Source organism: Athene cunicularia, assembly GCF_003259725.1.
Source record: "Athene cunicularia isolate RWA chromosome 3 unlocalized genomic scaffold, athCun1 chr3_part1, whole genome shotgun sequence".
NCBI lineage: Eukaryota > Metazoa > Chordata > Aves > Strigiformes > Strigidae > Athene > Athene cunicularia.
The window spans coordinates 36,211,184-36,268,225 of record NW_020799097.1 but is presented as its reverse complement, the minus strand read 5'-3'; the positions used below and the strand labels follow the sequence as shown (position 1 = coordinate 36,268,225).

Below are 57,042 nucleotides of genomic sequence, written 5' to 3'. Positions count from 1 at the left end.
GGCCTTTGAAATACAAACAGTTGTGCCCCCACTTCTGGGGCACAACTCCAAGGCCTGCAGCACTTGCCAGAGAATCACACACATCCTTCTTTTTATTCCTCTGAGATAATAAGCTTGAATTCAAAGTATCCCTTGGGAAGTTTTCCTGGGCAGCTCTCTGTAGTGCTTTGAAGCACTCCTGTGTGCTTAGCAGTTGTTCCTAGAAGGAGCAGAACACCCTTTTGTCCCTTCCAGTTTAGTCAGACCCTCAGTCAACTCTCTCCGTCGAAATTCAGAACCCCCCTAAAACCAGCAAGTGACCATCCATCAGCCACCATCAGTATCGCCCTTCTTCCAAGGACAAAGCCATGACACCGCATCTTTGAGCCGATCCAGGGCAATTCAAGGCCACTTGGATCTGGGGCTTGGTCAGCCTCTGCTGCTCTTGGGAGCTGTGTGATACTGGGCAGACCTGCTCAGCCACATGAAGGTGACCACCTTGTTGAAGGGACTCTCTTTGCTGAGCAAATCCAGTTGCACTCAAATCTGGACTTGCCCAACCTGCAAGGGATGTTGCAGATGGTTATAAAAAACATAACTGCATTACCCTGGTTGCAGCTGGAAACATCGGGGGCTGAGATTAGAGCCGTGCGTGAAGGGAGAGTAAGGATGGGAAGTGGGCACGGGAGGTAGAAGGGAAGAAACAGCAGCATCTCAGTGGAGGAGGCTTTGCCTGCTGGAGCGATGGTGCAGGGTGCCACGATGCTGGGCACAGCAGCTGCCTTCAGCTTACAGGCTTTTCTCAAATGAGTTGTCACCGCCCTGGCTCTCCAAGCAAAGGTCATATCTCACAAGAGCTCAGAGATAAATTACTCTTTATTTTCTCTCTGTTTGAGTCTGTTCACCCACAAAGCTCATCTCCCTGGTTGAAGTTACTGAAAGGATTGGTATAACCCCTGTGTGCTAGGGCAAGGTGCCCATAATCCAGGAGAAGAGAAAACAGATCAGAAATAGGCATTCTTACAAGATGGTGGTGGTTTTAAATAAATTAAGCAATTGCTTTTTCCTAAAAGATTCCTTCAAAGTGCAGGGAACAGTCCACCATGCAGTTAGCAAAAATTCTGCTATCAGCAGCAATGCTCTGGTGCCCTCAAGTGGATGCAAAACTGAGAAACGTGCTGCAGCCCACGTCCTCCTCAGGAGTGTTGTCTGTGCTCCCCGGTTTGCAACGCGACTGCAAACACAGCGTGTGCCCACCCTGAGAGCTCTTTGCAATGCCAGAGGAATAAATGCCCTTCAGCGTTAAGAGAGTGCCAGACCAAAAGTTCTCAGTTAAGAGACATTTCTTTTTCAAGAAATTACTTGATTTGAGGAGGGGAGGGGAAGCCTTGGTTGCAGCATTGCCCTCCTGATATTGCCAAGAGGTAAACAGAAAATCAAGGGGCTTTTGGACCCAACCACAGACCAAATGTCATTGACCTTCATTCCCTTCCTAGATGCAGTATTGTTTGCCTTCCTCTGGAAATCAGCAGTTGATGCCAAATTGCCTGACACCAGCCCTTGCTGATGTGCCGTCCCGTCACCTCCCTGTGCCAGCAGGTGTGAAACGCTCTCGTTTTGTCCCACACTGCTGCACTTGTGGCAAAATACTCACCAGAAGTTTTGCCTGAGCCAACTACTCCCTTCCCAGAAAATTCAAGGGACAGTGCAAGCTCTGGAGAGACAGTTTGGGTGAGAACACTCATCTGGGACAGAAGCAAGTTCAGGTGTATGGGTGTGAGCCACGCAGTGACCCGGCCCTCAAGAACGGGGAAAGGGCCTGGGTCTGCTCTGCCTGCTAGAGCATACGCAGCCACTGAGGCAAAGATGCTCCTCTGGGGTCTCTGTGTCTTATAATAAATGTGAAGGTGCAATCTGGGCACTGCACAAAGCAGATCTGTGAAACCAGCACGAGCCCCGAGTCAGACGTGCTGCTAGTCATCAAGAGACACTGCAACATTTAACTGGAAACAGATGCCAGATTCACCACTCTTCACAGTAATCCATTGCCACAGCGGAAGATGGACAGAAAGCAGCAGTAAAGATACCACCATAATCAGCAGTGAACTGGACATACAGGCTAATAGCAGGTATTAGAAAACACACAGGCCCCATTTATGGCTTCCTCCTTCCCATGTTTACGTTACAAATGCATGCTCTTTTTCATAACAGAAAGATACAGGGGCAGCATGGACTCCAACACACACCCTCAAAGACGACATAGAAGGTCTTGAGAGGCTGGAGTGGAAAAAGAACCCTGACACCCAGTTCACATAAGCTTACTGCTCAGAGGTCACAGGGCAAGTCACGCTACTACTAGAGAGGACTTGAATCATGGTGGGTGATTTAAAACTTATTTTAACAGATGTGCTTATCTAATTTACCTCAGCTAAACGCTCCATGGTCTGTTAGAAGGAAGAGCAGTGCAGGTGCTGATGCACACTCACACATGTGCTCAGCTCGCTACCTATCATGGCCTTTTCTGCAGAGCTGCTCCCCAGCCAGGCAGTGCCAGCCTGTCCTGGTGCCCAGAGCGCTTCATCCCCAGAGCAGAGCTTGGCCTTTATCCTTGCTGAATTTTATGGAGTTCCAGTCGATGCATTCTTCCAGCCTGCCCAGGAAAAGCAGCCCTGCCCTAAAGCATTTATCATCTGCAAATCTGATGCGGGTGCATTGCATCGGCTCCTCCAGGCCATTGATGAAGATGCAGTGAACTGCAGGGGTCTGTAAAGTACAACCCATTAGCCACTGTCCTCTGAGTCCAGTTATCCAACCAGTGTTTCATCCATCTTCTAGCTGTCCATCCTTCCACACAATCCCCAATATCCTGCCTTAGATACAAGAGTATTGAGGTAGGCAGTGTCAAAAGCCTTGCTAAAGTCCAGGTAAACCTCATCCCTTGCTCTTCCCTCATCCCCAGATCCAGTCATTTCATCATAGAAAGCAATCAGGTTGGTCAAGCATGGCTTAATCTTCTGAGCAGCTGTAGAGAGAATTGAAAATATAAAACTAGTGTTAAAGCAAACTGTATTTATTAGAAAGAGCATTCCGAGGTATATAGAGAAATCATGACCCATAGGAGTCAATCAGAAACAGCTGTCTAGCAGAGCAGGAAGGAATACAAACTTCCTTAAAACCGTAAACTAAGTTTAGAAACCGGTACCTAGTTTAGCTGCTTTAGGATGTAGACCAGGCACCAACAGACACCAGTAACCAGCGTGTTTGAGCAGAAACAGCAAGTTTGGTCACAGTGTGTAGCCATAACAAATTTTAGACCTGTTTGTTGGCAGACAAGTGTTGTCCCATTCTGGACAAAATGCCATTTTTGATCAATGGCCTCAAGAAAGAGTCTTTCAAACATGCCAAAAGACTCCGTGTGTTTGAAGTCAACGCGTGTAATTCACAAATCAAATGCCAACCTGGGAGAGATTTGGTTTAACAACAGCCAGCAACTAAGCACCATACAGCTGCTCACTCACTCTCCCCGCCCCCCTCCCAGTGGGATGGGGAGGAGAATTGGAAAAATAAGTAAAATGAGTGGGTTGAGATAAGAACAGTGTAATAACTAAAATATAATACAACAATAACAGTAATGAAAAGGAAGATAACAAAAAGAGAAATAAAACCCAAGAAAAGACAAGTGATGCACAACGCAATTGCTTACCACCTGCTGACAGATGCCCAAACAGTGATCCATCCCTCCCAGACCCCCCCCAGTTTATATACTGAGCGTGACATCCTAAGGTATGGAATATCCCTTTGGCTAGATCAGGTCAGCTGTCCCAGCCATGCTCCCTCCCTAACTTATCCTAAGTGCTACTTAGGAACAACTAAAACATCAGTGTGTTATCAACATTATCCTCACACTGAATCCAAAACACAGCACTGTACCAGCTACCAGGAAGAAAATTAACTCTATTCCAGATGAAACCAGAACATTTGGTGAGTGCAGAAATTTTTCCCTGAAGATCCATCAGAATTGAGTTAAAATACAGTCCAGAGCCAGTGGTGTGTCAGTATTGTACAGGTCAGACAACAATTACACAAGCTGTAACTCAAAACAAAACCATACCAAAAAAAAAGTAGAGCTATGAATACAAAAGATTATGAACCTATTACTAGCATATGAGGAAACTGTCAGTGCAGGCAGGTAGAAACCTGTTTAAGTGCACCTAGACTCTGACTAATAAAATTATTTTACAGATACAGAGATCTAAGAAGGCTAAAAGACATTTTGTATTAGCTTGAAATGAATAGGTGGATCGAAGACATTGTCAAGACCTGGCAGTTTTATGCCAAAAATACAGGCCCACACAAAGAGATACTGGTGACACTGGCATACCAGCTCTTATACCAGCGCTGGTATCAATTTGGCATTGACTGGACAATGACATATTGCTCTAGAACATCATCACTGATGCTAACATACCTCAGGACAGTACCTGACAACAGTATGAAAAGAAAGCCACCCCACACACCAGCACTTCTTTGTTCTGATGGTAACACTTTGGGACACTTAAATAACCACAAAGGAAACAAACCTGCATTCTGGCTGCTGCTGGTACAGGTCTGATTTTAATACAGTCAAAATGCACATTAAAAGCTGGCAGTCAGTAATGCAAGGACATCCAGGAAGCAGCAGTTACAGCAGAAATGCAACATTAAGCAATTAAAAGGTGATGTTATGATCAGGGCAAGTAGTTGAGCTGGGGGTGTAGAAGATGCAGCAGAACATCCTTCTGCTGAGGAAGTCTTTTCTAGTCAGTTCCTCAGCACTCACCAAGCACCAGTCCTGGCCCCTGCTGAAATGATCTTCCCAGGGCAGATCCATGACCACACCATTCCAGCAGTGTGAGTAAGGCACTGATTTATGGTCTAGCCATAGGAGCTTGGTCTGAGGCTTCGGATTCCTTCCTGACCATTCTGACCAGCAGGTGACATCTGCATCTGCCACTCTGGGCAGCAGCACTGCCTACAGGAAAGGACTGCTGTCCAGACCCTACAGGGGCTAAACCTGAGACTAAATATCACTATATGCTATCCCATTATGGGAGGTTGGCACCCTCAAAAAAGGGGAAGAAAAAAAATGTTTGAGACACAGCCTGGAGAAAGACATTTCTCTTTTCTAAATGGCCCCTAAATCTGTGAAAGCAAAAGCCAGACAGTTTCGTTAAGCAAGAAGAGTTGCAAGATTTTCTTTCAGAAATAACAAGTTATCACACATTAAAATAAAGTGGCAGGACAAACAGAAGTAATCTAAGAATGTGGCTTTTGACTTTTAAAATCTAAAAGAGCATGAATTCCAGACATAAAAATTTTGAGAGCCTTCAAAAAAAAAAAAGGAAAAAAATTCTCAAAAAAATATTTGTCTAAAAGGTAAGCTAAGATTGACCTTGCAAAGAATACTAAAACAATAGGATGTTCTTTCATACATAAAAGGCAACAGGGAAAAATGAGGACAATAGGCAGATAAATAAATTTACATATAACCCCAAAAGAAACCAATCCTCTTCTTCGGTTTTCAGTGAGGACCATAAGGTCTGCATGGAGCAAAGGTAGGACAGTCACTGAAACTGAGCACGGTGTTGCACAACCCCATTTTGGAATTGGAAGGGCAACTTCATTTGCACTGAAGGGAAGGTGCTGATCACCATCTCAGAAGCATCAATGCACACTTGCCCCAGGCCGTTCTTTCCTTAGCATCCAGTATTGGTCAGAGATAAGTTATTATGCTACATGGAACTTAATTCTGAGCCTAATAAGCTATTCTTTGGTAATTCTAGAAGAATCGGCATATGAAATTTCTGGTGAGGTAGGCTCATTTTAAAGTGAATGTAATGTGTCTGAAGATCACCAAGATTAAAAAAAGGCAAAAAGTGCTGATCTACGCAAGACTAATTAGCTTGATATCAAAAGTATGTCTAGATTTAAGAAGAAAAATGTGTATTGATAATAACGTGGAAAGTGACAGAAAATACAGCTTGGGTTTATTAATGATAAATCAGACCCTACTAAATAATTTCTTCCTGTCAGTCAGGAGATCAGGATGTATTGCATATATCTTCGCATACAGTTTTTGGCACAACAGCTTCTTATTGGTTGAAATGGTGAAAAAATGAACCATTAAGACAGAGGACAACATAGAGTACTAACACTGGTCTTGCTTGTCATGTAAATTTGAATGCCATCCTGCTGGTCAGAAAGAAATCAGAAGCCTGAGGAGTTTGGTGCAAAGCAAGATCACTTTCAGTAGGCTGAAAAGAGGCTTAGAGCGCCTTCAAAGTTTAAGGATCACAGCTACTATTTTCATTAATGAGAAAAACAGTATTCTAATAAAATTTATTGTTACCTCTGCCTTTATCATCCTCAGTTCAGGATCAGTAATTCAGGTCTAGGTGTTTACCTTCATGGGTAGGGATAAAAATAAGTTGCAATACACTCAACCTTGAAAAGAGCAGGTCAAGCTCCAAAGCCAAAGCATTTCACCTGCATGCTGTGAGCTTCACAGTCAGAGATGAAAGAGTGGGGGGAAAAGAAAAAAAGCCAACCTAAAAACTGAGTTCTGCATTAGTCATTTTTTGTTAGCTATCAATCACAATTGCTTAAACCAACAGAAAGGATGCAGCCTAGGGATTGCACTGAGAAAAGTATCCCCTGAAGAGACAAAGTAGCCTTAGTATTTGCCTCTAAAAGGCACTTGGTGAGACTTCTAAAATAGTTTCATTTTCAATTCATCTTCTCTGAATGTGGCCAAGCAGTATGTGCAGAAGGGCAAGACAGGTTACCGGGTGGGTCAGGAAAACACTCCACAGAAAAGCCTTACTCACTTGGCCAAGCAGAAGGAAGGCTGGGAAAAAGCAGGAGGGCCCCAGACAGTTTCTCACCCTCCCAGAGAGGCTTTGACAGCCCACAAGGCAGAACAGCAGAGACTTAGCACGTCCCTGTTTCTAGCTGGGCTTTTTTGTTTGTTTTGTTGATTGGGGTTTTTTGTTTGGGTTTTTTGTTTGTTTGTTTTTTTTTTAAATTGGATCCATTCATACCAGGAACTACAGTGTGGTTTTGATGCAGAGGGAAGTGGAAACTTCAAGTTAGTCCTGCATTAGTATCTTCATCTTTCCTTTATTCTTGGACTGGTTTAGGGGAAGGAAATTATTATTAAGCTATGATGTTCTAAGAGATGTTTAAGATGAAAATCAATTCACTTCTGTGATACCTTATCTCAACATAGACTTCAAGTTATTATTATAATTACAAAATTAAGAAAGATATGATATTTTGGTTAATAAGAATCAGCAAGTCTCCACCTGTAATGACTCCTGTTTACTGTAACCAGGTAAGATGAATGAGATGTTATGGAAAATGTGCTTGGATGCACAACTCGTGCGTTAGCAATGTTTATGGATTAACTCATTACACAACCAATCTTTATCCACATCCTTTCTGGGAACATATTAGGTTTCCAGACATAGTCAAAGGCATGATGTCCAATATCCAGGAAAGTTTATTTTTCACTAGTCTTCCATGAACCAGAACCTTCCTGAACTCAAAACCATCCCTGACAAGTGACTGAAGGGTCAAGATTTAAAGCTCTGATACAATGACAGACCACGAAGTGAACACCAAATGCTGTGGGGCTCCTTGTTTTCCAGAAGGTTTACTCCAGATCCTGAAAGGACCTAAACTCCAGGACAAGGAGGACTTATGCTAGGAACTGTGGCAGAAGTCTACCCGAATGATACTGAGCACCTGTCAAAAGTGAAACCCAGAAAAATTATAAAAAAAACCAAAAAAACAAAAAACAAAAAACACTGTGAACGCCTTGAACTGACATTTCCCCATGGAACTGCCACTGGAAAGCTTCCACCTATTACCCTAAAATAGGGAATAAGGACACGCATATAGCAAAGTGTGAGGCAAGGTGCTGTGGGAAGGCTGAGCACACGGGGAACTGTACAAAGGAAGGACTAGTTAAACAAGTTTTGCAGGACTGGTTATAGACCTTCCCATGTAGAAAAAAAACCTACCAGTGTGCCAAAGTGGTTACTGGAACATCGCCACCTGCACTGACCTAAGCTGCTGGCAGGAATTGCTGCGGGCATTATCAGCAGGCTATGTGCAAAATGTGACCTAGTGCCAACTATGTCAGTATGTGGTTACAAGTCAAGAAGGTTATAACGCATATGAAGGACCTGAAGGTGAACCTGTAGGACCAAGCCTGAAGACAAAACCTCTAACGAGCAAATCTGAACCCTGCTCCTACCACAAAGTTCTGTAGTTGACTAGTCTGCTGCTTGCTTTCCTGCAGTCTTGCTCCCAGTTTGCATCCAGGCAAGTCTTTGCCATGATCCTAGTTTCCAGGTGCCCTTCTGAGGTACACCATAGGATTTCAGCAGGGAAGTTACAGCAGAGTTACAAAACCTGCATGACTACTTGAGGCAGTGGCTCCAGTAGAAGGCGAAGGTGGGATGCCAGATAACATTGTACAGATATGGTCAAGCCATTGCCAGTACATGAAATGCCTGCTGAAACATGATTGCTTTTCAGTTGACAGCAATGTACCTAATCAAATACATTTGAATGTTGCTTGCAAAAATTGTCATGTTGACAGGCATGGAGATTGAAATCAAGTATCTAGTACTGAAAGAAAACCAACCAAAGGGCTCTAATTAAGGAAACTAACTGTTGCCACAGCAGGTCAGAGCAAGAGGCAATGTGGTCTGATATCCTTTTCCAACATAAACCCTTTAGGAAGGTAAACGATTCCATCTCTGGCAAAACATCCCAGGAACTTGGGATCAGAGGTTTAAAGGGAATTCCCAAACCAGAGATTACATCCACACCACTTACATTCAGTGCCAAGGATCATCCTAACCTCCTTGAATGTATCTAATCACTGTGAACACCCTTATACCTTTGGCTTCCACAATATCCCCCACTAACCTAATTTCAAACATAATTACATCTTGCACACTAAACCCAGTATCTTCCTTTCATCTGTTGAAAAAATTCTGACTGATCATTTCATCAGCTCCTAGTCCTATGCAATGCTGATTTCTTTCTTCCCTCCAACACCCTGCCAGAGTGATAGGTTCCTGAGTCACACAGCTTGCAGTCTTGTATGGAAGTTGTTCCACATCTTTGGACACCTTCACTGGCTCTCTCCATATTCTCTAGTTTTACTAGACCCTTTTCAAGGACTGCAGACAGCATTCAAACCAAACACATTTATATGGCAGCACATCACTATTTTGGTTTGTTCTCTTCCTTTCCCAATAATTAATATTCTAATTGGCTCCTTCAGTACAAGGGTTGAGCAGGTATTTTCAGAGAACTATGCATAATGTAGAACCACCTGCCCCAAATACCACTCCAAAGCCCCTTGTGTTATATGCATATTAGGATACTTTCCTCCCATGTGAATTCCTTTGTGTTCTGTCGTCAGTGTAGGCTTTCCTCTGCCATTTCATCAATAATATGAGATTCTTCTACTTGTTTTCCCACAGGAAGCTCCAAGTTTTATTTTTCTGAAACCTGCTATTTAACCCTAAGATCACTTGGGAATGGGCATTACCACAGTTCTTTGACCTACTTTACTGATAATCTTCCTTAGGTGGGAATGACTAACTACTTATCCCATAGCTTTCCCCCACCCGTTTACCCTTGAGAATTTTCTCCTTTCTCTTGGCATATTAGCTTAAGAGCTGCTGAAAGAGCTTGCATTAGTAGCTTTTGGAAAATCCAAATATGCCATGTATGAGTATCATGCTCATGGACTCACTGGAAAGAACCAAGTAGATTTGTAAGCATTATTTCTCTGCAGAAGATTCTCTCTCAAGGTTATATCCATTCGTGTATCGCCTTCATTCTGCTCTTTAATATATTTTGTCCATTCAATTTATTTATTATGAAGTCATATTTGGCATTCTAATTTATAAGTGACAACACTCTTGAACACCAGTATAACGTTTACTGCCTTCCAATTTTGTGTTCCTAAGGCTAATTTGAAAAAAATCACATAGTACAATGCCTAGCACAGCTATTGCAGACGCCTTCAGCCTTTCTGCTTGGGCCTGGAGAATGCTTAGTGCTCATTTTATCAACTGCCCTAAAAAGCTGTTACTGGCACATCAGTGTGAAATAGTTCCTTGGACTAATCTCTTACAAAGTAAGGCTCTGACATGAAAACTTTGAGTTCTGCTCTGAACACTGATGCAGGAAACCTACCTTGCTTTTCTGTCAGTCTTCTCTTCCCAGAGAAGATGAGAAGCAAGAGCAGCAACAGGAGCATTCTCTAACAAGAGAAACAAGGTGCTGAAGGCCAGGATTTCTTTGAATCATCATCTGCTCTCCCTAAAACTAGTTTTGTTCATATTTGCATTACCCAGCGTGCATCACTGCAGTTCGGAAATGTCTTTACCTATGCAGTGTGGACCTCTGCTAAGTCCCAAGATCTGACTGAAAGAGACTTACACAGACACTCACATTTGAGTCAGGTACCCAAGTCCTGCTCAAGACCCAAAACTCCTGCTTATCTTATTGCTGAGGTACCTTGTCTGTGGGTACTTTCACCGGTAAAACTCACTGAAGCATTATGCTGCAACCACTGCCCCTGCCAACAGGCATCACAGGCTTGTCAAAAAGGAGATCTGGCTGTATTTTACCCAGACTATCATGAATTTGAGAACCCTATCTCAGCAGCTAAGTGCCTTGAAGGCCCCAGGCTGTTAGATATGCCGCAGACCGTCCTCAGTCTATAAGGGACAGATTTTGGTCAATGCTTCCTGGCAGATGCCTCTCGAGTCCCTCCACTGCACAGCAGCTGCCACCAGTGCCCAGAACTCCTCAGCCACCATGAAGGGGACATCACTGCCTTCTACTGCACAGAACTGTGCATCCACAGAACCCCATTCTATGAACATCCAAACACCGTGTGGATGACAGATTTTACCCCTGTTAAGAATATTTCAAGGCATGACGCCCCTCAACAATAGCAGCATCAAGAGCTCTATTCCCCTACAGTCATCAAATGCAACAAGCACTGTGCACTCATGGTACAAAACAGCTTGCCACCAAACTGTAAGCAAACAAGACAAGGAATGTAAAGAGCAAAAACTCACAGAAATATTTTATCCTTAACTTGGTAGCGTTAGGCAAATGGTTCGACTCAATCTAAAGGTCCTTTCCAACCTAAATTATTCTATGATTTTATTCAAGGCCACAGGAAGGCCAAGAAACTAATTCATATTTCCTTAAATATAGTGACTTAATTGTATTTTTAATTGATTTTCAACAGCTATGTAAAACAGGGAAAAAAAAACTCGAGACAGATAGACAAAACACATAACAAGCAGGTATTCAATGTTTACTTGCACTTACCACATAACATGCACATTAAGCGGGTACAAAGACAAGCCTGAAATCTTTACAATACTGTAAGAGTCAAGAGCAATGGGCTAAATCTGTTTAATCACTGACCTTTTCCTTATATTTATTAAGGGTTTAAAACAGTGGCACCACTATTCTTTATTAAATTAGTCATATCTCATTGCAAAAGCTGCCTGGATTTTAGCAATTCATCTGATTAGAGCTAGCATCTCGGAATTGCATCACTGTTTAGCTCTGGATGTTCCACCTGTCAAGGGGAGGAATTGAGGTGAGGAGTCAGATTTTTATCTCGGGTTTCATTTCAGCAACTCCCATGAAAGCGTAAGGGCAGTTTGTATAAAGACTCCTTCTGTTTCCATACAGGCATACACTTCTATACCCTACAAGTAATTACGCTACATTGCCTGCTCCATTCGTTATAGCCTTTATCTTGCAAGATTTCTCAATTACTTTATGTGGGGCAGTGAACAAACGGGCATACTCTGCAAGCTCACTGACAGACAGGCTTTGTGCTCTCGGCAGGTGCCCACAGATAACCAAGCTGGGAGACGATATATGCATTGAGCAGGAAGGGAACAGTAGTTTATACTTAGCTGAAACAGATTGTGTCTTAGCCATGAGAGTGTCCAAGATACAAATATGACAAAAAGCAGTATTTGTTTTATCCTTGCTGCTGAGAACTCATGTAAACTGAGCGAGCAGCAAAGCAATATGAGAATGTAAACAACAGGAAGGAAGCAGCAAATAGTTTTCTACTCTTACTTGCCATAACTGGCACCTGCAAGGATTAGCCTGTGATGCTTGCTGAGGAGCTCATGAGTAAGCTATGCTTCAGAGGTGGACTAGAAGTCAAGTTTACTTCAACTGCTTTATTTTTGATACTTGCCACCACTCCCAGAATTAGTGGTTTCATGCTAAACAGATAGCTATCAGGTGCTTAAAGAAAGAACAGAAACCCTTAGGAGGGACCAAAAAAGAGTGACAATTTGACCACTTATCTTCAGACTTAATTCACAAATGCTGCTCTGCACTCTCTACTGTTAAGGATTAACCATTCCTTTCCCTCCCAGCTACACATTTAGCAGCAGGAGCTTAGAGTGCCTTCAACAAAACCAGATGAGAAGCAAGAGTCTGACTCCTCCAGGGCCATGGGGATAGACTTGTCCTGCTCCTTGGACAACTGTCCTGAGAGCAGGGAGTCATGCTAGAGAACAGCTTCCTTTTCTTACATTTGTCAAGGAGTCAATTCTGGGTGTTGATACACCAAGACAAACTGTAAGAGCAGAACCTTCAAAACTTTAACTCTATTTAGTTTTTGAATTTCAAGTATACATACAGGTGTTCAGGCTGAGTAATGCTATACCCATCCATAAATAAAAAAGGAAGTCACCCTTCTGCAGTTAGGCTTTTCTTAGTGTTAGCTGTTGAGTGAAGGTTCTTAGGAACACATGTATTAGATTTAAAAGTTTCCAAATCCATTTTTCAAATAAGAATTACTAAAGGGAACTTACTGAAGTGTTCTCATTTACCTTTCCACTTTTTATGTAGTTGTATTTCAATATCAGATGATATTGCCCAACATTTAAGACTAGTATTTTCTGTCCTATTATAGCATAGTATTCTGTACTTCATACACACTTCTAAGATCCCAGCAGAATCTGAAAAGGGACGGTTGTCTGTAAAGCAAAAAATCCAATAGGAATAGTCTGAGGGCCAGTAAGTGGCATCTGCAAAGGCAGGCAGACATCTTGTGTCATTGAGGTAGGGAAGGAGTATAAATCAATTACTCATTTGCAATGGAAAATTTTTATTTCAAAGGGATGACTGATAACAACCCACTGCCTCTCATCAACAGTCCTCTTTCATAAGCTCCCTGTCAGTTCTTTAGCAGTCACGAAATAAGAGAAAGGATTGATAAACCATAGACTACAACAGAAAAAATAAGGCACATAGAACTGCTTCTCTGCATATTCCACACTAACAAAAGAAGCAAAACAGTGAAAGTTAACAATTATAACATTACAGTAATTATGCAGAAAGATTTCAAGATCTCTAAACTAGACAAGTATCTGGGAGATATTTCAATAACAACTCTTTGTGAAAAGGTGTTTCTGCAGAGTAAAGATTTTCTTCACAAGTTTTCCTCTGAAGAGGCTGATACTTCTTTTCCCCCTCTCCAGTTTCCCCGTCTTTCAGTTCCCATGAGATATGCAGTCTCCCAAACTGTCTAGAATATGAAAGGTGCAGAACATTAACATTTTTTTCTTCAGTAGCTTCAGGCTTTATAACCTTAATGTTTATTTAACAGACAAGTGAAGTACAGTTAGCATATGTACTCATTATTCTTGAAATACAACTTCTTCAGGAGTACTAAAGTCTGGGATTAAAAAATTTAAAAAAAAAACAAAAAAAACCCCAGGACCATTACAGGGAACAAGTCTAACTTTGTCCCTAGAAATACGGGATAGCTGCCCCCCGTCCCCACAAATGACTAATTGAGACTCCATAATCTGTTTCATACAATAACAACTAGATCAACAACAAAGTTATCATTCCAAGTTTGCCCATACAAGGGAGATGTGCTGTTCCTGCATGTGCCCCATCACTGCAGTGAGCACATGTTCTCTGCCCCCTGATTCAGTCCTCCTCCCAGAACAGGCTGAGGGGAGAAGGGCTGGTATTGGGAGTAGTTCCCACTCCTAATCACTCTCTCTGTGTAATCCAGAGAATCACAGCTAATCTGAAACAAAGGAGGGCAGGTGTTGAACAGACACAGGAACACCACACCCCAGAATAATTAATGCTTTTTTACAAGCACTGGCTTTGTCACAGCAAGATAGTCCTAACTGGCATATGAAGGCAGTGAGGATTTAGTGTTTTGAAACACAGACATTAAGCAGAAGCCTGATAAAATTACAGAAATACTATTCTTCATTAAATAACTTTTAAAATTAATTATTTGAAGAAAATTGTTTTGCTGCTTTGAATATGAGAGAATTAAGAGCAAAGTTCAGAAGAACAAGCCACCTATCAAGGGGTGCTTTTATTATATTACCAAACTCTGAAAACCTCATTTAAAAATCAAAGCTAATAAAGTTTGGGAAAAAAAAACTCCAATACTTCTGATTTTCATGTATCATTTGAGATCCAAGTGTGTGCTATTCTCTCTAGTTGTTCAGTTTTCGTAAGGCTATAAAGTCATCAAAAAAATGATAAATCAATGGCTGGAAACATAGCAAGAACACATTGAAATAAAGTCCTCCAATATTGCTGTTGCAATAGGTATTTACAACTATCTCTTCTCTTTGCTATTAACTTCAGATCAAGACATTATGATAGTGCTATGAGTGACACCAATTAAGTGTGCAAAGCATGGAAAAAGGTTATGTTGTGAGCTGAAGAATCATGCAAAGTACAGCTGCCATTCTGCATCTGGATCACTGCAGAAATAGCTGCATCTTCCAGGGATAGAAGATAAGAACGAGGATAAAAGTTGTCAGCAAAGAGTAATCCCCTGTAAACACTAAGGGACAGTAGAATAGAGCATACAGTACAATATGTCTATTTCTATAAGATAAGCTTACCTAGACAAAGGGAAGATAAAGGTATCTCAGCCCTGCTAATACAGATGGTAAAGGCAGTAGGAATTCCCCTTTTATAGAGTCAAACTGAAAATTCTCAAGAACAATATCCTCATCCTCAGAACAAATATGACTACCCAGTACTTCATGATCCTCAAAATAATTTGTAAGAATTTTGTAGACTCCAGCTGCATCTTCAAGGCAGCAAGTAAGTCTCCAGCAGCAAGAATGACCAGTTTTTTTATCCCCCATGACAGCTGACCCAATCGACCTGCCAGATGGCATACAGACAAATATACTAAGAACATTCACCTCCATCAGAGGCAGAAAGAAAAGAACTTTACTTGATTTGCGCTGCAGTGCTTGGATGCATAATCATACTTCCATCAGGTAGTAAAACCTGGCAGCCTAAAATAGGCTATCTCCCTTTGTCAGAGGCTTGATGGAGATCTCGCAGTACTGACACAGTTCAAGTTAACAGGTAACCAGTAGCACTGTACCACTCAGATATTTGATCCTCTAAACCTTTTACCAGTTATGGAAATAAAAGCTACAGATATCAACTGGTAGCAAGACGTCAGTGAAACTTAATGTTCCAAAATCAAGAAGTAAAAACCTAAATCCTGTGAATCCAGGCACTATGAAGAAAAAAAAAATACTCAGGAGGGAAAAAAATATTTAAATATATGCTTACAATGAAATACAAACCTCTCTCAACTTGGGCCTTTGTAAAGCATTATGATATTTTTTCCCAACAGGAGTTACACAAACAACACAAAGTTTATCACAGAGACTTTAAAATGTTTCTATGCACTTCTGAAGGGAAGAAAACATGAAGTCAGTAATCTAACATGCAGAAATTGTCAAGGAAAGCTTCCCTTCCTGCTGACCTTCAACTTTTTCCATCACTGATCAAGCAATATGTCATACTTTTAATTCATGCAGATAAACAAGCAAAGAGTCACTTCAATAATGAAGTTGGGCTATTTGTACACAGGGCTGTTATGAAGGAAAGGGAAACAGTCTAATTCAAAATGCTTGATCAAGATAGAGAGCTGACAAGCTCCATGTTTTAGAAAGTATCCAAGGACAGCATGGCAGCTGTCATGAAACTGCAGGGAAGATTTTTGTTTGAAAATTTAAAATGATTAGATATTAATTTTAACATCTTTCAATTAAGTTTAAAATTTGTACACTTGCACCAAAAATGTAACCCAGTGAAAACAAAACCTGATCCACTAACAATCATGTAGAAAAAAAGTCCTGCTACATCCAATACATTTTAAAGAGGGCCAAGTATTAATGTTTTTAAAAATCCAAATTAGCAATTTCTGACCATCGTGAATCTTGATAAGTTTTCTATTATTTTGGAATTTGAAGAGCATATTGGATTTATAGTAGCATTTCTTCTATAACAGGGTTACAACATTGGTGGATAAGTTAAGAATAACTGACATCATCTACCTGGACTTGTGCAAAGCATCTGATACTGTCTCACATGACACTCTTGTCTCTAAATTGGGAAGACATGGATCTGATGGATGGACCACTCAGTGGGTAAGGAATTGGCTGGATGGTTGCACTTAGAGTTGTAGCTAATGGCTCAATGTTCAAGTAGAGAACAGTGACAAGTGCTGTTCCTCAGGGGTCAGTATTGTGACTGGTGCTGTTTACCATCTTTGCCGGAGACACAGACAGCGGGATTGAGTGCACCCTCAGCAAGTTTGCTGACAACACCAAGCTCTGTGGTGCAGTTGACACGCTGGAGGGAAGGTGGAGGGAAGGGATGTCATCCAGAGGGACCTGGACAGGCTGGAGAGGTGGGTCTGTGCAAACCTCAAGTTCAACAAGGCCAAGTGCAAGGTCCTGCACGTCAGTCAGGGCAACCCCAAGCACAAATACATGCTGGGGGATGAGTGCATTGAGAGCAGCTCTGTGAAGACTTGGGGGTATTACTGGATGGAAAACTGACTATGAGCCATCAGTGTGTGCTCGCAGCTCACAAAGCCAGTGTCCTGGGCTAGATGAAGAGAAGTGTGGCCAGCAAGTTGAAGGAGGTGATTCAGCCCCCCTGCTCTCACAAGACCCCACCTGCAACACTGTGTTCAACTCTGGGGCCCCCAATGTAAGAAGGACATGGACCTACTCAAGCAGGTCCAGGAGGAAGCCACAAAGATGATCAGGGGGCTGGAGCACATCCCCTATGAGGACAGGCTGAGAGAGTTTGGGTTGTTCAGCCTGGAGAAGAGTAGGCTCCAGTGAGACCTTCTAGCAGCCTTCCAGTAAAGGGGGCTACAGGATAGATGCAGAGGAACTCTTATCAGAGTCTAGCAATAGGATGGGGAGGTAGAGGGTGGGGGTGTGATGGTTTTAAATTAAAAGAGGGTAGATTTAGATTAGATATAAAGGGGAAATTCTTTACTGTGAGGGTGGTGAGACCCTGGAACTTATTGCCCAGAGCACTGGTGGCTACCCCCTCCCTGGCAGTGTTCAAGGCCAGGCTGGACGGGGCTTTGAGCAACCTGGTCTAGTGGAAGGTGTCCCTGCCCATGGCAGGGGGGTTGGAACTACATGATCCTTAAGGTCCCTTCCAACCCAAACCATTACTCTATGATTTTTAACAGAACAAAAGCATTTTATTCATATAACGTCAGAACAGTCCTGATGTTTCCACTTAACCACAGCAACAGCTCAAAAACTGGGTGACATTTAGAGGTATCTACTGGTAACATAAGCCCTCTGTTTATGTGATCAGTTATTTCCTTAGTTATGATCAAAACTGGATACAAGAGGTATTTGTTGAAAAGGACTGAAGAGCACAATATGTCATAGGAGATATTTCGAGAGATATTTGCATGCTTTTCATGTACACCAATTAGCATTTTAAGAATTTTGCTTTAGCTTCAGGTGGATAGAAGAACTTGAAGATTCTCATGAAAGATTTTGTACTCCAGACACTATGGTTTTTGTTACTTAGGCAGCACTACGATCACCAAATAGCAATTTTCATTGTTCAATCCAAGTGGCATGCAGAGTAAAACAGCCCACCATGAAAAGCATTCAATGAAATTCTTTTTAATGATCTGCAAAGCATTATCAGAAGACACAAAGAACATTTAGAAATGTGAACTTTATGCTGAATGTCCTTTTAAAAGCTAGCAGCACAAAATATTGTGAACAGACCAGACATCTGATGCATCCTGAACAGTAGCACATCATTTTGTTGTCCATGATTTTTGGCTCCCAACTTTTGAAAATGCTGATACATCAAGACTTTTACCACTGTTGCACTGTTCATATAAAGTCTGAAAGTTAATAAAAACACAAGTATTCAGGTGAACACAGTTGTAGCACACATGGATTCAAACTATATTTTTATAACAAACATCACCACGTGAAAGTAGTCATGACATACTGAAATATTCCAAACTCCATACTAAAATTTCTGTTTCAAATAAAAAAATAAAGATACACTTAAGACAGCTTAGTTGTACCAGGAAAGAAAAGGCTAAAAATCAAGATTACTATAATCCTTTCAACCCTTCTCATTCAGGATGTGGAGAGATTCTGCATGCTTGCAAACAAAAGCACTACAATGTATAACGTTTTTTCACCTGTGGTTAAAGCTTTGATGTATTTAACTTCAGCTTTCACTACCAAACATTCTAACCTTTGTTTGCATGAACAGGCACTACCGTACAAAATAGAAAGTTTACTCACCCTAGCAGCTCTAGAAATAGAGTTGGGAGAATTCAAGCCAACCAGCTGGCCAAGGATACGTTTCATTTCCTCTGTTGTTCCTTTTGCATGTGGAACACCTGCATAATTTGTAATTAAGCATAATTTAGCATAATTTAAGCATAATTATTTTAGCAAAAGCATTATTTAGCATAATTTTAAATTATGCTAAAGTTATAGACAACTACATATAAATTACCAGAGGAGTTTGGAAGAGGTTTAAATAAAATACCCAAGTCTTTTCTGAAACATAGGCACCAAACAGAACAGATTGTTACACTAGCAAATAGGATGTACATATAAAAATCTTCTGCTTTAATGGAATTATAAATATTAAATAAAAGCATTTTTTAAAATAAACCTACCTGTTTGACAATGACTTTGAATTTGAACATAGGGATGTACCAGCAACTCCGAAACAGATATTCTTTGTTTAGGATTTCTTATTAAACAATGCTGCAAATGAAAAAAGAAGAATGCTTTGCCTATAAATTAAGAATTTTTCTAAGAATTAATAGCGAGGATCACTATAAGACCCTGTAGATGCATGTCAGAACTTCTTACTGCCAAACTACATATTCAGAAAGATTCAACTCAATACAGTAACGGATTAACCTAACTGCCTTCATTAGCAATTATCTTAAGAGTAAAGTTTGGTAACCTGTTTTACTTAAGCAGCAATGTTGGAGGAGATGAAGAACAGAACCTACAATATCCTTTTATACCAAACGACATAAAATGAGACCGAGATTTGAAAGTTAGGGGGATAAGCGTTTCTGGGTTTCAGTTTGTTACCTGCTGAGCAACACCAGCTAGGGCTTGAGTAAAAGCACAAGCCAAGTTTCAGAAAATTGCAAATATGTACAGTGAGGGAAATGGATGGCAAGTACAAAAGCTACTGTATTTACTTGGGGTTGTTCAGGCAAAGGAGTTAAGCCAGACTGCTTTAAGTATTTATTTGCTACTGAGCTGAAAGTAGACTTTTATTATGGAAACTATATGAAGCAGCTCTAGCTTAAGTATTCTTTTGGAAGAAAGCCTGTACAAGTAGCAGTAAGCATCTATTTGTGAAACAAGTTTCTCAGGCACAACTCATTCAGTTTAAGAAAATATGCTTCAAATAAAGAATTTATCATTATTTGACTAAAAATGAATCTTAAGGAGTAGTTACCTTTAGCACATCTTGAAGATCCTTCTCAGCAATATCTGGAAATTCTATTTCATAACTAGGATCAACAATAGCATGCAGTTTATTAATTGGATTTGTTATATGTTGAAATGGAGTCCTTCCATATGTCATGCAGTACAAAATGCATCCCAATGACCACACATCACTTTTGGGACTTATCTAAATAAAAATACAAAAAAACATTACTCCTCACTTAAGGAACTGTCCCTTCAGTCGGTTTATCATATGATTGTACAGTCATTTAAACTTAACAGTGTATCTATTTTACACCAGGTAACAGACCTTAATAACTAATCACACAAAATCACCTGGACAGCATGCCATTATCTGCTAAGACAGTAACGTGGCTTCATTCACTAGTATTTCGTAAGAAAGCTATTTTTATTAATAATCTTTGAAAATCAACTTATTTTAACAATTAAAGATAGTCCTTAACAAGTTGAACAGCAGGATTCTAATTTTGGATTTATGAGTAAATACAACTGAAAACATACTAAATTAATTCAATCCAGAAACCAGTCAAACATTACAGCTAATGTCCCCAAAGCGGGAAGCCATAGTTCAGTTCCTCTGCGTTTAAAGGATTCAGATCCAGACTTCAAACACCACACCTGGGCTGTTCCTTACAGGAAGGCTTTCCACTTCTCCTGTTAAAGCTGAAGCACTTTAAAAAAAAGCACATAAGGTTGGGGGAGTAGGGGAAGAGGAGGAGGGTGAGGGAAGAGGCACATAGAAAGCCCATCTCCCAGCAGCAGTGGTTAGAGTTTTGCTTAAATGAGCAGAGCTCCAGAACAAGTCTGCACTTTGTATGTAATTTTTAAAAACATAAAAAAAGGTTAAAAGTATCATCCTTAAAAGAAATCTAAAAAACATTCTATTTGGTGTTTAGAAAGACCAGATTGTGTTTCACTTAATAGTAATACTTCAATTAAACTGTTAAAAAGTCACAGTCTTTGAGTATGTATATGCACGTACATATGAATATGGATTTTTTAATTTTTTTTTTAATACCCTTCCATAAAACTATGTACTCCTTAACTGAAGTTTGACTGCCAATGTGAAATTCCTTCACATTGGCTTCCCTTCAGTACCTTCTTCACCATTCACATTCCATTGCCCTGGTGAAGTTATAAGAAGTTCAACACACAGTACCCTGTAGCATAGAGAAATGAATAGGATACACAGAACTCATACATGTGTCCTCTAAAATACTACAACATATCAAATTATAAAAGACCTTATTAGGTATCACTCCTTTCTTGCAAAACCTGCCCCTCACTTAAAATTCAAAAATGACAATGACACAAGCATTATCATACCTTGTTTTTTAAGCAAACATACTATCAATGGTTTACATCAGAAAGCAGATTTTCTTGCTTTCAGAAAAGGATTTCTAAGCCAGGGTTATTTATGCAGAATGCTAATATGTAGCTGCGTAGCAGCTAGCAGTACCATAAGAGCTCCACCAATTTTTGGCAGGACAAAAAGGGCATAAGCAGCACAACAGACAACCAAGAAGGGACTGAGGAATGATTCTCTCTCGACTCCATGGAATATCCTCTCAGAAACACCCCCTAAAAGCTCTAGCCTGAAGTGATTTTAGTGCAAAAGACGACTTGTCAGGGATGCAGAGCATGGTGGACCCTTAAGATGCTCAAAAGACTTTTGTAACTAGTTATTAATACAGTCTCTGATATGTCTGTGAAAAGGGAGCCGGACTCAATAACCCTTATGGGTCCCTTCCATCTTGACATAGTCTGTGATTCTACGTGAAAGGTTGTACGCATTTCACTGTACTCTATACTGCTGTTCGATACCATTCACACTGATAACATAGAAGACTGGATTATACTGCTCCATAAAATGGATTTTTAAAAATATTTTTGCATTTATTATCAGTTTAGCTTTCATCACTATATTATCAGTTTCTCCAACACCCAAACCTGTGCATCTGTTTTGGCTTCAATTTTATTCATTAATTCGGCACTAATATTTTTCTAAATACCATCTGCAAAATGCTTTTAGGTAGTTGAAAAGAATAAACTCTGAAAGGAATAAATCTCTGCCCACTGTCATCATGGCACAATGGATTTCTTTATGTTCTAGTTTCAGCGGAAAGTTTTGAGAAAACTAAAATCTTAAAATATATGCCTGAATTACTTTCTTCTTAACATGAAGGGAACAGAAAAAAAAGGATATGTTACCTTAGATCGAGAATTCCCATTTTCTCCATAGGAAGACATATCTTTTATCGCTTCGGGTGGCATATAATTAATTGTGCCAACCTAGCCATAAAAATATAAAAATATTTCTTTAGTGAAGTGATAAAATGATTGTCTCAAAACACTAAAAAGCATCTTGAAAATTTGTTTCTATGAAGGCTGAAGGCCACTGTTATTCCATTCAGTAAAAACATGTAAAAATTTGTTTCTATGGATACTTTTATGTATATAAAACCTTTCAACATAAAATTTCAGTATTCCTTTAACTTACGCTAATCAACATAACCAGCAAGTACTATAGCACTTCAAAGAAAAGGGTACATAGATTTTCCCAAAGTATTTCACCTGAGAATCTTTAATGATGCTGGTCACATCTGGCTGCATTTGGTTTGCAATGCCGAAGTCAATTAGTTTTAACATTCCATCAACTATCAGAAAGTTTGCTGGTTTCAGATCACTGTGAATAATGCCTGCAAAATAGATTCAATCCAGGTTTAGTCCATCTAAGTTACTACTATGGCTTTTTTTATTGCTCAACACCCAGTAATCCTTGCAGAAAGAAGATGCAGATCAGATTGACCTGGCCCAAAACAAACATTCTTTGCTAACTTCATAAAAGTGTTTCCGTTTCTTTTTAAACAGTTAAGACCTGCATGACTTTATAGCTTGAGTTCACTTTTTCAAATCTGCAGGCACCTAAAAATAGCTCCAAGAGACTTGAGCTGCACAGTATCTCTCAGTTAGGGACAGGCCCTCTAGCTCTACGTGCACACGGCCATACTGAACTGCTGTTTTGGAGCAATTCAATGGCTTGTCACCTCCTGTAGCTGATTATTTAAGAGAAAGATAAGCAGGTACTTAAGAGAAATATATTTCTTAATCTGATGTTTCCTGCTTCCTGATGTGAAAGGTACCATTCACTGAGGATTACATACAAGTGACTTCTCGCAAACCCTACTTACATGATTTATTATTAATTTTGGTTATTATCCATAAAAATCAACCAATCCATCTTTGTATTTTGCAAAATTGTTTGTTTGAAGGACACATCACATAGCAAGTAGGCTGTGTTTTAATAGGTTTCACTGTCTTACTATATTATTGAATGTTCTAGTGTTCTTGTGCTGTAATGAGATCATGCTCCCTGCTGTATGTATAGGTCTCCACTTTTTTTCTTAAATAGGAAAAGGATTCAAATCTTCTCTCTCCCTCACATTATACAGGCAAACAGAATACAGATGCATGCATTTCAATTACATAGGTAAAGATGAAAGGAAGGCCTGAAGAACTATGAGAAAAAGCTGAAACACTATGTCAAAGTAAAGATAACAGAGCTGTGTAAGAGCTGTCATTAATGTCAAAGATTATTTGGAGACAACGAGCGGCTTCATTTGCATGTAATGGAGAACAAGCAGTACAGGGAGTATACAGTGTGGTCTAATACAGAAAAGACTATTTCATGTCTGTTGCAAGGAAATAAACATTATGAAATGGTTGATACTTGGAGATCCCTTTGAATTAACAAAGTCATTCTACTGCTGCATCAAGACTTACTCATCTTTTGTTTCACTAAAATTTTTACAGTAAATACCCATCTTTGAACATCACTAGGCTTACACCAAAACTAAGAGCAACACCACCTCCAAAACTTAAACATGTTCATATTATCTCTGCCATATAACCTATAAGCATACCATATTCATGGATTGTGTGAACAGCTTCCAGCATATTTTTCCAATAGCTCTTTCGTTCCAATGGATCAATGTTTTTTTTCTTTTTAAGCCAGCTATTAAGATCAATATTTCCGCACTCCATTATCATGTAGATATGATGATCAGTAATTTCACTAGAAATAAATATACTTTCGTTAAAATTTAAGACACTTTATATAAAAAGATACCGTTTAATATAATTAGTGTTTACTCACTAGCCATAAAGACGGATGATCTTATCACTATGTTGCTGCAATTTACTCAAATGAGCAATTTCATTCTTATAGCTCTCAACAGTGTGTTGATCAGCTTCCTCTAGATTCACATATTTGACAGCATACAGCTGCTTCTTCTCATTCAGTACTTGAAACACCTGCAAAACAGTATCAGTTAGTAACTTCATTCAATTCTAGTTCTGATTTACTATGATCCTTCATGTCACCGCAGCCAGAATTTCAAAGTGTACCTTTTCAAAAGGAAAAAGCAACACTAAATTTACAAAGAAGTTCATACAAGTCAGCATGAAGAAAAATTAAGAAAGAAGCCACCAGTTACAACAGAAACAACGCTCTATCAAAAGCTATCTTGGTGCCACATAACATTGCACTGGGTATATGTCATTGCAAGACTGAAGTGATTAGCATGCAAAATAACACCTCCCACAAAGCTAAGGGTTTGTCCTGCCACTCCACATCCATTCTGTCACACCAAGATGATTTGGAGGTTAGACCACATGGCACATAAGAGGCTGAGAGCACTACGTCCATTCAGTCTTAAGACAAAAAGGCTGCAGGGAAGCTTATTGTTATCTTAAGCTACTTAAAGAGAACATATAAAAAAGACTCCTCTTGAACATCAAAGTATGAGAGGCAAGAGACATAGCTAACAGGAAGGAAAATTCCAGTTAGATATAGGAAAATTTCTTTCACCACCATGTAGTTAAAGAGGAGATCAGGTTGTCCAGCGAGCCTGTGAAATCTCCATCCCTTGTGATACTCTAAATTCAGTTGCAAAAGATGATAGCAACTTGCTCTATTTTGGCCTTGCTTTAAGCAGACCATTGGACCAAGTGACATGCAGAGATCCCTTCCATCCTACCTCAATCCTATGACTGTACACTGCCAGCACAAGCTTTTCTTCCTGGAGTTCCCTGCTGACTGGTAGTCAGCCAGTGTTATTCCACCCTGCAAGATGGATCTGAGGGAAGACAGTAAACTACAGACCTGTTAGGCTAACCTCAGTTCCCAGCAAAGTTACAGAGATCATACTGGATGCTATTAAAAAGCATTTAAAGGACAACACAATCATCAGGCACAGTCAACATGGGTTCACAAAAGGAAAATCCTGTTTAACTAATTCAATATCCTTCTATGATAAGGTCACTCACCTAGTCAAGGGAAGGAAGTAGATGTAGGTTTCTTGTATTTTAGTAAGGCTTTTATACTGTCCCTCACAACATCCTTCCAGACAAGCTCTCCAACTGTGGAATGAGTGGATTCACAGTGTGCTTGGTGAAGAACTAGCTCAATGGCAGAACTCAAAGGTTGTAGCAAATAGGGCTACATCTAGCTGGCGACCAGTCACCAAGCAGTGTTCCTTAGGGTTCAGTTCTAGGGCTAGTTCTGTTCATTATATTTATCAATTATCTGGATGCAGAAGTTGAATGCACTGTTAACAAGTCTGTTGATGATACCAAACTGGGAGGTGCTGTTGACTCTCTTGAAGGACCAGAGGCCTTGCTGAGGGATCTAGATATATTGGAGCATTGAGTAATCATTAATGGCATGAAATTTAACAAGAACGAATGCTGGCTTCTGCATCTGGATGGGAGTCACCCCAGACATAAGTATAAACTGGGAGAGGACTTGCTGGAGAGCAGCCCTGCAGAAAGGGGTCTGGAGGCACTGATAGGCAGCAGGCTCAATATGAGTCAGCAGTGTGCCCTGGCAGCCAAGAGGGCAGATCACATCCTGGGGTGCATCACACACAGCATAACCAGCCAGTCAGAGAGGTGACTATCCTGCTGCATTCAGCCTTGGTGCAGCCTCAACTTGAGTACTCTGGGCAGTTCTGGGTCCCACGATGTAAGAAGGATCTGAAGGTCCTTGAATTCATCCAGAGGAAGGCAAAGCTGGTGAAAGGGTTGGAAGGAATGTCTTTTGAGGAGCAGCTAAGGACTCTGGGTTTGTCTAGTTTGGAGAAGAGGAGGCTGAAAGACAACCTCATTGTTCTCTACAGCTTCTGCAGGAGGGGAAGTTGAAAGGGAGGTGCTGATCTCTTCTCCCTGTTATCTAGTGACAGGATGCATAGGAATGGTTCAAAACTGCACCGTGGAGGTTTAGACTTCACATCAGGAAGCATTTCTTTAATCACAGGCTGGTCAAACACTGGAACAGGCTTCCTAGAGAGATAGTCAAGGCCCCAAGCTTTTCAGTGTTTAAGAGGCACTTGGCCAATGCTCTTAATAACACGCTTTAACTTTTGGTGAGCCCTGAAGTGGCCAGGTAGTTGGGCTAGATGACTACTGTAGGTCCCTTCCAACTGAAATATTCTATTGTCATTCTATTCTGTTATTCTTTTCAATTTACTACTTTCTGGATTAACAGACTCACCAATGTTTTGTCTGTCTTCACTGGCAACCTCTCTTCCCACACCTCTCAAATGGATGGACTGCAAGACAGGGACTGGGGGAGCAAAGTCTCTCCCACTGTAAAAGATCAGGTTTGTGATCACCTGAGGTAAGTCTATGGAACCTGATGAGATGCATCCCAGAGATCTGAGGTAATTGGCTGATGTAGTTACCAAACCACCCTCCATGATATTTGAAAAGTCACAGCAGTCAGAAGTCCCTGGTGACTGAAAAAAGGGAAACGTTGCACACATTTTTAAGAAGGGTAGAAAAGAGGACCCTGGGAATGACCCACCTGTCAGCCTCACCTCTGTGCCTGGGACGATCATGGAACAGACCCTCCTAGAAGCTGTGCTAAGGCACATGGAGGACAAGGAGGTGATTCAAGACAGTCTTGACAGGCTTCACCAAGGGCAAGGGCTGCCTGACCAACCTAGTGGCCTTCTCTGATGAAGGGACTACCTCAGCAGACAAGGGAAATGCTACTGATTTCATCTATCTGGACTTCTATAAGGCCTTTGACGTGGTCCCCCACAACATCCTTCCCTCTAAATTGGAGAAACGTTGGTGCAATGGGTGTACTGTTCAGTGGATGAGGCATTGGTTGGATGGTCACATCCAGAGGGCAGTGGCCAACAGCTCAATGTCCAGATGGAGGTCAGTGACCAGTGGTGTCCCTCAGTGGTCTGTACTGGGACCAGTGCTGTTTAGTATCTTCAACAGTGACAGGGATTGAGTTCACTCAGCAAGTTTGCTGACAACACCAAGCTGAGTGGTGCAGTTGACATGCCTGAGGGACAGGATGCCATCCAGAGGGACCTAAACAAGCTTGAGAAATGGGCCCATGTGAACCTCATGAGGTTCAATGAGACAAAGTGCAAGGTCCTACACATGAGTTGGGGCAACCCCTGGTATCAATACAGGCTGTGGGATGAAGTGATTAAGGAAAGCCCTGCCGAGGAGGACTTGAGGGTACTGGTGTAGGAAAAGCTGAACATGAGCCAGCAACATGCACTCGCAGCCCAGAAAACCAACCATATCCTGGGCTTCATAAGAAGCATGACCAGCAGGTTGAGAGAGGCCATACTGTCCCTCTACTCCACTCTCATGAGACTCCACCTGGAGTACTGCATCCAGCTCTGGAGTTCTCAGCACAGGAAAGACATGGACCTGTTGGAGCAGGTCCAGAGGAGGGTCACAAAAATGTTCAGAGGAATGGAACACCTCTCCTATGACAAAAGGCTGGGAGAATTGGAGGTCGTTCAGCATGGAGAAGGCTCCGGGGAGACATTATTGAAGCCTTTCAGTACTTAAAGGGAGCCTACAGGAAATATGGGGATAAATGTTTTAGCAGGGCCTGTTGCAATAAGACAAGGGGTTAATGGTTTTAAACTAAAAGAGGGTAGATTTACACTAGATGTAAAAAATGTCTTCTTTACAATGAGGACAGTGAAACACTAGAACAGATTGCCTACAGAAGTGGTAGATGCCCCAATCCCTGGAAACATTCAAGGTCAGGCTGGACAGAGCTCTGAGCAACCTGGTCTAGTGGAAGGTGTCCCTGCTCACTGCAGGGGGATTTGGACTAGACTTTTAACAGTCCCTTCCAACCAAAACTATTTTATGATTTTAAGATCTCGCAACATTTTAAACCAATTTCCTATCTCTTAAAACACACCGAGACTGTTTCTATCACTAGAAAGCACACAGCTTGACTGGTCAGTACTACTTTGGTTTTGTCAGTTCCTGAATATGCAAACACCAAACCAAAATAAAAAACTAGGCACAAAGCGTCATGAATATAAGCCAGGTCTAAATGAATGTGATTGTTAAAAATTTTGAAATCTAGACGTATGGGGATTTCTGAACAAAATTCTAATGCTATAAATGACAAGTATCACATATTTTTAGTTTAAAAAATTGAAAAGCTATACAACAAGGTCAATCTTAAATACCATCTCAGGCATCTAAAGCCAGTTTGGGAAAATACATGCTTTAAAACAAAACAGAGGATTTAGTGGAGTGAATTTAAGGATAAGATTAGATACTCACTTCTAAAACTGGCTCTAAGCTTTCTAGGCAATTTTGGGGAAGTCAAAAGCACACTTTAAAAAATGTTTTTATTAGAAATGCTGTCATTTAACTTGACTATAACTTTAACTTAACCATAAATTTATATTGCCCTGCATGTCTCAGATTAACTAAAAATAACCACTTCACTTTCCATGCACTGCAGACCAAGTTCTACATAGGCCGCTAATGAAGATTAACCAAATGCATGCATGTATCAAGTTTCCCTTACAGAAATTCTTAAGACTGTCCCCGTGACTAGTAATACAGTCTTCACACACAGAAGCATACAGGTAAAACAAAGGTGTGAGAGACAGAAGAAAGCCGACAGAGAGAAATTTGACTCAAAACTGTTTGTTGGTTTTGCTAGAATTCTTTATCTTCTGAACAAGAGGTATGCTAAAACTGTTTCCCAAGTACCTATGAACCCAAATTGCCTTATAAAAAGCAGTTCACTCACCCCTTCAGTCAGACTTAAACTCCACTTCTCACACATATTACTGAAGTAGTAAGGGATGGTCTATCCACTTCAGGAACTTCCAATCAACCTTACAAGCCATGCATTTCCCAACAATGTATTCACACTGTCCTAAACAGCTTCTCAAATTAAGATGTACAGTAATACTGCAGCACACCTCTTGGAAGAGCTGAATTTAATGTGAATTTTAATACTTCAGCATAGAAATTATCTTCAAGAGCACACAATCTGCCTTCAAGCAGAAGACAAAAGGAACTGGGCTCCCACCCCTGTTTACCAATTTAAGTGAGATTTATACACTCATGAGAATTGGGTGATCACTTCTTCCTGTTTCTGTAGCTTCTGTTCAGTATTCTGACCACATCTGTTCAGAGTTTCTGTTCACTGTTTATTCTTCACTTCAACATCCCCCCTTTATCTAGACACTGCTTTTACTTTTTCTCCACTGCAGTGAACAGTACTGTGCTTAACATCCTGTAATAACTGAAGCACCATTTTCATAATAATAATATATCAAATCAGTTATTACTGCAAGCTATCTGAAGACTCAGATAAAACAGCACTGTACCAAATCTAATTTGTGCACTGTGTTTCTTCTGCATCCATGAAGGATAAAGTCTAAACATAACACTAAAACAACAAGTTTCTACATTATCTGGGACACTAAACACTTTGTACATGGTAGTGCTAGGCACTCCTTACTAGATGACTTCAACATGTATGTTTATAATGCAACTACTAGTACATCTATTAGAGCATAAAAGAGCATCTTACCTTACTTGAACCTCCACTACCTATCTGCTTCAATATTGTATAAACTCTTCCTTTGATGGCAAGACATTCATTTGACGGTATAGAAGCTGGAACCTGTGTACACAGAGAAAAAGTTAGGAAAATAACTATTGGTATACATGCAGCAGAGCTTGTTAGAAGTTTTAACTTCTTAAGTCAACATGCTTTAAGTTGTCTTGGTCTTTCTGAACAATAAAGGGTACTACAGCTAAATTTTAGATATGTTTGTCTCGAAAGCTAAAGACCCTAATTGCAAAACTATTTGTATAAAGATATCACTTAGCATGTAAATTCATTGTACCCTTATAGCAGATACCAATGCTCTTCACACTGCAAATCAAGAAAAGGGTGTTCTTTAATAAGACTTCTCAGACCATTAGAGACACCTCCCTCTTTACAGATAATGTTGGAAACTAGACTAAGAGAATTTCAGTTACAACAGGCAACTTAGAGCTGTACTCAAATCACCTCTTTTATTTGAAGCTAACTACTAGCTAGCAGACTTCAGTGCTGTGACTCTGAAACAGCCTATATTGCCTGTACCTGCTACAGCAAGCTGTATAACAGCCACAAACTTTCAAATATTAATCCTCCAGTAGGAAGCTTAACCCTATCCTGCGATTCTATCTACAACTGGGAAGATTCCTATCTGAAAGTGCAATCCATCTAAGGTAATTCATTTTTACATGATTCCAGGCCACTACAAATGCATCTTAATTTGTGAAATCTAACAAAATGGAGAGGAATGTAATTCATTCTTTTACCTCCCTCAGACTCTTATGTTTTTTAAACACATGCTGCTTCTCTTTATGGGTCCTCCACTGTAGTGGGTAGTACCACTATAAAAGCACAGCAGAACAAAAAGAGTAACTCTAGTTCTTGCTTTTGTCACGACGCATGATCTGAAAAGGCTTAGAGATCTCATACAAAGGCTTCAGGATTTTGATACAAGTAAACTGATTTTGCAAGAGCTGACTTATTTTACCTGAATTCAGACATACATGAAGAAATATTATTTTGAGAAAAAGCAATACAAACTATTTTCCATTACTCATCCAGAAAGATGAACAGTAACTTTAGATTAGAAAAAATATATACATACATGCATATATTTAACTTAGTTTGCAATGAAAAAGCATACTGAAAAATGGCAGAAGACAACCTCAAGTTGTTACCTGCAAGCCAACTTGGTTTTGAAATGGAGTCACTGGAGTATGTGATAGGAAATATGGAAGCTGGCTGTAGGGAGTAGAAATCTGACATCCTGGTAGAACGTCATTCTTTACAACTGGCGTTCTGAAACTAAATTACAGATAATATCTGCATTTAGTTGTGTTTCTAGGATTATTCTAACAAAAGTTGAAATATTCAGTGCTTCTTTAAAGTTAAACACTATTGACTAGCAAAAGCCCAAGCCTCAGTGACATTCAATAATTAGCATTAATACTTGAACTTCTTGACTTATAAGTCCTTTAAAAGTACACTTAAGAAATATTTTCTATGTACATTATAGCTTAAAACAGTAACTAGTATCTGAATATGGGGATTTAATTAGCTGGCACTTCCCACAAACTGGAAAATGAAAGCACCATTTAATTAGAAGGGCTAACCATAAAACAACAAAATAGTCTGAGCCACAGTTAGTTTTCTTCAGCTTATTGTTCTTCATTCAAAACCTTTTTAAATGGACACTTTTTTTTATAAACTAGGCATATTGAGACAAACAACTTCAAGGCAATCATGAGAAATTTTTTCTTTAAAAGTTTTAGCTACACTGTATATGAGCATGTGTTTAAGAAAACTAAAAATGGTAAGAAATCCTTTGGTTTTTTATTTGTTCTCTTCATGTATCTACCATATATTTAGTTACATTACCAAATATATTTTTCTAACACAGTACTTACAGAAACTGATGCTAAAATCAGAACTGAATTTATATGCCTAGGATTTTTTCAGTAGAGAATAAAGTGTCAAAAAAGCTTGAAAAAACATTCAAAACCAGTCAAAAGCATGGTTCTCATTGAACACAAAAGCACTCAGTTCTGCATATTTACCATGCGCCATAGATACTGTAATGAGTATTTAATTTTTAAAAGTGTTTTTATTATCAAAGTTTGAAAGAAGCAAGAACAGAATCTACTCAAGGACTACTCATACCAAGTTCCATCATTAGATGATGTGCTTCATTCACTACATATATTTTAAATTCTACAACTAGAGTCAGAGACCCTACCAACAGGGACAGTGCTTATCATACAGGCTTGACCTATATAACTGATCCTAGAGACCTACAAGAATAGTAAGTTATCATATAATTGGAAAGATTTATCAACACATGCACAGAGGTTTATACCTAAGCACAGATGTTTATGCCTAATTTAAGACTGCATGGATAAACAAATGCTAGCACGTCCAAACTTGGGCACTCAATTCTGCAAGCCTCTAGATCCCTTACACTATTTTTTAAAAGATAATACCCACAGACACTTGCATCATGGGAACCAGAGTGATATAGAGTTATCAATCTAAAAGGCCTGTCAGCCACAAAAAAAAGGCATTGAAAAGAAAGGGTAATGCATCAAGTATCAGAGAAAGAGATAAATGATGTAACATGGACTTATTGTTTTGATGACATACTTCCAAATGCTGAAAAGCTGACAGGGAAGCGGAGATAGGACCTCATTGCCCTCTACAACTACTTGGGTGTAGGAGGGTACAGAGAGGTGGGGATGAGACTCTTGAACCAAGGAACAAGCGACAGGACAAGGGGGAATAGCCTCAAGCTGTGCCAGGGCAGGGTTAGACTGGCTCTTAGGAAGTATTTCTTTCCAGAAGGGGTTGTTGGGCGTTGGAATGGGCTGCCCAGGGCAGGGGTGAAGTCCCCATCCCTGGAGGGGTTTAAGAGTCAGGTTGACCCAGCACTGAGGGATCTGGCGGAGTTGGGAAGGTGAGGTTATGTTGTGTGAGGTTAATGTTTGGACTGGGTGACCTTCAAGGTCTTTTCCAACCTTGATGATTCTGTGCTTCTGTGAAGACAGAGTTCTCTAAATGCAACCTGAATCTTAAAGTCAGGCACTTGACAAAGTGTTGGAAGCATTCTGAAACTTTGCTTGGTATCTGAACAGAAAAGCTTAAGAAAACCTGTTAAAAACTGATAGTGTTTCCAGAGATCAACTACTATTCATGTGCATGCAGCTCAAAGAAGTGGCTTACCAGTCCATATAGTCATTACACGTGGTGCTTGGTGTTCTACAAACATATGATAGATCACTTTTCTTAGAAACAGCATCTGGTGGCGATACTCCTTTTGAAACAGGATGACCAGATTTTTCAAGGCTTGATTGTTTTCCCTACAGAGGACAAAGCAAAATATTATTCCATACAAGGAGCCATAATTATCAATACTGAAAACCATTTTTTAACATGTGAGTGCTGCCTGCAGCTAGAAAACCACTAATTCCTGTTACTTTACCTCTCTATGGCAGCTTTTCTGTGTCACTTCTTGAACCGGCCACATTTTTCTGCTGCTAACACAGTTTAGTTTAATCTGATCCAACTGCTTTCTACAGCTTTCATCAGAACTAGATTGTTGCTGTTGACTTTCCAGACTCCTTAGCTCTTGTACCTTCAGCTCCTGATGCTGAACTTTATTTTCTGAAAATATCAGATTATTAAAAAGACAATATTTAGAACTTGAAACAGTTTCTGGAAGATTTATCTCAAGAGTTTCTAGAAAAAAAATTATATATCGGAATAAATGAACACAGATGACTTGCTGGAATCAGGCATTAAAAGGCATTAATGTAATCTTCAGGATTCATATTCAGTTCAGTGTAGTAACACAGCAACTTCTTCAAAATCTTACTGTAACAGTAACAGAGATCCAACTGTTCCCTTCAACACACAGAACAAGATCCTGTTCATAATTTGTACTACATCCTGGGACACTGAGCAGGTTTATAAAGCACTGAAGGTAAGCTTATCAAAATACTTCAAATTAGAAGTCTGCTGTCTGTGACAAAGGCAGCCTTTAATGCAGTGTAATGATTGAAGCCAGAGGCATAAAGGGACAAGGCATGATCCATCTCATGATTCCTTCTGCATAGGTAACAGGACATTGAACTGGTGGAAGATTGCAGAGCAGGCTGCAAATAGCACAGCCTATGAGTGTTCCTTCACATGCTCACTTTAATTTTCAAAGGACTCGAAAGCAGTATCCCATGCTAAGCAGAAGTTGAGTGCAATTCAGCTACTGAAGGACTGAGCCACTACAACTATCATCTCATCTGTAAGCTTCCATGAAGCAAACGGGGAAAGCATGACCTGAAACCCACTTGTTCCCAATGCAAGTCAATGGGAAAGGTTTCGTTGGGGGGTTGAGGGGACACTGAAGTTGAGAAAAATCACCATTTTCCAAATGAACTCTTGTACTTTCCTACAATACGGTAGGTATGTATATAATCCTAAATCCAACTCTTGCAATATTATTAGACATTTTCACCTAATGTCTTCAATGGGAAAAGAAATCAGAAAGCTGGCTAGGGAACTATATTTCTGATGAAACACAAAAGTGGCAAGTAACTGTAAAAAGATTAGTACATGTATTCCATATTTCACAGCGTTGGTGCTAAGTCACTAGTAGTAACTTTCTAAATTTTACCAGCCCTGAAATACTTGCTATAAATCCAAGTTATTTGTAAAATTTCCCAGGAAGAAAACAACAGTAGGTGGTCTCACACCACCCCAATATTTCTGTGTCATAAAGTGACTTCACAAACTCTATGCATTAGATAAATACTTAGAGCTTAGATTATTTCTGGAATACACCAGAAATGTCTGTTTCTAAAATAAGTTAAAAATTATTCCCAAAAAGTATGTTAATAATGCAATAATTCTCAGCCGTTCAAATTATAGCAAATCTTAGATTTCTTTAAAAAATAAAATTTCTAAAAATTACAATACAGTTAAGGCTGAAACACCATGTTGCTTAAAGCAAGAGCATTTACAGTAATCAAAAGTGTAACAATGCATTTGATCAACACTGAAATTTAATAAGCTTCTGAAGAGTACACATTTATTTAGTACAAGTTCATAAATTGGACTGTACTGAGTATATGGAAAGAATGGTGAAAATAATTCCGGCTCTTTTGCAGAACATAGGAAAAAACATGCAAACAATTTGCCTTTTGACAAAGTGTTTTCATACTTTTGGGAAACTTCCTAAGAGAGTAACTAAGACACTAAAGAAACTTACTTATTCTATACTTTGCCCAAAGATTAAGATGCATGCATATGCCATGGTAAAACACTGTATTACAACAAGTTAAGAAATGCCCAGTGACAAATTTAACATTTAGAAGTAAATGTTAAAGAAGTAGTTGGCAGTGAAGCTGACCAAAGACAACAGATACTTAACAGATGAAACCAAGGAAGGCAAGAGAAAACTTACTGAAGTAAAAGCAAATAATTCAGATATGCAAACAACCCTAACATAAGAAATAGTTTCTAATATGTAAACAGCAGCAGAAAAAGCCACTTAGTTTCATATACTAATGCATAAACAGGTTAGAAAGCAGTGCTGAAAGCAACAGATGACACAGATGTTCTGCATTCATACAATTGCAGGAGCTTTGTCTTTCACTTGAAAAAAGTGCAATGTCATGGTTTCACCTTTTTAGGCTTACTTCAGCCAAATCACAGATTACAGTACCAACAAAAGAAGTTAGAATTATGGCATCTCTATGGTAAACTAGGAACATATACAAGGAAAGTCACAGGAGAAGCAAACTACTATAATTTGAGTCTGTCTCAAAAAAGCTAAACAGACTATCCTTCAAGAACATTATAATTCTTAGTTCGAATTCTCTCAGCCAACATCCACTTTTTTTTTTGTATAAACTAGCACTACTATCCGATACTCTCACAACATTTTTTCTACACTCAAACTGGCAAAACTCTCAAACCTTACATTGTTCTATTTCAATGCCTTTTTATGTTACATGTATTGTAAGAGCTAAGGACATAATGAATTAACACTATACACTGGCATTTTTATTCAAGCCCAGCACCCTGCACTTACGGACAGTGAGAATTTCTGTGGTTGAGGGTTTTTGGTTTGTATGGTGTTTTGGTTTTTTAAATTATTTTCACAGGTACCACTCCAAAGCAAACTTATAATTAAATGTCCCTCAATTCCAAGCAGACCAGCTTTGTAACTTTCTGAATTTTATTTATCAACCCTTTTTTTTAAAAAACATACAGAAATGTAAATTTTTAATGTCTATTCTATTTCAAGCCACTAAAATATCACATTAACAGTTACCTTCTCTTTTCATCACAAGACTTGTATCCATTTTGGTTTTGAGAGTTACTGTTGAACTGGCAGCCGTTTCTAAGCTGTTCTCATCCAGCATCTGCAACCATAAAATATTTTTTTTTCTTGTAAGGACTAAAAAAAGCAAAAAGTATCTTAAAAAGAATCAAAGGAAATCCCAAGAATAGTGTCCAAAAAAAATATTTAAAATATTTCCTTATGGTATTTAATGACCGACACACAACAAAGCAAATATGCTTCAGAAAACAGTGCAGGGTACACAGACAAGTATTACCAACACCATTTTTAAAATTCCATCACCACTTTGAATTTCCATCATACATATAGCTTCTATAACAAAGACCTAAATACTTTCTATTCTTGAATTTTCTTTCGAGGGACAGGGACACCAGACAAAAATGCAAGGCACAGCTCAAAATTAATCTCTTATCAATAACCATAGTTTACAGATCCATAGAGCACTTAATGAAGACATTAAATGGACTTCATTGACTAGAGTAATTCCCATGATAAAACTCATTACTACAGTTGAAAGCTCCTGTAGTTAAGACTAAATGTTTATCTGTTCATGTCATATAACTTTTTTAACATCCCCCCATTTCTCCCATCAGATGTATTGTTCAGAGAAAGCTCTTTCTTAAAAGCCTGATTATGCATAACAATTTTCAAATTTAAAAGCCACAACGAATGCTTTGATTCATAACTGATTAACATAAAGGAGAATTCTACCTTATTTCTTTCTTGAATTGACATAGGACAGCCAAGTAGAGTTCCCTATATCTATTTTAAAAAGATTTAAGTTACCTTTAAGTCTCTCAGGTCATATGAATCACCCCCACTAGATTTTGGTTCTGGTGGTGGAAAAGGTGAAACGAAGGCTGTACACTTGGAGCTGGATACTTGCCTATTGAAATAACATTAATTACATCACATGCCAACATATAATCTCGTGATCACCTTTTGTGATGAAAAAGGCAGCTGCATGAAGGTTTTTGGCTACAAGTTTCAAATACACAGAACAGCAGGTCCACTGACATCCAAGTGAGAAACAATACAAAAAATATGTAACAAAGCCACCATCATTCTAAGAAACAACAGATGACTTAATTGGTTGTCTTCCATAGAAAATGGTAATAATCTATGGCTAGGATCCTAAACCCCAATGGTGTGTTCCAAAGTGAGTTTTTAAATACTTGCAGAACAATACTATTACATGAAATTACCTTATCCCACTACTTTCATAGATTTGGAATACTGAATCTGAGAGGTTAAGTATGCAGTCTTCACTCTGGTTATGCATTTCTGACCACAGTTCCTATTTCTGCATAAATTTAACCACACATCAATAAGAGAGGAAGGAAGTTAGCATAACAGACTTCATTGGGGTGGGGGGGAAGCTTTCTCCTCTGTTTACTTTCAACTGCAGTCAGGTAACATATAGCAAAGTGCTATTTTAATTGGTGGATTCTTCTACTGCTTAACAGTTATTACAATAAAATAAGCATAACCACTTAATACAATCATTGTATGGATTATGTTAAAAATAAAGATTTATTTTTAGTTTGAGAAACTGGAATACAAAAAATTATTTTTAACAAATTTTTCTTAGTCTCCATTTCTTTAGAGCCTACTGACTAGCTAGAATAAGAAATTGATCTTTGCATGTTTTCATACAAAGAATCTAAGTAGTAAGATAGCAAGTAGGTTATTGCAATACCTATTGCAGTTATAATGACTACTTGTCAATAATCTTTAGATCAGTTTTAACACTCTTAACACCTGACATTTCCGTTACCCAGTAAAAACACTGTTGAAAAGGATTATTATAATCTGTTGTGCTGTAGCAAACACAATAACCATACCTCTTCATAACACTAGCTGTAAGTGGGATATCTGTCATCTGCACATCATCACCCGCATCAGCTACTAGTTTAACAGGAACCCTCCCAAAGGGGCAGGCCTAAGAAAAGTGAAAGTTAACAGATGAACAGAATGAAACAGAATGAAAAGTTTAAGATTTAAAAGTTTAAGATTCTGAAGCAAAATGTTACACATTCTACCTGGTTCGATTTGCTTAGTGGTCTTAATGGATTGGGGTAACTAACAAGGGCATCAGCTTCCTGTGACTTCTCTTCCCTGAAAGCAAGAAAAAAAACCAAGCCACAACACTGTAGTGTATATTTGGTTTTAGTTCAAATGATGTTTCAAGAAATTAAATAAGAAATCAAGACATTACCCAAGCAAAAGTCTGGTAAGAGTAGAAGAACCTTCACCAGATTCATTTTTTTTCATGCTTCTCTGATTTCCAACTATGCTCTGAAGTCCAGACTCTTGTGTACTTGACACTGTGGGCAAATTTGAATTATTCAGATAGTACTGTAGATTGTGTTTGTTTCAAAAGAAAAAAATGTTTTCATAAGTGAAACTTAAAAATACATACATTTGCAGTAATCCAGTATCAGTGACATACCGCTATTTTCTACTGACCTAGACAGACATTTTATATAATTATATAAAACATAATTCAGATGAATAGAGAAAAACCCCAAACACAGACTTACAGCCAGAAGCAGCTTTCCAGGATAAGCACAAAATGGCCTGTAACCCTTGTTAAATATATTAGCTACTTGTTTTCTACACAGCTATAGTTGTAAACTGTATTTAAACACATAAAAGGGAGATTCAAGATATCAAAAGACTATCCAAGCAATTTAACTTATAATTGAAAAATCTCACTGTTAATCTTATCCTACATGCAGAAGGAGGAATACAAGCACTAAAAACATTGGTTTAAATAGTATCTTGGGTGAGCGAGGAAGATACCCATACTTTCAGAGCAAGCTAATCACATCTACATTCTGAGAATAAACCTCCATTCCAAAATGGCATCATCTGAAGGAAGCTTGATCCACAAGGACTCCTCAGGAGATTTAAAACTGCTTACATTTATATTCTTTCATTGTTCATTCCAATTATTTATCAGCACACATGATGAGGATACCCACTCCTAAATAACTGTAATAAATCCTAAATTAAACATCAAAACCCAGCTTATTTCAAAGGTAGTATCTCAAAGATACAACTGTCTAAATCCTTACAAACAACTTGCTACTGCAGAGACCAGGGATATTATCAATATTTTGGAAGTGTCCTGTTCTCCTGTCCAACACTTGCTTTTGGGCTTGGACTTCATTTATGTGGTATTTTGATACAATGTTTTTGTGCTACCTCAGTTATGTTTCCGTAGATCCATCTGGATTTAAAACATTTAATGGGTGCCTGCAATTGCAAAGGCATGCAGCCTTTTCAGTTCTAGTGAAAATCATAAAGCAGCAGCAATCATAACTTACGTAAATATTTCACGGGCATACCCTCTCCTTCAGGTTTTTCAGTACAATTTCTGGAAGGCCACATACTAAATCCCTAGGACTACCTACTGTGTCAGAAGTAGAAGACAGGAATCAGGACATCAAAAATACCTATTACCAATCAAACACTTGTTTTTCTGTCTCAGATTCTCCTTTTCCCCCCTCTCAGAAAGAGAGATACTTTAAACACAGACAGTTTTAGTCACTAAAATTCTAAGAAGTTTCACAACTTCAGTTACTGAACATGGTTTTCATACTGACAAATACTAGGCTGAAAGAAATTTCAAGGTCACCTCCAAACCTCCTGACAGGAGTTAGGTCACTGGCACATTTCCTTCTAGAGTCAACTCTACTAGCCAGGTGAAGAATTTACTAGCTCAGCGACTTGTTAACAAAGACCTTTTGCCAGTCCCTCCACATCACTGACCTGCCAATACAGCACTAAATGAGAGTAATCACTAAATCATATCAGGTAAATTCAAATAAATTAGTGTAAACAATTAGTTCACTGATAGCAAATCTGAGAGTGGTCTTATAAACTGTGATCTACTGCCAGGTCAGGGAAGATCAAGGCAGGCGATAGCAAACAGCTCATTCACCAACCCCATCTAAATCCAGTAGAGAATCTTGCTCAGTTATTGAAGAGTTATATGAAGTTGTACTTTAATCTTAAAATGAAGTGTCCAGTCAACTCCCAGTCACATTATTAATGAGCTTTGTGAAAATATATATTTCAGATGCAGGTTTCAGCAGAACAAGAAATCAAGTTATTTGAAAAGTCATTCTAGAACCTCAAAACCACAAATAAACAGCTCAGAACATGCTCGTCATTCAAAATAATTTTGCCTAGAGGTGAAGGGAACATAATTTCTCAGAGGTGAAGAAATGACCACAAGAAGTCAGAACACACGACTGCAAACACATCAACACTGCCAACGAGCACATTGTGTTTGTGTTACAATACAGAAAATTCTTCCTTTAGGGAACATTGTGGAGTGTGAGCTATTTTAAGAGCCTTCAGATATACACTAATCTCTTAAATACAGTTGTTTTCCTGACAAACCCTTTTTAAAATTGGAATTAATATCTGATTATTCAGACAGAATTATTCCACAAGATATTTTTTAAAAGACAATCAGACATCAAGCAACATGTATTTAAAAAAAAAAGAGACAACTAAGAACCTATATAATACGATCTTCTACATCACGTAAGCCTTGTTTTCCATCATATTTGCTTGACCAATAAACAGAAGAATTCATGGCTATCCACAGCCTCTCAAGAAATCAGTTTAAGGAATATACCATTTCTCCTAACATTTTAAAATTCTGTATCAGTTCATTAAACTTAATTTGATTTTTATTTTGAATTTTCCCATGTCCACCTTCTACCTTCAGCCAGCAGAAGTCAGACTTCTGGCAGATGAACACTGCCCTATTAGCTACTTCTAGTCCTTAATTTTTTTATAAACTACTTATGCCAATAGACTAAGCTATTCAGTTAAATAAAAAGACAAGTGCCTCAATGTATGTAGTTCTAAGTTTTGGTTTACATAACACTGACACTGTACATAGTTTTGAATTAGCAGTTTACCAATACAGTACCATGACCACCTCACACACCTCCCATACTTCAATTTTTTTCCATACACACAAATATTTTTTTGCCCAAGCTTACCACTGGATTCTCACATTAAATTGGTGATCTATAATACTTTTATCCCTTCACAGTTTGAGATAGGCTATCTGCCCCTCATCCTGTTCATGACTACGGTTGGACTCTATGATCTTAAGGGTCTTTTGCAACCTAAATGATTCTAAAATGATTCTGTGACCACATTTTAAGTACTATTTTTCCCAACTAAACATGTTTTACTCTACCAGATATGTCAAATACTTTACATTGCTGTGCATGAAAGAGGGGGAAAAAGGAATTTAACCAAAGGCTTCTAAATCTGTGGCACTACACTGTAACTGCATGTAATTCTTGCCAAAAGCTTTCTGAACTATTTTTTGAAGCTGTGAAAAAATGCATTTACATATACAGCACTTCTGTTTTCAAATAAAAAGCTTTCAAAAGCAGCTCTTTCACTGGAAATAAAAAACAGACAAGACTTAAATGCCTATACATTGAAACAGTCTATTGCTCCAGGAGGACCATATAAATCCACTTAAAGCCAGTGATTTAGGCCACGTATATCCCTGAGTTGGAGATATTTCAAGTCTAGTGTTATTTGCCTTTTAAACGTGTATCTTTGAATAGCTGAATTAATACTTAGCATTTTCCAAATACCTAATGGTACAAGTTGATATAAATGAAAAGTGAAATGAGCCTACTCTCCCCGCAGATGGCAGACAGGCTTTTGCCATGTATTCTCTCACTGTTACTCCCTTGGCTTTACTTGTTGCAAAGCCAATAATATCATCTAGAACTTGTACAACCCATGAAGAATATTCCACAGGTTTTTCTCCTCTGGCACATATAACTGCTGTGGCACTTCATGTCTGTATCTGAGTAATGACAAACAGAATAGGGACAAAAATTAAAGTTTATTAAATAATTAATACCATAACTGAGTATTATTGCAATTGTTGCCAAATGTTTGCGTTCCCCACCCCTGCAACTAGTTTTTCACACAAAGGTTGATTCAGTAGAAGCCAGCCAAATCTCAAACCACATTCCTGAAGACATATCCTTAAGGAAATTAAATCAAACATATTTTGAACTATTTCTGTCCTTATAGAAATCAAAAATGTGTTAGACACCACTCTTGGAAGAGTTATTTGCATGCACTTCAATATTGAAGTTAAACCATGTTTATTGCTTAAATCCACTCCAGATTTCTCTCTTGAAAACTTCATAACTGCTCCTTTATTGAAATTATATACCCAATCAGTATCAGTTATGTTTTATGATATAGCTAAGCACTTTAGTTTTGTACTGAGAAATAAGTGGGGTTTGTCCATTTGTAAAATAAAGTTGAAATGGATTATTTTTCCATAGATTTGACTTTACTGAAATGACTGACTTCACTAGTCTGTTAAAAGATACACCTCAAAGTTTCCTGTATGTTTCAGTTCTAAATCTTCTCTACCACCAGTAGTTCTTACTTCACACTTCAGCTCTAAGTCTATTGCCAAGTACAAATACCTAATGAGAGAAACACGCTGCAGAAGTACAGAATCTACCATCATATGGCTCTTGCAAACTACAGTCGCTGCATTCAAGATGGAACCAAGTACTGAAGGAATAAGATAATAAGAACAAATATGACTGTTTATTAGACAACAGCAGATTATGAGTTCATATCTAGAAGGCACACGCATTAGACTTTTTTCTATCAAAAATTACATCACGCATAAATTCAATCAACATTTTAAGAAACTGAGTTACCTGCTAAGTTCTCCTTCTCCTCATTTGAAAGCAACTGCTTTTTTTGTGAACGGAAGTTTTGCAGAGCAGTTTCCAACATTTCTGGTGGAACAGCAGAGCACTCCACAGCTTTCTGAAGGAGCTGCTTACACTTCTTCACATTTCCTAAATAGCAAGGAACACAGATTTAGAAATCAAGGAAATAAAGAACAGTTACACCGTGGCAACATGGGGCTTTTTGCATCATTCCTTGAAGCCGTTAATCGTTAGGCACTTCCCCACCTTAGATATCTACTTTAAGCATACTGCCTGGAACTAGTTGCAACTGAATCACGTAAGTCAACTTTTCACATGAAGCTGAACAGCAAGTGACAAAATATGCTTTATGAACTCACAAAATTGCATTATCAGGTTTTGTTTAGTGTTATAGGAACTGTAAGGAAATACATCACAAACTCTAAAATGTAGGGTTTTTTCTGTAGTATCAGCAAGCAAAGATGACCTTTATGGACTTTCATTTAGATCTGTCCAGATACAAACCTTATTATGTATGCCATCATAAAACATTGTTAATGCACTTAATAGAAACCAAAGTTAAAAGCAGCTGTTAAATCAAACACCACTATTCCAGACAGCACTACAGTTAGGAAAAGAGAAGTGAAAAGGAAGGATGTTGTTTTAACTGTATTAAGTTAACCCCACCCATGCCAGATCCAGTATACCAAGGAACGGGATAAAGACAAGAATCTTAAAGAAGGAAACCAGAATTTAAGAGACATCATGACTTTCACATCAGAATGGCTTGCCTAAAACACTGCTGTATGGCACCATATGATGAAGACTACCATTTTATTTTGAATACTGAAACTACAGTTACTGTTTGGAAGGAGCCAGAATTTCTTCCACAAGTAAGCTGAAAATACCTAAAAGATTACCACTCAAATTTGAGCATAATTTTTTAACACAGCAAGAGCCTTACTCATACCACCCAATGTAAGATCTAAGCTTAAAAAAAACAAAACCAGAAATCACTGCCACTTACCTTGTTTGAAAGTTATTTCTAAAAAGGAAGAAGCCTATTAAGAACTGTGCACATATGTTCATTAAAAGTGAACACATGTTCTTGTTAAATTTCAGTCAAAAAATTAATACTTACCATTTTCTTTGCAAAGTATGCAACATAGTAGAATTTTAAAACAATAAAACCTAGAACACCACAGAACAGCAACATCAAACAAGTTTTTCTACACACCTCGTGATAGCTCAAACTGTGCAAAAGCCACATGCACAAAAGCAAATTTCTTGCAGTTCAGTCTGGCCAGATGAAATTGGTCCCGTGCCTCCTCTGGATCTTGAAGACTGTAAAGACAGCATATCAGTAGTTACACAAAAGGTGAAAAACCTAAGTAACAAGGTTGAAGTTCCATGTGCTGGGGGATGGCTTTAGATAATCTGGAAAAGCAATCCATCTATTGCTGAAGTTTTTACACTTCCTTAGAGACAGTGAAGTATAAACAAGAAAAGAGTCTTAAAAAGCCAGTAACTGAAAAATATCAAGCTGACCCTTTCAAAAAAAACAGAATGTGCTCAAACCTGAAGGTAAAGATTGAGGACTTGTTCTTTTTCACTGCTGATATTATTCCTCAATATACGTAGATTTTTTTCTTACAGAACACACACCAAGCTGTACAGAACACCTACCTGTAGCACTTCTAGGCTACATGCTGACACTATCCAGAGAAAACTCTGTTCTTCTAGATGCGTCCACTCCTATACTACAGGGGTTGCAAGGCAAGAGGACAAGGAGATTGCTTTAGAAACACCAAGTGTGGAAAAATGTATTCATATTAATCATCAGGAGAAAGGTGTACCCTATTAGTTACATCCTGCAGCAACATTGTCACAAACTTTCTAGCTCATTACATTAAAGCAATACTGAACTCCAGAATTTTGCTGGAGGTTATGAGCTTTTCTACCTTGAAGAATTTCTGCAACTGCACCCAAACTATCAGATTCCCTTAGAGATGCAGGTCACTGAAGGAAGTTGTTTCTGTTGGTACATCTATGAAATGATACCTATAGAAAACTAGGGCACAACAAGAGCATTTATCCAATAGCTACCTCTACCAAGGCTTCCATGGGAACATCGACTCCTTACAAGATGTAGGGAGTTAATTCCATTTTCCCCATACACAGGAGAAATTTGGTAGCACAAGGTAGATTTAAGTCCGTTTTCTGCAGACACACTAGAATCAGCAATAGCAAAAATGGTATACTTCAAAAATGTAGAGGTTGTGCCACCCAGTCCAGACAAGGTAATTTAATAGTTTCTTTTCTTTTACTAGATTTTAATCCTAGTTTTAGATTCAACCATACATTATGTAGGCCAACAGAGATGCCTGCACACAATACATCAGCATTTAAATATTCTGCAGCTTAAGTAAATACTGGTCAAGACAGAAAAAGCCCAAATCTGTATCACTATGACATATTAATCTTATATTTCAATGCCCCCTCCTTTCATATTAAAACAGCTGAGTTCTTTTAACACTTTTATTAGCAAAGTACACAATCAAGAAATAAAGGAATTTCTTTCAAAATTCCACCCTGGCTCAACAGGTAAGCAAAGTTAGTACTTAGAAGTAGAGATGATGAAAAAATCATGACAATAGCTTAAAAAAATAAGTACAGAAAAATCAACACAGAAAGCTAAAGAGAACATACTTCCATTAGAATTTTGTGGAATTAAGAATGAGAAGATCCATCATAGTTTAGGCATGTTACTGGACTCCAGAAAGTTTAATCAACTCAGCTCTGATCATCAAAAGCAATAGGACAGTCAGAGAGTAACTCATCTGCAGGCAAAGTCAGAGTAACAGGAATTAAGCTGTAACATGAATTACATTAGCTTTCAAAAAGCATGTTAAAACTTAAGTTTGTGTAAAAAGCAGCAACAGCTTGTATAGCAGTATGCAGAACAAGACTAACATTAGCAACAGGCATCAAGTGCCACACACTTGGTGGCACTGTGCTACAGCCAGAAGCATTACAGAAAAGCAGGCCTGGCATGGTTAATGCTACACAGATAATCACTGATGCAGCCAACTGTTCACCTGTGCCTGTTTCAGAGTACATCCAAGGGTTCTTCAAACATCCTCAGAATCATAATAGGTCAAAAGGTTTGGGCATAAACTGCAGCTAGAGAAGATATCAGGACAACACAAGTGCAGTGCCAAGAACGGAATAATCCAACTCTGATCAGAAGAAAACCAGTGTTGATGTCAATAGACAGTAAGATCTCAAGCCACTGTCATTGCTGCTGAGGTTTGTAATGCTCTGACTTGCTTTTCCTGTTAGGTGGAACATTTAGGAGAAAAGCAAACAGAACTCTACTAAAGAGCACCTTTCTTCTCCCACTAAAGGCAATACAATCAGAGCACCTGTGTATCAAAGGGTTATTTTACTTGCAATAGCTAAAAAAAAAATAAATCAGAAGCACTGTAGAAAGTGTTGAGATTTTCTTTAACAGAAGCTACAACTGAGTAAGGACAAAATAGATAATACTAGACAAAATGACAGCCAGGAGCAGAGGCGGCGAGTATGAAACATCAAGGAAATCTTGAACACCAAGAAAATGAAAAGAAATTAATGAACATGCCAAACAAAAGACGCAGATAACCACTCACCGATTAACTTCACATTTATCTCCAAAAACTACAGACAAGTAACATTTCGGGTTTTAGATCTGATCCAAAGCAATTTCATGGTCTCGTGTGATTACATATGTAGTTCATTAATATCATTTATTTATATGAAACTACATCTTTCTGCCACTCTGAATGAGAAAGTATTAACTTATAATAAATTATTAAGAATTGGCTAATCTCTGAAAGTAGTTTTCAAACAGGATCCCATCATTTAGGGAGATACTTAGAGCAAAGTTCTATTGGGATGGATCCTATGCCAGACTTTAGCAGGTACATTTTTTTTAAGAGGTGTTTGGGAGTGGATTGTTCATCTTTTTTAAAAAATAATTTTCATTCTCAAGTCAGGAAAGATATGACTGATGGTATTTGCCAGTTAAAAATATGAAGCAAAAAACAAAGAGAGTAGATCTGAAGTACCCAGTGAGCTAAGTAGATCCTACAGTAATGCTAGCTACCAAAACAAAAGGTATTTCAGTATTATACTGACAGCGCCCTCAGTTTTGCTTTCTACAATTCAACACACAATACTGAACATAGTTCTAATATCCATTTTGAAAGCATCCCTTAAAACCATGTCTTAAAGATCAAATGGAAATAGGTCCAGAAGCTTTTAAGTGATTAAGGTAGGAAATCCTCTTTCTGAAATTAAAACTATTACTGCATATAATGAAATAACAGATGAGACTTGATAATAGCATGCAATCACCATTCTGGAAGGGAAATTCCAGAAAGTATGAGCTTGAAGCCTACGGTATACAATTTCTGTTCTGACGAAAAGCAACAAGAACACCATCTCTCAATATCTTTAAAGACAGGAGGTCTTTCTGAAAGATATGTTTTACTCCACTTACACAAAAACACCTTATCTCTTCAAGAGACTACGGATTCATAGCAGGTCATTATTCACTCCTGCTTATTTCTCAATGTAGATTCAACAGATTACTAAAAGCATACAATGGAAGTAAACACTAATGCAGCAAGATCCATGCAAATGACAGTACAGACAAAGAAGTATACAATATCATACTGCAACATCAAGTCACCTGCCAAAACGCCAAATACAAGGACATAGAAGAAAAAGAGAAACACTATCATCACTAGAAAACAACCTGCTCAACTCTAATTGTTAAGGATTGCTGCAATGTTATGCTCCAAAAAATGGAGCTCTTCATCCAGATGTTTCCTGTAATGTAACAATTTCAAGTGACAGAAGAACTCCTTAAGAACAAAATCAAATTATAACCCTGACCCAAATCATCTGAACAACCACACTGCTCAAAATTTGGACTGAATAAAGCCATAAATGACCACAGTCAAAACTAATTTCAAAAAGTATGAAAGCACAGAATGGTATTCTGAGACATTCTTCCTACCCTAAGGTAGCTAATTCAATGTAGCTGGGATGAGTCTTTCGTAGTAAGGGAGAAAGCAGACAAGGGTAGACCACTATGGTTTGCCTAGATGGCTTAGATAATAGCAAATTATAGTTACACAAAATTATATCAGATTTCACCCACACAGCTGCTTTCGAGCTGAAGTATAAAGCTGAAAAAAAAAGGGTCTTATGCTATTTCTCCACATAGTTTACACACAGAACCCAGAAGTGAGTTAACATCTCTAAATAAAATAGCTGTGAACACTCATGTTTATTAGCATATACAAAAAAAATGCAAGTACTGTGGAGACAACAGAAACTGACTGGCCAGAAGGGCTCAGAGTTTCAAGTTGATATGAAATCATTCACAAGATAATTTGTTGTAGAAACCACTAATGAAAACAAGTTATTTTTGTCATCATTCAAATGCAGAATTCTTACTAATAAGTTCTTATATTGAAAAATTTATACTTACGCTTTCAACTCGGCAAATCTCACAAGGATGCGAGCATAGCTCTCATCTTGACTATGCTTTTCTGCAGGTAGTGCAGTCACCGCTTGACTGTAACGACCAATGAGTCTATTCAGTAGGCTAACATCCATTTGAGGAATACCCTTTTTTTCTAGCCTAAGCAAAAAACACAGCCAATCCTCCGGGTTATTTGTTGTCATCATTATTTGATTAACAGTTCCAGAGTTATCTGACAGAAAGATAACAAAAGAGATTGATTAAAACTGAAGCAAACATGAATAGGAGACAATACTTTCTATAAGCTTTCATGTAAGATAACCAGTGATTTTTTTTTTAAACAAGATGACAGTTAACTAAAGAAATAAGGAGAGATGTAATGTACTTTGCAGTCATTAATACTGAGAAATGCTAACCCTTAAATCCTTTCAGTTAATGGTTCTTTCACTCAGTTTACATTAAGAACTGTTGGATAAGTGACAACAGAGTAACAAAAAAAACCACATACCTGTTGTATCAGCCGAGATTTTAGTACAGTTAAGCTCATCTGTGATATTGTCTTCATTTCTGTATTTGTTTTTCAAGTCTCTAACTCTATTCATGATTGAAGCAATTTGTGGCAATCCTCTTTCACTTAGGTCCTCCTCCTCCATCTGCAGACACAAGGTCAAAAACCTGTGAAGTTACTGAGAAACCCTGCTGTAGCACACACTAATTGGAAATACCATGGAAAAGCCTTTCAGGTATATTTTGCAGCTTGAGACTCAATCACATTATGTAACAAATGTTCTATTAAGTTTTTATCAATGTAGTTATACAAGTAAGCTTCCTAGCAGAAGACAACTGTGACATGCAAAAGGAATTGGTACATAACTGATCTGCACAAACAGTAGTCCATGCTTCACAGTAGCTCCTTCCAATAAGGTATATTCAGTGTTTGAATTAAATGGGGGATGGGAAATTTTGCCTGAATAGCTGTGAGTTTCTCATTTTAAATCACATTCTGAACGCATAGATTAGAATAGCCAAGAGTCCTCCTCCTAGTCATACACTCCTGCCACTTCTCTTGAATTAACAGTAACAGAACAAGCATTTGTCAGACTTCATGGTGACCTGGCTCAGGGACAAATCCCAACATAAAACTGTATAAAAAGGGGGGAGAGCTTTTATCTTTTTGTTTTATGTTTTTCCTGCTCTCTCAACTGTGTTACCATATGGGCAAGGGAACGGAAAGACAGGAAAGAGACTTCTGTCAGATGCCACCTATAAGGCTGGGTCAGACTACCTTAGACGTGTCACCCCTCACACACACACACCTCCCTTAAACATTTTTCATTTGGAAAGAAAACTTGATTCTATAAACTTGAAGTTTTAACACTATCAATTGTTTCCATCGTGGGTATAACTTACAGTAAAAATAATAAGTTTTAAGACCTAAGAGATATTTAAAACATTTTAGCATTACTTCCTCTCTAATAGGCATATTGTTAACATACATGTAGTTTGACAGTTGTGCTCTGAAAGTATCAGTTTATTCTTGTTATGCCTCAATTTTATCATTATCCTTCCCTAAAGCAGCACTTAATTGAAATGCTGTGTACTTATTTATACCACTAAGATTCTACATCAAACATTTTTAAGTAGTCCCTTGTCCTAGTTCTCATTAGCTTTTGCTGTTTCAAAATTTTACCACCATCAGTATCCAAAAGGAATAATTCTGGGAGATTACCCAAATAAAGACAAACCACTGAATACAGGTGAACCAGTAAGGGATATGTAACAAATTACTATACTACATTGTTTTAACAAGTAATATTCAACTTCTGTATTAATTCCTGGCTGGAATGTCTGCTTTATTAAGGAATACAACCCGACACTGAAACTGAAAACTGATGTTGGAGGGGAGCACTAACCCAGAGACACTAATCAGAAGACTCAGAAAGTTCACACACGAAACATCAAAGACATAACTGCACAGAGTTTCACAGCCTCTAGGCAGGCTGGGAGAACCCTATAGCAAATTTGTCCACTTTGTCAGCTACTATGAATTATGTCCACATAACTCGAGTAATTTGAAGTTTACAAGAGTAAATATTAGGAACATTATTAAGACAAAACTATGTAAGTTTAACCCTTCTATAATCTCTCTGTTCAGGAAGGGCAAACTCTTGTGCATATTTCCAAGGAAGAAGCCATACTGCTTTTACAAAGGATGTGATAGAATCACTGATGCAGGTAGCAGCTTACTAAAAAAAGACAGTTTTCTTCACTCGGAGGTATGCTATAGAGACCTCTGTATGCCTACATTTGACTCTAACACCTTGCAGATTCATTCACTATAATTCAGTCTGAAAACTAAATTATAAAGCTTCATTATAACTAACATCACATTGGAAGTGTGAACAAAATTGGCTAGAAAGGGGCAAAGCCATAGATAAAAACTCTAAACCTCTGCACTCATGGTTAGCAGTGAAGACAGGGAAACAGGTGAAAATTGCTACTGCTTTTACATATAAACTAAACCAAACTATGAATAAATCTGATGAAAACTTAGCAGAATTAAGGCTGTAATGAGACAGGGGTGAACTACGCATATGTGCCTGAAGAGAGTTCAGGAGAAGTAAATGATATCAGTAAGAAAAAACATATACCTTAAAAGATACACTATGCATCTACAGCATTATTTTGCAGTTTGTGACATATGAGGATGCAGCGATCTTCTCACCACAAGGGTAGACAAACATAATCTTGCAAGTTTGCTAGACATAGAGGTGTGAAAAGACATTATGGGTGAAAAGTCCAGCAGAGAAGATCCTTTCTAAAGAACAAGCTAACTACGTAAGGGCTTACAAGTTCCTACCTAAGTACAAATCAGGGAAGAGTGCATACAGGTTTGTTAGAGTACGTTGAAAGGGAAGAAAGAACAATGTAGGGAAAAATGTAAAAACACAATTATGGTAAAAGGGAGTATCACTGAACTTGGTATTTTGTAAAAGCTAAGATTTTTCACATCTTTTATAACAGTAGCTTAGCTATTAAATACTGTATGTGTTTTCAATCATTTATTAAACCAGTAATTTAAATCTAGGTTTGCTGTTGATAACATCTAAATAAATGTAGTAAGTGTTATGCTCCTCAAGTCTCAATATATCATAGCACACTGGTACTCAAAACTGACCTGTTGACTGTAAGGGTCTAACTTGCAGATCAACACAGACTAGCCAAGACACAGCAAATTAAATTACACTGAAATTATAACTGTCCAACACTTCATTAGAAGACTTAAGAGCTCCACCAATCAATAAGTGCTGAAAACCACTGCTATAATGGAATGTTGTTGAAGATACAGAGAAAGCTTGGAGGTTTTTTCCAGCAGAGCTAGTGAAAGAACATACAAATACAGTCTGCAGTTTCAACAGATGCAGCACAGAAAAGCACTTGTGAAAAAATGGCATTTTTTCCTCCTCTTATTTGACATTTTCATATTTCAGCTACCTTTACAGTTCACATCCCCTTCCCATCACAATAATCTACCAATATTCTAAAAGCCATTAACATAAGTTTCCATATTCCTTACTGTACATGCACATCTGGCAACCTATTACAGAAATGTAGTTAATTCCTACAATTATGTAGCCAAACCTGTACACCTAAAGCAAACAAACTTCTGTATCCTCTGTGTAGCACAAACTTATCCCATCCTGATGATCCCCTTCCTCCAAGAGATTCCCCTACTGTTTTAACAAGTGGTACATGCCCAATATACAGCAAGTAGCCAAAGCTCAGACCGTAAGAAAAGCCAGGGCCTCAAATTCCAACAGCTCCAGGACAAATTTTGGAGATCATGTTGCTAAAAATTACATAGCAAAGGTGGTTCACATGTCATTATGATGACACTTATTTACTTCATAAGGAAAAAAAAATTGTCTCTTCATAGGGAAGATTTTGATACACGTTGCAGTTTTGCCTTTTATGAATACAGTAGAGCGGGCTACAGGAACTCAAGATACTCCAAAACTCCTACTTACGGGTGAGAATATCTTTAAAGGCCTGCCTTTAAGCTGTACCCAATTCCCCTCAAAGTACAGATCAAGTCAGCTTCTCCAGAAACTGAAGTACCAAGAAGATCAAAAGAAGTTTATCTCATGTTTAGTAATACCATAACCTCTCATTACAACTCTAATTGCTAACAATTCCCAGTTGGATTTTATTTTTTTAAACACTATTTATATTTTCCTCACGAATATACAAGATTCATTATTCTTTTTGCAGTGATAGCTTCCCAAATGTAGTAGACCAAACCCATAATTTTCTGCTTAAATTTGAACTTAACTCTCATCAATACACATCAAACTTACATTTCTGGTGTGCTGCTTAAGTGTTCAAGGTTCAACGTGTACTATATGGAGAAAACCTCTCCTGAAGAATGGATATGTCTTGTCAAAAACATAACAGGAGACTATCTCAGATGATCCCAAGAATCCAACAAAGATAAGAAACGTAGCTCTCCATCCTGAAGAAGTTCCTGCCTATCAAAAACAGAACAGTTAGACATCTTAAAGTACATTAATATCAGTATCCCCTCTAAGCTTGCCTAATCTTCATGATACCCCAGAAATATAGCTTTCATTAAATCAATTAAACTATTCCTAGCTAGTAGTAAAACAGAACAAAAAAGCTTAAACATTAATTTTGAATTGAGAGCAAGCACTTTCAGATGTGTCAGCTTGTTACAACATTTACAGATACAAAAATACACTAATGGCACATTATTCACCTGTGTATTGTCATGATTTGCAACTAATCTTTCTACTCATGCCACAGCCATAAGCAAGTGTTGGGAGTCTCATTTTGGCTTAATCTGCTGCATGATTACTTTTAAAGAAAGCATTTGCTGTGAACTTCTGTGAGAAGTGCATTCAAAATCTAACAAGACAGCAAAAACCTAAAATAGCAACATGCACTCAATAGGAATTGAGCTTCTAATTGCAATGGCTACATCCAAGATGTAGAAATCCATACAGGAAAAGAAGTCAGAGACAGGGAAACAAGGAACAGTGAGGACATGTATGCAGAGATCAGGAAGATCTACAACTACCTCCAAAAAAGCATAGTAGTTAAAGTAATCTCACCCCCTGATACTCACTAAGTAAAGAAGCCAAGGGACATAGATAAAAGAGCAGTATATGTTGTAAATGAAGTGGCAATACAGGTTAATTGTAGGATTTCATGTGTAATACACCCAAAAGGATTTATTGACAATAGAGAAATTATGGCATCCAGTCCTGAAATACTGTATTTGCTGTCTTACACTACTTGCTCAGTTTCTGGAGCCAGGTGCAGTTCTTCCTCAAATGCAAACTTTGAGAAAGTATGAAAATATGTTTTAATTATCAAACAAAAAGGTACAATCTTCCTACCCCTCAAAATCTAGTGATATTTTGCATCTGTCTATCCAAGGAGATGTAGAGGGCTGCAAAAATTTTAAGCCAGTGACCAACAGCTTGCCCAGCTTTATTCCTCCAAGGGAATTTATCAATCTAGTAAAAGACGTTAATGTTATCTTATTACCTATATTTCCCTTATACCCCCACATCCTTGTGGCCACACTGTTAACTTAAATATTTGTTTAGCTCTGTTCTTATGGCCTGATTAAAGTATCTGCATCTACTAATGTCAAGAGACTACATGTTGAAAAAACTCAAGCCCTCTGTGCAGTAGAGGTAAAACACCACTTACTCCTCTCAGTCAGGAACTTTATCCACACATGTTTTCTGACATTTCCTCCCACTCAGTATTTAAGACATCCTTCTCTTCCTATGCAGAAGGATCACAAACAAGAGAGGAAAACTAACTGCAGCTGACACCTTCTACAGGGTTTGCGTTATTCTGTTCATGTGTTCAGTACAATAGTGCTCACCATTTAAGCAGATGCATATGCTTGCATGGAATACAGAAAATGCTGTCAGTTACAGGAAATAGAACTATCTCCAAGTGCAGTTACATCAACATTGTTTAAACACACTACCATACTACCAAAGACCCTTCCTGAATTCTAGGATCTATTACATGGACATTTAGGTGTTTAAAAGTTCCTGCCCTTAGGATCTTGCTGTCTTGGTTCAAGGCTAGTAAGAATGGAAACGTGATAACAACACACAACGATCTTCAGAAACACATGGCATCATCTGTCATCCATCCAGTTATCAATCAGTATTCTGTAGATATTACAGCAGAAGGTAGTTTTCATTACTGCTTTGAAGGAACAGCTACTTTTCACACTGCTGAGTTTCTTCAAAACCCATGGGAAGTCATGAAAGCAAAAGCCCTCCTTGTTAAAAGATACAAAGCTTTTAGGGTAAAGTCTAAAGAGCAATTGCAACGGTAGAGTGTGGAAGAAATCCTGCAACTTTTGCTTACTCCAGACAGATGTTTAAAAGATGTTTACTAGAAAGAGTCAGGCTAAATTTTTCTGTAAGCAGTCACCAAAATCTGAATTCAGATGAGTGGCAAAGCCCTCCAACTCCTCTCCAATTTCAGGTCCCTTCAAATCCCACATAACACCCTGATTACAGGACTACAAGATTATTAAAATAGCTTTCTAACTACAGACTTGATAACTTACTTCTAATCTGTTCCCTACTTTAGCCACTAAGTGGCTGGATAAAGGAGCGACTATTTTCCAAAATACATAGAAATGTCGTGTGCATAATCTTTGCTTGGTTTTGTTTACAAATCCTACAAGGCTAAATCGGGATTTTCTTAAAGAGAATCAAAACCACCCAAGACTAAAAAAAAAAAAATCGTTAAAACAACTAGCAACATTAACTATGAAAAGAAATAGGAAAAATCTGAAATTCTAGTCTTATCTACAAAAAAGATAAGACACAAAACAGGGCTAATCAGTAAAAGGTTCAACAGCAGAGAAGCAGGTAAGCAACTGTAGCATAAACAAACCAGAGGCTGTACCACAGTCTAAGAGTTACCAAGAGGCAGCGGAGAACAGAGCAGCACACAAAAACACCTAGATACAGTTTTAAGTTCTGAAGGCTTAAGGATATAGCCAAGCAGTAACAAGGGACATCACTGTGAGGAGTTTTAACTTAGGGTATCTTTTCAGGAATTTAAACTGCGATAGCCAGAGCTGAATGGGTACGCATTCAAAGATGTCTCTCTCCTCTTCCCTCTCCTTGCCAAAATTCACCTTCCTGTTTCCAAAACAATTTACGTAAACTAATTTCAAACATAATTCTGCCTTATATCTGTTTCTTGAGAGTGTTACTCTTCAGCCTAATTGAAGATAACCTGCACAATGGATTGATATCCTCACCCAATTATATCTTCTTATATGCTGTCAACTCTGCAACTGTAGCTGTATTATCTAGGACTTCTTTTTCGTTTAGTTTCATAATAGAGCAAGCTTAAATAAGGAAAAAAAAAAACAACAAAACCAAACACAACACCACTCTCCAAAGTCCTCACAAAATTCAGATAAAGAAATCGTGGAAAGAGAAATGCAGTGACAAAAGGTGGTGAGGGGGTGGGAGGAGAGAGACACCAGGTTTCCTGACCCGCAGGGGCGGCAGCCCAGAGGAGCCCCACGCCCCCCTTCACCAAGCGCCCGGCCGCAGCCCCCTCCACACGCCGCAGCCCCCTCCACACGCCGCAGCCCCCTCCACACGCCGCAGCCCCCTCCACACGCCGCAGCCCCCTCCACACGCCGCAGCCCCCTCCACACGCCGCAGCCCCCTCCACACGCCGCAGCCCCCTCCACACGCCGCAGCCCCCTCCACACGCCGCAGCCCCCTCCACACGCCGCAGCCCCCTCCACACGCCGCAGCCCCCTCCACACGCCGCAGCCCCCTCCACACGCCGCAGCCCCCTCCACACGCCGCAGCCCCCTCCACACGCCGCAGCCCCCTCCACACGCCGCAGCCCCCTCCACACGCCGCAGCCCCCTCCACACGCCGCAGCCCCCTCCACACGCCGCAGCCCCCTCCACACGCCGCAGCCCCCTCCACACGCCGCAGCCCCCTCCACACGCCGCAGCCCCCTCCACACGCCGCAGCCCCCTCCACACGCCGCAGCCCCCTCCACACGCCGCAGCCCCCTCCACACGCCGCAGCCCCCTCCACACGCCGCAGCCCCCTCCACACGCCGCAGCCCCCTCCACACGCCGCAGCCCCCTCCACACGCCGCAGCCCCCTCCACACGCCGCAGCCCCCTCCACACGCCGCAGCCCCCTCCACACGCCGCAGCCCCCTCCACACGCCGCAGCCCCCTCCACACGCCGCAGCCCCCTCCACACGCCGCAGCCCCCTCCACACGCCGCAGCCCCCTCCACACGCCGCAGCCCCCTCCACACGCCGCAGCCCCCTCCACACGCCGCAGCCCCCTCCACACGCCGCAGCCCCCTCCACACGCCGCAGCCCCCTCCACACGCCGCAGCCCCCTCCACACGCCGCAGCCCCCTCCACACGCCGCAGCCCCCTCCACACGCCGCAGCCCCCTCCACACGCCGCAGCCCCCTCCACACGCCGCAGCCCCCTCCACACGCCGCAGCCCCCTCCACACGCCGCAGCCCCCTCCACACGCCGCAGCCC

General features: G+C 39.2%; 1 protein-coding gene across 1 annotated transcript; it reads right to left on the bottom strand.

The window, feature by feature from the left end:
- Positions 1-12,831: 12,831 nt before the first annotated feature.
- TTK (TTK protein kinase) lies at positions 12,832-54,381 on the bottom strand. Its single transcript, XM_026845217.1, has 24 exons — positions 54,360-54,381; positions 52,798-52,968; positions 48,948-49,092; positions 48,446-48,671; positions 44,141-44,247; positions 42,910-43,053; positions 38,385-38,493; positions 38,209-38,284; positions 38,011-38,108; positions 36,953-37,052; positions 36,137-36,227; positions 33,287-33,468; positions 33,028-33,164; positions 30,990-31,116; positions 29,797-29,889; positions 24,061-24,218; positions 23,828-23,979; positions 22,479-22,603; positions 22,116-22,196; positions 19,894-20,070; positions 19,088-19,178; positions 18,705-18,802; positions 18,168-18,289; positions 12,832-13,630 (listed from the first exon to the last, which is right to left on the bottom strand). Exons 3-23 carry the CDS (start codon positions 49,090-49,092, stop codon positions 18,200-18,202), a joined length of 2,607 nt encoding a protein of 868 aa, XP_026701018.1. The 5' UTR covers positions 52,798-52,968; positions 54,360-54,381; the 3' UTR covers positions 12,832-13,630; positions 18,168-18,199.
- Positions 54,382-57,042: the final 2,661 nt, after the last annotated feature.

Coding starts and splice junctions, on each gene's coding strand:
- TTK (XM_026845217.1), bottom strand. CDS start 49,092: ATGGAGGAGGAGGACCTAAGTGAAAGAGGATTGCCACAAATTGCTTCA. Junction 24,219..29,796: donor GTAGTGGAGGTTCAAGTAAG/GTAAGATGCTCT, acceptor ACTGTTTTGCAG/GTGTTTCAAGTACTGAATGA. Junction 18,803..19,087: donor TCAAAGTCATTGTCAAACAG/GTAGGTTTATTT, acceptor CAAATTATGCAG/GTGTTCCACATGCAAAAGGA.